The sequence below is a fragment of the Euleptes europaea genome, chromosome 3 (genome assembly GCF_029931775.1).
Source record: "Euleptes europaea isolate rEulEur1 chromosome 3, rEulEur1.hap1, whole genome shotgun sequence".
Lineage (NCBI taxonomy): Eukaryota > Metazoa > Chordata > Lepidosauria > Squamata > Sphaerodactylidae > Euleptes > Euleptes europaea.
In genome coordinates this window covers 16,878,120-16,950,208 of record NC_079314.1, presented here as the reverse complement: position 1 = coordinate 16,950,208, position 72,089 = coordinate 16,878,120, and the positions used below count along the sequence as shown (strand labels likewise).

General features: G+C 45.2%; 1 protein-coding gene across 1 annotated transcript; it reads left to right on the top strand.

Annotated features, from left to right (window-relative positions):
- The first annotated feature begins 42,422 nt into the window (after positions 1 to 42,422).
- LOC130474702 (sushi, nidogen and EGF-like domain-containing protein 1) lies at positions 42,423 to 59,193 on the top strand. The gene is made up of 6 exons (XM_056846400.1): positions 42,423 to 42,459; positions 45,163 to 45,293; positions 47,509 to 47,790; positions 50,169 to 50,306; positions 54,569 to 54,776; positions 59,173 to 59,193. Exons 1-5 carry the CDS (start codon positions 42,423 to 42,425, stop codon positions 54,740 to 54,742), a joined length of 762 nt encoding a protein of 253 aa, XP_056702378.1. The 3' UTR covers positions 54,743 to 54,776; positions 59,173 to 59,193.
- The last annotated feature ends 12,896 nt before the right edge of the window (positions 59,194 to 72,089 follow it).

Here is a 72,089-nt window from a genome sequence, read left to right as displayed (position 1 = left end):
GCCTGCTCATTGTCTCCGAAGCCCTCCGGGTATGAATGATTTTTACCTCCTTTCTAAAATTCAAGTGAACTTTCTAATAAGGTAACCTGGTAAGTAATTCTAAATAGTAGATCCTATTGTACAGGAAGCTCAGCTGTTTCTCATTCTCAGGGATAAGGCTGGGGCAATTGAAGCAGAGCCTCCTTGGATAAGAAGTGTTTAGCGGATGATGCAGGAAAAAGGATTACCTCACATGCTAGAGGATCTAGGGTTGCAAAGATTTCAATCTAGTCCTTTGCACTGGGGCCCTCAGAAACCAACTGTAAAGCAACAGTTTATGATTTTAGAGACTCAACTCTGCTCCTAGACGGTTGACATTGCAATACTATGCAGAGTTACTCCAATCTAAGCTGACTGAAATCAGTGGGTTTACACTGGAATAATTCTGCATAGGATAGCACTGTTAATTTCTGATATCCTAGTTTAGGAAATTTGCAAGATCTGAGCAAGGCTGTCAAAGATAGGACATTTTGGAGGACTTTCATTCATAGGGTAGCCATGAGTCGGAAGCGACTTGACGGCACTTAACACACACACACACACACAGTTTGTGGTCTCCCATCCAAGTATTGACTGTGGCTGACCCTGCTTATCTCCCAAGCCCTGATGAGCTTGGGCCAAACTGGGCAAAGGAACTGATGTGAAAAACGAGAGGAAGGAGGTTATAGTCCCTGCGAAACAAAATGGACAGGAATCAGATCTGAAGAGTTAGCAGGTTTGCTTTCCTCCGCAGGACATATTTGCTTAAGATTTCTGCCTCTGATCACTAAATGGAGTTTAGGTGGATCATTGCTCAGGTCACATCTGACCTGAGTTTGATTCATCAGGGATACCTGAATAACACCAGAAGGCAATAATCCCGGTGAAGTCTGACTTACCTTTGGGAGCCCAGCCACTCTGCTACTCATTCACTTTTATAGCGGAAAGTAGCCAAGTCCTACTTCCACAGAACTCACCACGAAATGCTGTCAATAAACAAGGCACAGAGGTTATGGAGCAAGCAAACCTAAAAGCCAAAGAAGAGGAGATATGAAGCCAGCCTATCAAAAGCTCAGGGTTAATGTCCGTAGTCCCTAGAGGATTAGAAAGCAAGGACTGGCTTTGGTCCTAGAGGCTGTGGGAGGAAGGTCCTGGGCAGGTCCCAATTCTGTTTTTCCTAAGAATATTTGTATCTCCCTGGTGATCCAGGAAACCCTACAATTGGAATTTATGAAGCAGGACAGAAGGTCGCAGAGATAGTTCAGTGACTACCTGCTGTTACATAATAATATTCCTTACATGGAATCCAGTGAGGCATTCAAATATTCTAAGAATTTTTTTTTTAAAAAAACATTTCTGTATACATGAGAAGCCCCTCAAAAATCATGTAGAGATTGAAAATTGAAAATTTAGACACAGGCCACAAAAATGTTCTACAGCGGTTGTCAGCAACCCTTTACCATTTAAGAGTCAAACTGTGATAAAACTGAAAGAGCTCAATAAAGAACTAGTATAAGAAAGCCCATTTACATTCCTGAATGTGTGTGTGTGTGTAAAGTACCATCAAGTCACAGTCAACTCATAGTGACACCAGCAGGAGGCTTTCAAGGCAAGTGAGAAGCAGAGGTGGTTTGCCATTGCCTTCCTCTGCAGAGTCTTCTTTGGAGGTCCCCCTTCCAAGTATGGACCCTGCTTAGCTTCCGAGATCTGACGAGATCGGGCTTTACTATGCTGCCTTCCCTCCCACTGAACATATACAATGACATAAATGATGATTAACATATTGATTAACACATAACATTTACGTAGCCCAAACACTGGTTGTTGCGAGTCCATTATTTAGGAATATTATTAAAGGGAACCTCTATAACCAAGGGCTGAAAACCTTTGAATACCAGTGCTAGGGTTGTGCATATGGATAAACCCAAACCAAAAATAAACTCAACAAAGAACTAGTATAAGAAAGCCCATTTACATTCCTGAACGTGTGTGTGTGTATAAAGTACCATCAAGTCACAGTTGACTCATACTGACACCAGCAAGGGGCTTTCAAGGTAAGTGAGGAGCAGAGGTGGTCTGTCATTGCCTTCCTCTGCAGAGTCTTCCTTGGAGGTCTCCCTTCCAAGTATGGACCCTGCTTAGCTTCCGAGATCTGACGAGATCGGGCTATACTATGCTGCCTTCCCTCCCACTGAACATATACAATGACATAAATGATGATTAACATATTGATTAACACATAACATTTACGTAGCCCAAACAGTGGTTGTTGCGAGTCCATTATTTAGGAAGATTATTAAAGGGAACCTCTATAACCAAGGGCTGAAAACCTTTGAATACCAGTGCTAGGGTTGTGCATATCGATAAACCTGAACCGAAAATAAACTCAAATTAGCCGTTTCAGCAATATCTGGGTTTTGGCTTTACCAAATACCGAAACCTGAGAATAAAGCTGAAGCCGGATAGCCAATTGCTCAGTCAGCCAAATAGGTATTCAGGTTTTTTTGGCAGACCTATTGCAAGCATTCATGGGAAACTGAGTTTCCCCACAATTCTTGGGTATGTTGCAGCCGTTACAGACTGTGAAAAGTAAGTAGTTTTAAACTATGAAGCTATGCTACGAATTTGGTGACTCTAACTCGAAAGAAAGAAAAAACCCACATGGGAGAATTTTAAAACTACTTACTTTTCACAGTCTGTAGGGCTGTCAACAACAAAAAAATTCGGTACAGTTCGGATTCGGCCAAATTTGGCCCTTGTGGGTTCGGTACGTGCCGAAGTCCGAACTCCCCCACTTCGGATCCGTTCAATTCGGCGGGAATTCAAAGTTCGGAAAAAAATTCGGCCGAATAAAGCCATTAAAAACACAACCACGCTTTTCCGCGGCTCTGGGGGGGGGCATTTTGGGGCTTAGAGGTCCCAAACTTTTGGCAGAGCTTCAAAGGACGTTTATTGAAAGACTCCCCAAGTTTTGTAAAGATTGGGTCAGGGGGGGCTGAGATATGGGCCCTGAAAGGGGTCCCCCCCACCCTTAATGTTGTGCATCTCTCAGCAGAGCTTGCCGCCCACGCACAAAGCTCCCAGCCCGACAACAGCGGAGAAATTAGCAAAACAACTGCAAACACAACCTTGTTAAACAACACCTTTGCAACACACAACTGAAACCTCCCCCCTCAAACCAGGGAGCGAGAGACTCGAGGGGGAACACACACCCCAGGCAGAACCGACGAAAGCCCCCTTTGGCTTCCCCCCCACCCACAGAAACTGCTCCCTCCCCACACACACACAGACTCTGCTTTCCCCCACACACACACACATACACAGGAGAAAAATTATAGATTAAAGCCCCCAAAGGGGTCTTACTGTGGCTGTCTTCTGTTCCATCAGGACGGGCTGTAATCCAAGATGATTCCAATTAGGCACGGAACGTTTTGCTCTGGAGAGATGCACACAGGATCGGATCGGCTGCCCCATTCATCCCAATAGGGGAAAGGGGAAAGGGGAAAGCCCATATCTCGGGACCCCCTGACCCAATGTTCACAAAACTTGGGGGGTTCCTTAAGAAGCTTAATCTAAAGTTCCAGTGAAAGTTTTGTGTCTGCACCCCCAAAAATGTGCCCCCTGCAGCCATGGAAAGAGAAAAGGGGGGGAGGCGATATTTCTGCCCCCACTGAGCCCATCTTTACAAAACTTGGGTAGTATCTTAAGAATAATTCACTGAAGCTATGCTAAACGTTTGGGGGCTATATCCCCAAAAAAGCACCCCCTGCAGCCACATAAATGGAAAAGGGGGGAGGGAAAAGGGGGAGAGCCCATATCTCGAGACCCCCTGACCCAATGTTTACAAAACTTGGGGGGTATCTTAAGAACACTGGTCTGAAACTCCGCTCAAAGTTTGGGATTTGTACCCCCAAAAATGCGCCCCCTGCAGCCATGGAAAGAAAAAGGGGGGAGCCCATATCTCGGGACCCCCTGACCCAATGTTTACAAAACTTGGGGGGTACCTTAAGAAGCTTCATCTGAAGTTCCAGTGAAAGTTTTGTGTGTGCACCCCAAACAATGCGCCCCCTGCAGCCACAGAAAGGAGCGAATGTGCACAAGCACCCCCTACACACACACGAGGATTTCGCTCTCTCTCTCTCTCTCCCTGGCCGGGCCGCACATCAGCTGATTCCTCCAGTACTCAATCCTGACTGATTGGCCAGAAGAAGACCCAGCTTGCCCACCGATTGGCCGGGGGAGGAGAATGCTGCTTACTGACGGTTATGCTGCTTACTGACGGCCGAATTGGCCGAATTTATTCGCGAACTCCCGAACTCGCTGAATTCGGCCCCCCCGGTTGCCGGCCAGTTTTGAGTTCGGATCCGTCCGAACAGAAAAGCACCGAATCAGGGGAAATTCGGTTGATTTTCAGTTCGGACCGAACCAAATTGACAGCCCTAACAGTCTGTAATGACCACACCGTACCCAAGGATCGTGGGGAAACTCTGTTTGCCTGCACTGAGTTTTCCCACGATTCTTGGGTACGGTGCGGCCATTACAGACTGTGAAAAGTAAGTAGTTTTAAAATTCTCCCATGTGGGGGGGGGGCATTTTTTGAGTTAGAGTCACCACATTCGCAGCATAGCTTCACAAGACTCTCCTTGCATGAACCCCAAAATTTGGCGAAGATTGGGTAAGGGGTCTGATTTTATGGGGTCTGGAAGGGATCGCTCCCTCCTCCATAGAGAAGCATGGTAAACTTACCATGCTTCTCTATGGAGGAGGGAGGGTGACCCCTTCCGGACCCCATAAAATTGGACCCCTGACCCAATCTTCACCAAACTTCGGGGTTCATGCAAGGAGAGTTCATTGAAGCTACCCTGAAAATTTGGGAACTCAACCTCCAAAAATGCCCCCAAAGGAGCTTAAAAAAATCTGCATAGAGTATAATGGACCCATTTTTTTTCCCGATAAACCCAGAAATACTTTAAAAAACCCTTTACCGGTATGGGTATTTGGGTTATTCTGGGTTTAGCTAAAAAACTGGGCCCAATAAACCCAAACCTAAAATTTACCTTTTTTTTTTAATTTAGTTTTTTGCACAACCCTGACCAGTGCAGGTAGCTTATTTCTGATCTTGAAAGCCCTATGAGGGGTTGCCATAAGTCAGTTTCAGCTTGGCAGCATGTAATTATTATTATTTATTTAATTATTATCTCCTTAAATTATTTTTTCTAAATGCTGGTGTTTCACAGAAGATTTAATGTGATTAATAGGGATTTTGTGCCATTTAGTATTATACCCAACTCTGAGGCACTATCTGTTTGATCGGGCATTTTTTTAAAAAAATACAATTTTGTTGCAACATCACGTTTTATGCAACACATCTTAAATGGGAAGGAGTAGTTTTAGGGAACTGCATCCTCATTTAGAAAAGTTTATGGTGCTTTGGTGATTGTGACATTCTTATGTGCGGTATACTTTGGGAGAACTTTGCCTTTCAGGTCAGGGGCTATGGCAATATTTGGACAGTACAATTTCTTAATGAAGAACCTAGTGAGCAAACCATTGGCTGTACTTTGTTCAAATATGTGAAATTCAAATCTCCCCCCCTTCCCGTATCCAGTGCATACACCCTGATTTTTTTTCAGTACACCTGAAAACCTATTGCCCAACACCTGTGTCCCTGTGGAGTCCTGGAATTTAAAGGACCTCCATCACGGTTTGTCCCATTGTCTCTAATGAATGCTAGATCTAAATATCTTGTGGTTATCTGAGCCAGCCTTGACCCGGGTTCAGGAGCAGAGGAAATTATTTTTCTTGTAGCTGAGGTAGATCTCATCCATGTGGTCTCATTGTTCACATTGGCTGCTGTGAAAATCCAAGCTAAAGCCATGCTTGAGGCCTAATTTGTGGCAGCTTTATTTGTGTTTTTGGACCAGGATATCTTCATTTTGCTTCCTGTTAATATTTATCTAATTTTGTGTTTTTTGTTGTAATTTCTTCCCCTCTCTTGTTAAACTTTGTATTCTAAAGGTAAAGGTAAAGGTCCCCTGTGCAAGCACCGGGTCATTCCTGACCCATGGGGTGACGTTACATCCCAACGTTTACTAGGCAGACTTTGTTTGCGGGGTGGTTTGCCAGTGCCTTCCCCAGTCATCTTCCCTTTACCCCCAGCAAGCTGGGTACTCATTTGACCAACCTCGGAAGGATGGAAGGCTGAGTCAACCTTCAGCCGGCTACCTGATACCGACTTCCGTCGGGATCGAACTCAGGTCATGAGCAAAGCTTGGTCTGCAGTACTGTAGCTTACCACTCTGCACCACGGGGCTCCTACTCTTTGTAGTCTACCTATTCTTAATTAAACTAAAGGATGTAACTAGGGTTGCTGGGTCACTTTTCACCACAGGCTGAAGGTTTTTGGGGTGGATCCTGAAGAGGGCTGGGTTTGGGGAGTGGAGGGACTTCAATGCCATAGAGTCCAATTGCCAAAGCGGCCATTTTCTCCAAGTGAACTGATCTCTATCGCCTGGAGATCAGTTCAGTTGTAATAGCAGGAGATCTCCAGCTAGTACCTGGAGCTTGTCAATCCTAGATGGAACAGCTTTTGGCCATATGCAATAACATTTATTACTACTACTTGCCAGGGACAGTTTCTGGTATCAGCTTTGTGTCCCTGTTTTGCATTTGGGAGATGCCTAATTCCAGCACTGGTGTACTAAATTTGCAGTTCTTTTGATTTCAACCTCCTTCTCCATTTTTCTAGAAGTTAAATCTCTGGGTGGTGCTGGATACTTTCTTAATTAGTGCACATTCCTGTCAATACATTTACGTTACCAACTTCCGGTGGTGCCGCTGGAGAGAGCACTCCATTTCCCCAGGCTGTCCTGGGAGAAATCCAAGTTTGCGTTATTTCTGGGGTACACAGATACCCCAATCCGACCCTTGCAAGTGGGTTGGAAAGCAGGAACTCCCTGCAGCCCGCAAACGCGGTTTGACCTCCTAGGTACTCTGAGGGGGCTTTTTTAAGCCCCTCGGAGTCCTGGACGCCGGTCCTGCGAGGGCACTAGGGAAGGACATCGCCAAAACGCAACTTTGGCCTCAAGCTCTACCCTCCACCACCTTAATACCAACATAAGGACTACATAAAGAAAAGAACCTCACCTCTTGACACCCAAGTGAGTACAAAAGAACTCTGCGTCTACTTACTGGAAATTTGAACAGACGGGGGGCTGATAAGAATATTTCTGGGACCCCCACTCCCCCTTAATTCGAACTGAAAAAGTTTGACTTGAGTTAGTCATCGGGATTAGCGACAGGAGCCTTATCAAATCGATCAGCCCAAACCATAACAAAGAGTCGGAAGGATACCTTTTAGATTGACAAGAATTATCACCAATGAGAAGGTCCGAGGAAAGGGGAGGGTGATCTTTCTTCCTGATTTTCCGGCGAAAAGAATTTCCTGCCACGTTTGTAGTAAGGGAGTGCCTGGAACGGAAGACTCTCTATAACACCCTCTCTATCATCGGAACTAAAACAACAGGAAGTAGCCGTGGGACTGAATACGCGTCGCACTCGAGTTACTTTGAAATCATTCCTGAAGGAATAACCATCGAGAAGAGGCGGTAGAAGGTCCGCAACACTAGCAACTTCCGGTATACTTCCTGATTAACCCGATCTAGAGCGACCGAAAAAACTCACTGGTATTTCAAAACTTTAAAATGCAATTCTAAAGCCAATTTCGACTCTTTTCAACCCGAAAAAATTATAAGGCTGATGTTTGAACTATTATCTTTTAATTAGTACTTTAAAGGCCCTGTCTGTGGACATGTATTTTACCAGCTTCTTCTGAATGTAAATGTCTCGACCCCGCTCTGGCTCACTACACAGCCCTGCCTATACTAAACTAAGGGACTCATTACAAACCTCAACCATGGAAAAAAAATTACAGGACATGCTAACTAAACAAACTGAGGCAACAAATAAACAGTTTGAACAGATGTCTACACAGATGGCACAGTTGACTTCTATGATGACAAATCTTGGTCAAGCATCCCAAGCTATTAATCAGAAGTTGGATGTGGTTACGGGAGACTTGAAAGAAGTAAAAACTCAAATGACTGTTATGAAGACAGATATGCAAGCGATGGATGCATCAATTAAGAAAGTGATGGATGAGCACAAGGATACAAAGAAAAAATTAACAAGCCAAGAAAAACAGATTGAAACAATACAAACTGATCAGATGCCGGCAAAAAATCAAATGGCAATGATGGAGATGAGAGTGAGAGAGACTAATCTTCGTATACGCAACTTTCCAGATATGATGGGAGACAATAAAGAAACTGTATTACCAAATTTGGCCTACTTATTTCAGATAGATGAACAAGAACTAAAACAAGCCATTAACAGAATATACAGGATACCACTACCTGCTAGAATGAGAAGATCTAAGCCAAGAGATTTGATGATAGTGTTTTATGACACTAGAGTTAAAGACAAGATTATGAAGATTCACTATGAAAATCCAGTGTCAGCAGGAGATTCCTCTCTTATATTACTGAAGGATATTCCAAGGCATCTACTCTCACAGAGGAATAATTACAAAGACTTTGTGTCTACATTGAAAGCTAATGGTATCAAATACCGTTGGATCATGCCACAAGGTTTGGCTTTCACCTACAAGGAAGTGAAAACGACAATTCTATCTCAAGCAGATGTGGGGAAATTTCTGAGAAAATATAAAATGGACCTTAAAGAATTACCTGGGGAGAAGGAGGAAGAAGAAGAGGAAGAAGAAGAGGCACAGGGTGCAGAAGGAGGTACCAAATTATAGACTTTCTATTTTGCTAAAAAATACTACACCATGGCAAAAGCAATTTCTTGGAATGTAAATGGACTGAATGAGAAAACTAAAAGGGCTAGAATTTTCAAATATTTACAGAAATATAAATACTCCCTAATTTGTCTACAAGAGACTCATATAGCTTCAAACCATAAAAAATACTTGGAGAAACAGGTGCTTGGCAAGCATTTATCGCCTCAGCTAAAACTAAAACAAAGGGAGTGGTAATTTATGACCACCCCAGTCTTTGCCCAGAATTAGTATATAAAGATAATGAAGGAAGAATTGTAATTATCAGAACTAAAATATTGGGACAAAGGACAATAGTGGTTGGAATTTATGCACCCAATGAAGGGAAAAAATCCTTCTATGAAAAACTACACGATTTGATAGCCCAACACGCAAAAGATCAAATCTTATTGATGGGCGACTTCAATGGAATTATTCTCCCATCTTTGGACAAAAAATCAAAAGCAAAAGACGTCAATGACGGATGCTTACCTAAAACTTTCTTCACCATGGCTTCAGAATTAGAATTACAAGACATTTGGAGAACAATGAACACAACGGCTAAAGAATACACCTTTTATTCAGCGAGACATGATTCACACTCCAGAATTGATATGATATGGGCCAGTAAATCAATCTTCACTCAGCTACGCAAAATCCATATCTTACCTAGAACTTTTTCTGATCACAATCCTGTTACTTTTGATTGGAACAATAAACAAGCATTTAGATGGCGAATGAATGATAAACTTCTAAAAGACAATAAGATACAAAAGGAATTACAGGCTTTAATGAAAGACTTCTTTGAAATAAATCTTAATGGGGAAACTTCTCTGAATACAGTTTGGGATGCATTTAAAGCTGTTTTGAGAGGTTTTATGATACAGAAACATTCGGCTTGGAAGAAGACTCAATTACAATTTACAAACAATATACTTTGGAATTTACAAAATTTGGAGCAGAAATTGGTAATGGTAACACAGGAAGAGGAGAAAAGAGAAATTCAAATAAAGATTTCTGCATCTAAACACCAATTAAATTTGGCAATAATGGAGGAAATGAATAAAAATTTGAAACTTGCTAAACAAAAATATTTTGAATATGCAAATAAACCAGGAAAATTTTTAGCAACACAGTTGAAGGATTCATTTCAAAAGAAGATTATAACAAAAATCCAAACTGTTAAAGGACCAGTCTATTCAACTTCAGAAATTCAAAAAGAATTTGTTTCATTTTATTCCAAGTTATATCAGAAAGAAAATACTCCAAAGCAGAAAATAGATAAATTCTTAAATTCAATACAGATGAAAGCTTTATCAACGACCCAGAGAGAATGTATTGAAGCTCCAGTTACAAGAGAAGAAATACAAGAAGCAATACTGAGACAAAAAACGGATAAAACACCTGGACCAGATGGAATTACTGCACTATTTTATAGAATATTCAGTGACAATCTAGTTGGCTTTTTTGGTTTACTCTATAATGCAATTTTGGACGAGGGAATATCCCCGGAGACTTGGTCACATGCATTTATATCATTGATACCTAAAGAAGGAAGGGATCCAGAAAAAACATTTAATTATAGACCTATATCGCTGTTAAATGTGGATTACAAAATTTTTGCTTCGGTTTTGGCATGTAGGATAAAACAATTTATTAAGGATCTTATACACGAAGACCAAGCAGGCTTTATACCAGGTAGGCAAATAAAAGACAATGTAAGAATTTTACTAGACTCATTGGAATATTATGATCAGAACATCCAACAAACTGCGGCCTTTGTATTTTTAGATGCAGAAAAAGCCTTTGATATGGTCTCTTGGAATTTTTTAAAACAGATTTTGGATAAATTGAATTTTGGAGATCGTTTTCAGAAAGGTATATCGGCTATCTATACCTCCCAACAGGCGAAAATTTTGGTTAATGAATCAATGTCAGATAATTGCCAAATCACGAAAGGAACTAGACAGGGATGTCCCCTGTCTCCACTTTTATTTTTGTTGGTGTTGGAACCGCTATGTGTGAAACTAAGAAGTATGGAGGACATCCGCGGATTAAGAATTAAAAAACATGAATTCAAGTTGAGAGCATTCGCGGATGACCTCCTGTTAATTTTGGAGAATCCAACACAGTCAATGAACATACTTCGGGAGACTTTGGACGACTTTGGGAAAATATCAGGCTTTAAAGTGAATCAACAAAAAACAAAGATAATATTTAAAAATTTACCGGAAATACAGCAACAGGAATTTATATCATATACTGGTTGGGAGAAAGCCAACAAAGTTAAATACCTGGGAATCTGGATTACTGCAAAGAATAAAGATCTGATAATTAACAATTACCTCAAGCTATGGGGTAAGATTAAAACTGATATGATTATATGGTCAAATAAAAAATTGTCATTAATGGGACGTATTTCAACGATTCAAATGAATGTTCTACCAAGGATGCTCTTTTTATTCCAAAATTTGCCAATAATATCACACACTAAATACTTTGATACCTGGAGGAAAGACATTTCAAATTTCATCTGGCAAGGGAAAAAACCAAGGACTGCTTATAAATATTTAGTGGATCTAAAAACTAGAGGAGGTTTAGCACTACCTAACCTTCAACTTTACGCTGAAGCGGTAGCTTTAGTATGGATAAAAGACTGGATGGATTTGTCAAATACACGTTTGCTAGACTTGGAAGGTTATAATAACTTAAGCGGATGGCATGGCTACTTGTGGTATGATAAAATTAAATTACAAGCAACATTCCGTAATCATATAATCAGGTCCTCTTTATTCCGTATTTGGATGAGATATAAACATATTTTGGAACCAGAAACACCAATGTGGATATCGCCTCAAGAAATGTTAACATTGCGCCCACTTAGACCAGACAAATTTATCACCTATCAAGATCTAATTAAATGGGATGGAAAGAAATGCTCACTAAAAGACTTTCAACTTCTTAAGGATGATTTACAATGGCTCCAATACTATCAAATTAAATCAGTTTTTGTACAAGATGTCAAAAAAGGATTTTCTAAAGAAAAATCTTCTTTTCAAAGGATTCTATTAGATAATAATACAAAACTGATTTCTAAAATGTATAATCTCCTTTTAACATTATATTGTGAGCAGGACACGATCAAACCAACTATGATCGATTGGGCTCAAAATGTGGGACATGATATTGCCTTAAATAAATGGGAACGACTATGGTCTAAAGACCTAAAAGGAATAAAAGCACAGTCAGTGCGAGAAAACATTTATAAAATGATGTATAGATGGTATTTAACACCTAAGAAGATTGCAAAGATTTACAAAACAATGTCCCCTATCTGTTGGAAATGTAACAAAGAAATCGGTTCCTTTTATCATATGTGGTGGACCTGTGATAAAGCTAAAGACTTTTGGGACATGATCTACAATGAATTGAGACTAATATTATAAAAAAATATACCCAAAACACCAGAAATGATGTTATTGAGTATGATTCCAGACGACTTACTAACACAAAGAACCTTTTTGATTTATGCCACAACAGCTGCGAGACTGCTTTATGCAGCGAAATGGAAAGGGATCGAAATTCCCGAGAAAAAAGACTGGATTGTTAAAATGTTTGAAGTGGCAGAAATGGCAAAACTCACAGCTATTTTAAATGAAGAAAGTGAGGCTCGGTTTTTGGGGGAATGGGAGGCGTGGATGCATTATTGTGAATATGAGTTAAAATTGGGAAAAATGGAAGAATATTTTCTAATCTGATCCAGAGGATTTCTTTGTCTTTTTTATAATGAATAAGTATAATTATATTTACTAACAGATTATGGTTTTCTTTTTGTTAAATGATATTGATAGAGCATCAAGATTAGATTAACTACGATGGGATGAACTTTTTATTAAAAGGCAGATGGAGGTGAGGGGGAAGTCACAGATTTTCCATTTTCTTTTTTTATTACTATATGTTATGGAATCATAACAACTTCAAGTTAGAATTGAAATTTTATATTGTTATAGATGTTGTTTATTGCAATGGAAAATTTATAGTATAAAACCTAATAAAATTTATACAAAAAAAAAATACATTTACGTTACCACTAAGAAACTAATGCACGTCCTGCCGTTTCACTTATTTTATTTATTTATGTTATTTATACTCTGCCTTTCTCACAGGGACTGAAGACGGATTGCACAGACTGAGTCAATACAAGCAACAATATGATGTTCAATAAATCCTAATACAATAATGTATTTGGATTGTAGAAGTCTGAAACCAACCAGAAATCTAAAAGATTGATCTGAATAGGGCTGCCAGGTCCCTCTTCGCCACTGGTGGGAGGGTTTGGGGGCAGAGCCTGAGGAGGGTGGGGTTTGGGGGCGGGAGGGACTTCAATGCTAGAGAGTCCAATTGCTGAGGCAGCCATTTTCTCCTGGTGGACTGATCTCTATTGGCAACTCTAGATCTGAAACATAGCATAATTATTAACATTATATTTAGCAAGCACTATCAATTTTTTTTTTGCATATTATAACTAGTCTTTCTTTTACACAGTATTTGGCAAAAATGGCAATTTCTGTCCCACCAGCACTGACACATGGATTATGTAATTGGACAGATGAGGGGCCATATCATTTAGGTAGAGATTAAATAAGAGTGGGGCCAATAAACAAGATTTAGAATACAGTTGCTTAATTAGCCATAGCAAGCGTTTATCCATGGAAGAGTTTTCTAGCTTAATCCATAGTCTCTCCCTTGGAACGGAATCAAATGTCTGTGTGAGATCAATAAAAGCTGCAAACCGAACTCTTCTGTTTGCCGAGGCATATTAGTCAACAAGGAAGCGAAGAGTTAGTGATCAATGACTGAGTAATCTTTCAGAAATCCATCCTGTTTTAGTCCAAAAATGCAGTTGATTGGAGCCAAAAGGCTAGTTTATCACATAAAAAGGAAGAGTAAAATTTTACCCATAATAGACCACAAACGGATTGAGCAGCGATTTTGTTTAAACTGTTTCCTTTTTTATCGATGGACCTATTACAGCCTTTTCCCAGATTTTAGGCATTATACCCATTTTTTTGGCAGGGGGGATGTTATAAGAAATGACGAGTGTACCTCCTCCCTATTTTCACCTGACAGTAGCTCTATGTGAGACAAGAATGAGTTGTTACCTTCTTCGCTTTGCTGCCTTTGTCCCAATTGTACCAGAGCAGCAGATCTGTTGTTAGATAATACAGGTACCGGTTCTGATCCCTGGAATTTGTCCAAACTGAGCTGCTTTGTAGCTGTAAGGCCAGGGGAAGGGGAAGAATCATGTTTTGAGCTGATCTTGCACCTTTTCCTTCGGCTAGACTTTATTTTCTTCATAATTAATTTGCTCACTTCGATCAATCTTCAGGAGGTTTTTAAATGTCTAGTAGTCTGAAGTAAGCTAACCCTCCACAAAACACCGTCCTTTCATTAAGTGGCTTCTTGATTCTCTCCCGGCATCAACTTTATCAACGTTACATTTTGGGCAAAAAGCCCAGAAAAAAGCTCACCCCGAGAGGGAAAGGAAGCCTGCTAGTTTCTTTAAAGTTTCTTCCTAGCCACAAATGAGCGTTGTTTTCTCAAACAAGCGAGCTGGAAAGAATAAAATCTAGTTTTGCCGTGGAGCTAATCACCAATCTGTATGTTGGACCCCATCTTGGGCCCAGGGCTTCCATATTTTTTATTTGTGAAAAGACAGGAGCAAGAATTCTGGTGACTTCACAGGACAAAGGTTCAGACCTTCCCCAATTTTAAACTTATTGTGGCGCTCCTCCTGGGCACCCCCTGCTGATGGTGGGTCCACGATACCCTCTTTCCAATAAGCCTTCCTTGGCTTTAGCTTCCCTGACTTCAGAATACAGGGGAAGGATTCGTCTCTCTGCAAAATCCTCCTTTAGCCCCCAAGCTTTCAGAGCCTGCCTTACCACAAGCAGACGCTGTAGCCTACTCCTCCTTGGCCTCAGCTGCAGCCTTCAATTTATAGTACAGGCTCTGCCCCTTGTTCCTAGCTCCTCCCACCCTTCCAGTGCCTTTTCCCCTCCTAGGCGACATATCTATCAACTGGTCACCCCACCCTCTCAATCCCCTGTTCCCTGCCGGCTGTTTCCTTGCCTGGCTGTTCTGGCTTCGGCCCAGGGTCAGCGGGGTACATAAGCTGTTCGGCAGCTGGGCAGGGGGTCTCGGGGAACAGGAGCAATTCTGTATGTCCCATCACAGCACACCCTGACTTCATTGGGAGTTCCCCTTTGGAGCTCCATGGTCTGAGTAAGAGACAAGGTGTCATCGGCTGCCTCATTGTGGGGAGAGTATGTTTCCCTGGATTTCCTTCTTCCCACAGAGGCCCCTGGGCACAGCAACATGTGGGGCTTTGTATGGAGGGCTCAGGTGTAATCCTAAAATGCAAGTGTGCATTTCATGACACTTATAATTAAATTGGCCATTTCTTTAACCAATATCAGCAGTCATTGTGGGATTTCTGGCATCTCATTTTCTTCATCTGTTACTGGGAAGGAAAAGGTTGAAAACAATGTTAAAAATAGCATTCCCATGTTGATGAAGTTATATAACATGGGGTTTTTGGACCAGATCTTGCCCACTCGTTTATAATTTTCCAGAAAACAAGTAGATTAGTTGCATTCACAGCCTTACGCAAGATCTCCCAACCATGAATCATAGCATCAAGGTTTCTACGGATAATCTCCTAAATAGAAAGCTTCCTTGTGGTACTTCTGCTACGGAGACGGAGGGCTAAATTCTCAGATTATGTAGTGAAGCCAAGTAACCCAGTTTTGTAACCCAGTTTTCAAAGAGACAAGCTGGAATCAGAGCTGCCTGGTATTCATTAGCCCAAAGAACAGAATGTTGTTATCATGAAGGGCCTGAAACAATACCAACGAAGAATCAGCTGCATCAGCCAATGAGTTCGCTTAGTAACGTTAAGGATAATGGAGATATTCTTCAATGTTTCGATTTTGGTCATATGACAGACAGCCTGAAGTTCTTATAGTTGTTTTCTCATTGTCTGGCAAAGGAACGTCACTGCTTGGAATACCCATTTGATGATTTTCAATCTCGCATCCCTCTGATAAGAACATAAGACGAGCCATGCTGGGTCAGATCAAAGGGCTGTAGTTCAGCATCGTGGCCAACCACCTCCCTCTAGGAAGCCCAAAGACAGGAAGACTGCAACAGCACTAGCCTGCCTGTGCCCCCAGCAGCTGATTTAAAGAGACATACTATGAGACGTACTGGAGGGAGGGCATATCTATCATGATTAGTAGCTACTGATAGCCCAGTCCTCCATGAATTTGTCCACTTCTCTTTTAATGATGAAGATATTCCTTCCCTTTCCCTAGATTTAAGAGCCACTGGCTATTCATCAACCATTTCACACTTTTAAAAGGGGAAATGAAATTCAGTTTTTCCTTGATACTATAAAGAGAAAGGTTACCACATCTCTCATGCAATTGACCAATCTACTTGACAGCAGATACCACAGTATCCACTTCTCAGAAAGCGTCTTTAGCTTTTATCCATGGTGTGAGATATTTATTTTGTGCAATATTATTTTTTGGACATGCTAAAACAATGTGGGCTAGGGAGTCGACTTGATCTCGACAAAATGGGCATTTTCATTCTTCTGCGATAATTTCATTTTATCGCCCTTGTGTCTCGGCTGAGTTTAGGGTATTACATTTCGCCAATAATGATGAAGATAGGCTTTGAAACAGAAGTGCATACCAGTTGCTTGTCTTGTTTATGATGGGCTCGTTTTGAATATGCATTTAGCACTTGTGGATGCATTTTTTGTTTTAATCATCATCACTTCTATTGATATTACTGTCCCAAGAATTTTTTACGGGTGATGTGTCCTGTCCAGTATAATTACACAGTGTGGTGCTTTTTAGTATGTTTTTCATCCATCTTGAAGAACCCCGACATTCATATCACCTACTGTCCAGTCTCAGCTGTCATTCTGTCATCAGTGGTATGACTGTGAAAAGTGACAAAAAGCCCAGTCACCTGCTAGCGTTAACAGAAAAAGAAAATTGACTGTTCACACGAGCCACTCACCAGGGCTACAGGTCTGCAGGGTTCATTGTGATACAGGATGGAGTGGCCAAGGATACCTCCAAGGCTAGTCAACCCAGGATCAAGTCACATAGATGTGGCTAGGAAACTTAATGCTTAAAAAGGTATCATCCGTAGTCTTTTAAATGATACTTTTAAGCACAGCATTGTCACCTTTTTGTGAACACTTCTGATGAACTCATTGTGATGGGGCAGCCATGTTTGTTTATCAAACTACCTGTCCCATTCACATTTTCAGGTCCCTCAACTCTTCTTTAAGAACACATTACTATGTCCTATGGGTTATGCCCTGGGATGGACTTGTGGAAGCAGGCAGTTTAAATGCATCGCCAACATTGAACAGGTTGAAAAGAGGACGCCAGATCCGGCTGTGTAACTACATGATGAGTCACAGTGGCTAAGGCAACAAAAAATCCTGTAGCCCCAGGAGCCAGTATCCCTCTTCAGTTTTCCAAATAGCGTCCCTCCAGCTACCCACTGAATGGATCAATCAATAGACTGCTTTTGGCATCTTACAAAGACACTATCTGGCTTTTTATCCAGAACAATATACGTTTTTAAAAAAAATGCAGTTCAGAGAATCCCTAGGGAGCTGCGATGATAGAAGACAGACAAGCAGACTAGCTGTCTCGGATGCCAAAGCTTCTAATGAGGAAGAGGAAGAGGAAGAGGAAGAAGAGTTGGTTTTTTTATGCCGACCTTCTCTACTACTTAAGGAAGAATCAAACTGGCTTACAATCGCCTTCCCTTCCCCACAACAGACACCTTGTGAGGTAGGTGAGTTTGGAGAGAATTTTGACTAGCCCAAGATCACCCAGCTGGCTTCATTTGTAGGAGTGGGGAATCAAACCCAGTTCTTCAGATTAGAGTCCACTTCTCTTAATCACCACTCTAAACCACTCCACCACGCTGGCTCTCTCAATGATCTCAAGAGGGATTCTGCAGCACACATAACCTCCAGTGGGGCCCTGGCATAGTGAAAGAGCATCTACTTGATCCAAGTGATCCACATCAAAGAAGCAGTGGTCCTGTGGTGGCTTAAACCTTATTCCATCTAAAAAAAACAAAACAAAAAAACAGGCTCCAGATGGATAACATTCAGTTTTTGGATGGGGAAATTTTGTGGTGTTGTAATATTGCTATTGATAATGAGGGAAATAAATCTCAAGAAAAGGCTTTTCTTATTCCAAATGAATAACATGGAAAAGATTTATTACAATGGAAAAACTGAGGGCTCTTCGAGGGATGTCAATCTCTAATCTCATAACAAACATTTCCTAACATTGGAAATCCCTCTCAAACTAATATTGTACTCCCCTCAAAGTTGCAGAATACATTTTAACCAAAGGCACGGTTTTCCAAGAGCTGAATCATCTTTTTCCAATGAATTCTCTAAATGCAGTGCCAGAGCTTTTATAAACAAATTGTACAAACTATGCTGTAAATCACACCCTGAGGATGACCCTGATGTTAAATACAGTAAACCTCATTGTGCGTTTGTGTGAAGTGCCGTCAAGTCGCAGCCGATTTATGGCGACCCCTTTTCGGGGGGTGGGGGTTCATGGTAAGAGACTAACAGAGGGGGTTTGCCAGTGCCTTCCTCTGCACAGCAACCCTGGTCTTCCTTGGTGGTCTCCCATCCAAATACTAACCAGGGCGGACTCTGCCTAGCTTCTGAGATCTGACGAGATCAGGCTAGCCTGGGCAATCCAGGTCAGGGCAAACCTCATTAATTCCTATTAATTAAACAATGACCTTCAACAAATGGGCAGGCTACCTCGTATTAGAATTTGTACACAGGTTAGCAGCAAATGGCTCAAACGGCCCATTCCTGAAGGGGGGGTGGATCCATGGCAGCTGGGAGCGGCGCAGCTGTACTGCCTCCACAAAGGCTTCCAGACCACTGAACTTTTTTTAAAAGACACCATTTAAACTGTAAAATGGGGGAAATGCGGCCATAGAAAACAGCAATGCTACGTCAGCAGAATAGCTGGCATAGCAACGCTGCAACTCGCGGGGGTGTTCCCAGGGCAAAAGGGGTTAGGAAGCTGACTAAAATCAGCTCCATCCCTTGAAACGCCCTGGGGGGAAAAAAACCCATACCCCCATGGGCTTTCTCTTCTGGGAGTTCCCTGCCAGCATGGCTGCGCTGGGAGTGGGGGCCGGCGCTGCTCCGTGGCTCCCAGGCGCCGGCGTGTTTGCCCCCAGGAGAGTGTTGGTGGCACTTTATTCCATGATAAGGTGGCACCTACACCAGTGCGGGGTCACACTGGCTCCTAAGGAGCTTCCCCCTCTTCAGGAATGCATGGTAAGAGTAGTATATACTGCAGCAGTGATACCAGTCTGTGGGGTCCAGCAAGCAATGGACCGTTTCTCTGGTCCTTTCTCAGCTGTCTGCAACCTAGTAAAATAAAACCACCTCAAAAATCAGATTGAGAGATCAACAAAGAGCCAGTACGAGAGAGCCTATTTGTCAGCATCAGTTGTCTGTCCCTAGCATCCCATAAGCAAACTCATCCAGGCAGGTAGCTCTGAAGCAGTAATACTTTATTAGGAGCAACAGGACAGATTAAAGAACTGACTGTCTACAAACAGGGGAGGCTTGTAATGAGGAAGCGTTGGTAGGTTACATGTTTAAAAGCAATACAGGCTTTGGAAGTAAACATGAGCAAGCAGTCCCGAGATAAGCACTTCCCAGGGAGGAAGACTAAACAGCGACCCAGCATCTGCAGAGCTGGGGAAAACAGGACGGGGGAAACGATACACAGAGTTTACAGGCATGAGAACCGAAGACTTGACACGTAGCCAAACACTGGCCTAACTCAGGTCAAAAGCCTTTACTCCTGTTAGAGAGCAAGGCCTGACACAATTTGTATAAATTAAACTATACAGTTCAGTGTCACCAAGTTGACACATGGATTAACAATCCATAAAGGTTCTGTGCTGGCATAAATCTGTGTATGGTTTGCATTTGAATTCCTAGCCGCAGTTCACCTCTGTCATTTTACTTTCTGTCAAAGCACCATCAAGAATCCAAGTCTGCCTTCCATTCCCTTCCCCTCATGGGGATTCTAGCATCGCATCAGCCCCTCCGATAGACCTCAAAGATTTGGTTTTCCTTTCTAAAGAGGCACATTTGGTTCTGTACTGAGAGCTGTAGGTTGCAGAAGACCCCTGTTGTAGCTAACAACCAAATTGGCGTTCCGTAATGACTACGAAGATGCTTGTTTTGCATGAACATTGATGGGTTTTGATGAATGGCGGCTGCAAGATAATAAAAAGACCTTTTCCTGCTCCAGCGGGAGCTGAACAGAATGATACCATAGTTGGAAGATAGCCATAAAAGGGAACAGACATTTTGCAGCAGGCTAACAAAGAGGATTCTTAGGGATATTCCAAAGGCATGTGGTTCATTTCCCAGTTCACAGCAGATCAACGATAAAATGAAAAAGTCACATTAAACAAAGAAACCTGACAGAGAAGAATTAGAAATTGTTTGATTAGCACTTTCAAGCAAATGTTCTTCAGACGGTCTTACACCCAGGAGAGAAGGCACAGTTTGGACTTCCTCCAGCAAGCTATTTCCAAAGCATAGGAGCCATCATAGTAAAGGACCAAGCTCTTAGGGAAGTCAGTCGTAGTTCATAGATAGAACTGTGTGTGTGTGAGTGTAGTGCCATCAATCTGCAGCCAACTTCTGGCAACCCCAGAAAGCAGCATTCAAGATAAGTGAGAAGCAGTGAGATGGTGTGCCTTTGCCTTCCTCTGCACAGTCTTCCTTGGAGGACTCCCTGCCAAGTACTGACCCTGTTTAGCTTCCGAGATCTGACAAGATCGGGCTATACCATGCAGCTTTCAGTATAGATGGAATTAGCAGGAGAGGTATAACTTACCTAAGTTGGTGAGTGGGCACGCATTAGGGGCAATGACTCCCAAGAATGTGGGCCCTTGACAGTGAAGAGATTTATAGGTAGGACCCAAGACCCTGAAAGGAACGATGCTGGCAGTCAGCAGAGCAGCTTTAAAATTGGCAACAAGCGCTTGACGTGTGACAGCTCGGTCAAAAGGTGGGCTGCTCTGTTTTCCATCAACTGAGTTTGTGAGATACCTTCAAGGGCAGACCCATATACAGTCCACAACAGTGATCCATTTCAGAAGATGCAGATGCATCAATAATTGTGGCAACGTCAGCCAAGTCTAAGAACAAGGGTAGCTTAAGCACCAGGACCACATGAAACTGCCTAATGGTCAGAGAATTGGTTTATCAATGTCACTTTTGTCTACTTGCACCAGCAGTTGCTCTGCAGAGCTGCAGGTCAGTGTCTTTCATGTCACCTACCACGTGATCCTTTTAACTTATGGTTGCCAACCTCCCGTTGGTGACTGGAGAACTGCTGCTATTACAACTGATCTCCAGGTGAAACAGATCAGTTCATCTGCTTTGGCAGGTGGACCCTATAGGATTATACTCTATAGAAGTCGCTCCCCTCCCCCAAATCCTGCCTTCCTCAGACTCCACCCCCAAAATCTCCAGGTATTTCCCAACCTGGAGCTGGCAATCCTATTTTAACTGGAGATGCCAGGGGTTGAAATTGGACTCTCTTTTGTGCAAAGCAGATGCTCCACCTCACAGCCACGGCAATTGAAATACCACAACAGCTATAAGACATGCTATATCACAGTTCCACTTGGCCCTGCTCATTTTCTAAAAACACCTGGCCCGTGCCAGGAAAGAAGCCTGCAGGTGCCATGTTGGAGACTCCTGCTATATCAGTTATCACATCAAGCCATTTTATACTGAGTCATCCCATTTGTTTATCAGGATCAGATTTTGATTGGCAGTGCTTCTCGACTGAGCATCCATTTATCGGCTTTCATCTAGCCCATAACTACCTCCAGATACTGGTTCAAATCATCCACCATCTCACCTGACTCACCCAAACACTGATGGCACCAGATCTTCAGAAAACCTCTCCTAGTAGCTTCAGGTAGATGATAAACAGCCCAGGGGACAGAATCAAACCCTTCTGATACAGATTGGCTCGACAGGACTGAAGTCACTGGAATGTGATGCTCCTGCAACCCCCAACCAACGAGATCAGAATGATACCATGGCTGTTAACAGGAGTGTTAACAGGGCCAAGCTTCCCTAGTTCCCCTTCAGGCTAACCAAGGCAGTTTCAGTTCTGTCCAGTATGTCGTAACCTTGAAGAGCTCAAGTGTCATCAGTAAATGAAATGGCAGGATGTGCACTAGTGCAAATGTCGTATACCAGTACTAGAGTTACTCATCCCCAAAGGCAAAATAGGGGCACAAAAGTCATACCAGAGAAGGGCAATTGTCCCTGGTAAATAGTAGTAATAACATTTTATGGCCAAAGTCGGTTAGATTCTTTAGTTTAACTCTGTAGAAAAAATGAGGGAGAAAACACAAGAAGAAAAATAAATTAGATAAAAGTTAATAAAGAGCAAAATGAAGATATCCTGGCCTAAAAACACAAGTCAAACTGCCACAAACTAGGCCTCCAGCATGGATTTTAGCTTGGATTTTCATAGCAGCCAATGTGAACAATGAGACCACCTGGGTGGCATGCAGGTCTACCTCAGCCACAAGAAAAATAATTTCCTCTGCCACTGAACCCAGGCCCGTGAACGCACTAGCAACTTACCTTGCAATTTAAACGTGTCCAGTACACAAGCATCCAACACGACTTTAAATTTCTGATCCCACCGCGCCGCCTTTCTCCGCTGCATTTGATAAACCAGGATCAAATGAAGACCGGTGCGCTCCCACGCATGCCCAGTCGGTGCTCGAAGCAATTGGTCCAGTGTCAGCTAGGGGGTCGGGGGAGAGTGGGGGGTGGGCTGGCAGCAGGAAGTGGATTGAACACAGATTGCATGTTCGCACTTTAAGGCTCCAGGTGAGGAAGACGTTTCATTTTATTAATTCGCCGTATAAGCGGATGCTCTTAACGTGGAGAAATTGTGCTCTGGAGACGTCTCCGGAATCCTTTGGTTGAGATGAAGTGCGAACATGCAAGGAAAGCCCGCAGAAATCAGAGCTGCAAACGCGCAGGGTGGACATGGTCCAGGTCAAGGCTGGCTCAGATTAACACAAGAAATTTAGATCTAGCATCCAAATAGACAGCAAGACAAACCATGAGGAAGGTTCTCTAAATCTGAGGGCTCCACAGGGACATAGGTGATGAGCAACAGGTTTTCAGATGTATTGGGGAAAAACCAGGATGCATTTACTGGGTACTGAGAGGGGGGAGATTTGAATTTCATGTATTTGAACTAAGTACATGCAACGTTTTGCTTGCTAGTCCCTTCATGATAAATTCTACAGTCCAAATATTGATGCAATCCCCTGACCTGAAAGCCAAAGTTCCCCCAGTATACTGCACACATGAATGTCACAATCACCACATAACCATAAACTCCTCTAAATGAGGATGTAGTTCCCTAAAACTGCTCTATCACGTTTTAAGATGAGTTGCACAAACCTTGGAGTTGCGACAGACTTGCGAAAGTTTTTTTTTTAATGTCCCATCAAACAGATAGTGCCTCAGAGTTGAGTATAACACTAAATGGCACAAAATCTCTGTTAATCACATTAAACCTTCTGTGAAACCCCAGCAATTTTTAATGATAATTTAAAGGAATAATAATAAAGTGCTGTCAAGTTGCAACAGATTTATGGTGACCCCTTATGGGGTTTTCAAGGCAAGACATCAGCCGAGGTAGTTTGCCATTGTCTTCCTCTGCAGAGCAACCCCGGTCTTCTTTGGTGGTCTCCCATTAGGGTTGTCACAGACAAGAATCAACTTCTAGACTACTATGTAGCATTTAGAAAATAACAAGGCTGAAGAGGCCATCTTTGGTGAAAGCGTCTATTACCTGGAAGACGTTTCCTTTTGATATTAAGTGTCAGCTTGGTCCTCGTTTGAATTACCCGCAGCACATGGCCAGCGGATTATAGAGTCTGATTCCATATACGGACTTCATCAAAAAATCTACAGGAATCCTCTTCATCACTTGGACCAGCTCTTACATAGACTGATATTATAACTGGAAAGTCTTTAGCCTCAAAGAGAAACATTAGACATAGATTTTTGGTATATATGTTCCTTGACCTTGTTCATTGATATTTGTTGTACTATGTTCTCTTGTTTGACTATCGCTCACTTGTAGATATTGCTTGCGCTACTTTTTGTATTGACTTCTCACTTAGAATATATGTATAGAACCGAGCCTAGCGTTGATTATTTTTGCTTAGCCAACTTGCATCGCACTGTGGACTGTTTTGCAGTACCCGGAGGTTGGCAACCCTATCTCCCAGCCAAGTACTAACCATGGGCCACGCTGCTTAGATGTTAGGTTCTGACAAGCTCAGAGCTAGTCTGGGATATTCAGACTGCTAAAATTTAAGCAAGGGGAATCCTAATTGCCCAATACACCATGATTGAAATGCTTAGTGCTGACAGACCACACAACACAGAGTTGTGACCTGAGAATGGTCACAGTGATATCTTCGACATCTACTTGGGGCAGGACCTTTCTTCCTGCGTCGTTGCCACTAATGTAACAGGAAAGTCCTGGACCTCGTTCCCCTCGTTTCCTGTTGTGATTTCCACTTTTCCTTGTAGGTCCCTTCTTTCTGTCCTCACACAAAACACTAACACAACATAGCATCTGTTTGCCCGCATTGCTCCCCCCAGCATGACTTGTGATGGGCTGGGTTCCTATATGATATCCCTTGAGTGAGGGATGCTTTTTGGATAACCTCTGTGCCTCGTGGGATGACACCGCTTCCCTCACAAAAAAACAAAATCAATAAATATGAATACATATATCAATACAATCAAGCCAAGGCATAAAAGCACATAAAACAAACACAGTAGTCTAAAATGATGCTGATAAACCAGTCCCCAGGCTAGGAGCTCATCATAATGTAGCCCAAAAAAGAAGTTAGTTGTAGAGGAGGCACCCATCTCTGTCCCAAAAGAGGCATTCCCTCCTATGTCTAAAAGGAGGAATGCCTCCTCTAACAAGGCATATTCTGCACATGGATTTACATTTTAAAAACATTTCTTTAAAAAGAGCGCCGCCTAAATTAACATCTGAACAAATGCACTGATGAAGAAAAAAATAAAATCTTCCCCAAATGAAGGAACTCCTGAGTTAGTTGTAGAGGAGGCACCCATCTCGGCAGAGCCAGATCTAGGGGGGTGAGGGGGCAGGTGCCCCGGGTGGTGGACAGAGAGGGGACAGCGGCAAGAGGTGGGTGAGGCTCAGTTGCCCAGCAGAGAGGGCTTGTTCTGCAGTGCACGCATTTGTTTCCTCCGATTAGGCTGCTGCTGGGAGGTGAGGGGAAGGGAGAGGGAGACACTGGGCCTCAGAGGAGAGTCACAGCCCTTGGTAAAGCAGAAGCTGCAGCAGTTAGTTGGGCAAGACTATGGCAAGCAAAGAGGAGGGGGAGCTAAAGGTTCCTGAGGAAATGTTCAAAGATGTCAAGTTCTAGGCAGGGGCAGACGTAGACCCCCAGGTAACCTTCCTTGGCCTCGCTAATCTTCCTACTTCCCATGGCTGAAGCACCTTCCACTCTTCCACCTGCAGGACCTTTCAATTCTCTGTCTTCCTGCCCCCTTTCAAGGACTGTGCTTTGACCGTGGCTGTGTAACACTTTGGGCATGCGAGTCTTCTGGGGGTGGGGGCTTAAGCCATGTTCTAAACACTCACAGGGGAAAATGAGTTTTAGGGGCTGATGACCATTAATGGTTTAGAATGCCGATGCGCCCCTCTTTCCCATCCCTCTGCCTTACGCTCTGCTGTGGCGCTGCATGCCCTGGAGCATCCTGGGGTTGAATAGGGTGGAGTGGAAGAGGACGAGCTCTTATCTTTCCCCCCTGCCACATTAAAACTGGGAACTCTGTTATGCTTGCCTTTTCCAAAGATCATGAGTACACCTGCACCCTCATCTGATAAGCTTGGCTTTCCCCAAAGAGCCTGGTTTTACACCTTGGGAAAGTGGGGTGGGGGGTGGGGGAGAGACAAAAATGGAAGGCCTGTTGACATGAGTTATGTGCCATCAAGTTGCTTCTGACTTAGGAATCAATGACTAGGGCTGTGCATCATTTATTTTTCGGTATTTTTTCATGTTCGGGTTTATTAAACCTGGAAATTTTCAATAATCCGAAAAAGCCAAACATAATGGATTCTGCTTTTTCGAATAATCAAAAATTTGGGGGTTTAATAAACCCAAACTTGGAAAAAATGCGCTGTGCAGATCTCCAGCACAGTGCTTCAATCGCCCTCCCCCATCACCCTGAAGTCAAAGGCTGCAGGAGAGGGCAATGTATGCACTGGTAATGTTGGTAATGCAGATTTGGTAATGTTAAACTGCATCGTCTGAAATATGCAGCTAGGCTCTCTCGTACTGGCTCTTGTTGATCTCGAGCTCTGAATTTTGATGTGGTTTAATTTAAAAGGTTGCAGACCCCTGAGAAAGGGCCAGAGCAAAGGTCATTTGCTTACTGAACATCACACAATGACATTACTGTGAGTATATGCAACTCGGAGCCATTTGCTGCTAAGGTTTCCCCTTACACGTGCTCAAAATCCAAAAAGACTTTGCTGGCCTTTTCTTGAAGGCAATAATATAATTAATAGGAAATCATGAATTTTATTATATTTAACTTCAGGGGCAACCCCAGAGGGCCGATTGCAACATCAGGGCTTGTGCAATTCATTTTTAAAAGCTCTGGCACATTATTTAGAGAATTCATTTGCATAAGATGATTCAGATGTTGGGAAACCCTGCCAATGTTTTTTTTTTTTTGGTCTGGATGTGTTATGCAACTCTGGGGAAACTATAATATTCGTTTGAGATGGTTTTCTGATGTTAGGAAATGTTTGTTATGAGATTAGAGATTCGCTGCCCCAAGAACATGGTTGTTGCTCAGATCAACATTTGAGCAATAGAGAGATCCCAGCAAGTTCTAGAGACAGAACAGCAGAGTGAAGACTTTATTCCCCTTTCTTCAGTCTCTTGGAAGCAGCAAAAGAGCTGAAGCAGTGCAGGGATTTGAAGTGCTGAACTAGGAACTGGGAGATGTGAATTTGAATCCCCAAGGAGCCACAGGGTGATCTTGGGCCAGTCATTCTCTCTCACCCTCAAAAACCTCCTGCCGGTGGCAAAGAGGGACCTGGCAACCCTATCACACAGCTTTGTCCTATGCATCAGAACTCAGTCTCATTCACGGCAATGTGGCTTACTCTCAAGTAAGTGTGTATAGGGTTGCAGCCCTTTGAGTGCCTCTTCTTGCTGTGACATCCTTTTCCAGATTTTTCTACTGCTTTCTGAGTGACTCCAGAGAAATATCAAGAGGCAACCTGGTGTAGTGGTTAGAAGGTCAGACTAAGATCTGGGAGACTCTGTAAGCCACTGTTCTGGAGGTCAAAGGTGAAAGGTCAGATGGGTACCATCTTGTTCATTCATTAAGCTTTGGCAATATGAACTAGTATTTTGGGGGTCCTCAGTATTGTGCGGTCTGCTGGTCATTCACACCCCATACACACACACTGACCAGTAGGGCTGTTGATTCGGTTCGGCCCGAACTGAAAATCAGCCGAATTTCCCCTGATTCGGTGGTTTTTAGTTCGGGAGGAACCGAACTCAAAACTGGCGGGCAACCGGGGGGGTCGAATTCAGCGAGTTCGGGAGTTCGTGAATAAATTCGGCAAATTTGGCCATCAGTAAGCAGCATAACCGTCAGTAAGCAGCATTCTCCTCCCCCGGCCAATCGGTGGCCAAGCTGGGTCTTCTTCTGGCCAATCAGTCAGGATTGAGTACTGGAGGAATCAGCTGATGTACGGCTTGGCCGGGGAAAGAGAGAGAGAGGGAAATCCTGGTGTATGTGTGTGCGGGAGTGCTTGTGCACATTCGCTCCTTTCCGTGGCTGCAGGGGGCGCATTTTTTGGGGTACAGACACAAAACTTTCAGGGGATATTCAGACAAGCCTTCTTAAGAGACCACCCAAGTTTTGTAAACATTGGGTCAGGGGGTCCCGAGATATGGGCTCCCCCCTTTTTCTTTCCATGGCTGCAGGGGGCGCATTTTTGGGTGTGCTGACCCCAAACTTTCAGCGGAGCATCAGACAAGGCTTCTTAAGAGACCCCCTGTGTTTTGTAAACATTGGGTCAGGGGGTCCCGAGATATGGGCTCCACCCCTTTTTCCTCTACCCCCTTTTTCATTTCCGTGGCTGCAGGGGGCGCTTTTTGGGGGTGCAGCCCCCAAACTTTTAGCATACCTTCAGACAATCTCTCTTAAGAGACCACCCAAGTTTTGTAAAGATGGGTTCAGTGGGGGCAGAAATATCGGCTCCCCCCTTTTCTCTTTCCGTGGCTGCAGGGGGCGCATTTTTGGGTGTGCCGACCCCAAACTTTCAGCGGAGCTTCAGACAAGGCTTTTTAAGAGACCACCCAAGTTTTGTAAACATTGGGTCAGGGCCCCCCGAGATATGGGCTTTCCCCTTTTCCCTATTGGGATGAATGGATCACCCTCGAGAGATGCATACATATGGATCTCATATTGGATACAAATGGAATCATATTGGATTACCCAGCCTCTCCTGATGGAACAGAAGACAGCCACAGTAAGACCCCTTTGGGGGCTTTAATCTATAATTTTTCTTTTCGGTGTGTGTCTGTGGGGGGGGGGGAAGCAGAGTCTGTGTGTGTGTGGGGAGGGAGCAGTTTCTGTGGGGGGGGAAGCCAAAGGGGGCTTTTGCCGGTTCTGCCTGGGGTATGCGTTCCCCCTCCAGTCTCTCTCTCCCTGGTTTGAGGGGGGGCTTCATTTTTATGTCTTCAGGTTTTCCCTCATTCATAAGATCAGTTAGGTTATTTTGATGCTTGCTCAAAACTGGTTTTCAAATGGTGACTTAAAGAATGCATCTGCCTGGTCCCAAGTCCAATGCAAAAGGAGAAATTCCACCCCCTCCTTCTCATTATGCATAGCTAGCTGCCTCTGTCCCTTTCCATGGTTTGCAAACTCCCAGGTGTCAGGTGTTGCTTTGCACTGTTGCAAAGGTGTTGCATTGCATGCTTGTGTTGCTTTGCAGTTGTATTGTTTTGCAAAATTCTTAGCAGCTGTCCCGCCCTTGCTCCCATCAGCTGTTTGTCAGGGCTGGGAGCTTTGTGCGTGGGCGGCAAGCTCTGCTCAGAGATATACATTAAGGGTGGGGGGGACCTCTTTCGGGGCCCATATCTCAGCCCCCCCCCTGACCCAATCTTTACAAAACTTGGGGGGTCTGGCAAGAAGGGTCCTTTGAAGCTCCTCTGAAAGTTTGGGACCTCTACCCCCAAAAATGCCCCCCCAGAGCCGCGGAAAGGCGCGGTTGTGTTTTTAATGGCTTTATTCGGCCGAATTTTTCCCCCGAACTTTGAATTCCCGCTGAATTACACAGATCCGAAGTGGGGGAGTTCGGACTTCGGCATATCCCGAATCTAAACGGGCCGAATTCAGCCGAATCCGAACTATACCGAATTTTTAAAAATTCAACAGCCCTACTGACCAGTGCAAGAAAGTCACACTCATTTAGAGCTGCCAACCTCCAGGTAGGTGGAATTCAAAATACAGCACTATTATTTCCAAATTAAAGGAATCAAACAAAAGCAACTCTTGCTCTTAAAGATATATATTGGAAACATGCAACTCTAGAGCAAAGAAATGTATATCACAATTGGTCTGAGTCAGACCCCAACTCTTAGCATAAGGTTTTACAGTGCAAAATATAAGCCAAAATGCTCAGTTCTTATTCAGTCCGTATGAATAATTGTGCAAAGTGCATCAGTAAATCACAGCAACAAGGTGTGGAGCAATGGAGATCCGGTATAATTCCATTTCGAGTAGACTTTTTCAAGCCTTCAGTCTTGCCTTGCACTATTCTGCAAAAAATTACATAGTTCCACAGAATGCCATACATTGTAAAATGCTCATAATAGAATAAATACATAAATAAATAAATAGGGCCTGGAGATACTCTGGAATTACAACTGATCTCCAGCCTACAGAGATCAGTTACCCTGGAGACAATGACAGTTTCTGAGGGCGTTATATCCGCTGATGTCCCTCTCTTTCCCAAACCCTGCCTTCCCCAGACACCATCCCAAATGTCCAGGAATTTCCCAACCAAGAGTTTGCAACTCTATGCACTCTTCTCCCTTCACTGTAGATGGAATCACTAGGAGACAGGAGGAAAGGACAGCTGGATGCCATGAGAGAATACAGCCACGGGTGGGTGGGGAAAAGTTGGCAGTGTTGCAGGGTCCCATGGAAAGGCTGCTCAAGGGCCTATAAAAACCTTCAGCTGCTCTGATCTGGAGTAATTTTGTGGTTTGCAGCTGGTGATGTTCAATTAAGTTAAAGTACCTAGGTAATTACCACACAGGACTGCGAGAAAATGAAATGGAGAAACCACTTCCTGGCATACTTCCACTGGTTCAACAAGGATGAGTAATTCAGGGAATTGTGAGTTTTGTTTCCTGCAAACTATTTATTCAGCCCTTTTGTACATAATCTCTGTATTGAATGTTTTGCTGATAACTCGCTGGCAGCACTGGAACTAATCCCATTGTCAAAGTCTACCAAGCCGAGCACGTGAGAAAACTGGCAAGAACAAAAATTTGGACAACCCAATCAGTCAGCCCAAGTTCCATCGTATGTGTGGGAAAGAAAAGTGGCGTAGAAGAGAAAATGCTGGCAGCTGAATTTTGTCTTGTCTTGCAGAAGGGAGGGGGGGAAGACTTGATAAAATAACCATTTTTGAAGAAGAAGAAAAGACAGCTGGGAACCATTCGATTAGGCAATTCCAGCAGGGCTGCACAGTACTGTAAAGTAAAGCACCTTCCAAGATGCACATCATTTCTGGGAAGCCTTTTGTATTTGAAGTAGGGATGCCAACCTCCAGGTACTAGATCTCCCTCTATTACAACTGATCTCCAGCCAATGGAGATCAGTTCCCCTGGAGAAAATGGCCACTTTGGACTCTATGGTATTGAAGTCCCTCTCCTCCCCAAACCCTGTCCTCCTCAGGCTCTGCCCCAAAACCTCCCACCAGTGGTGAAGAGGGATCTGGCAACCTTAATTTGAAGGGTCTTTTCCAGGCCTAAGACTAATAATTCTCTGGTCATAGAAGAAGCTCTTTCAGCAGATCTACTAAGTAAGCCTAGGATCCCGGCTCCAGGACTAGGGTTGCCAAGTCCCTCTTCACCACCGGTGGGAGATTTTTGGGGTGGAGCCTGAGGAGGGCGGGGTTTGGGGAAGGAGGGACTTCAATGCCATAGAGTTCAATTGCCAAAGCGGACATTTTTCTCCAGGTGATCTGATCTCTATCAGCTGGAGATCAGTTGAATTAGCAGGAGATCTCCTGCTACTGCCTGGCAATTGTGTAACAGTGTAACTGCCTGGCAGTTGGCAACCCTATCCAGGACTCATGTTGCCCCCTTGGCAGAAAGAACCTGCCCTGTAGGCCAAACAAAGCAGTTTGTACACTGGAACTGTCTAGCCCTGAGCTAGAAGTATTTAATAGGTTCTATAATTGACCATGAACATCATTTGCCAGGGATCCTGTGGGCCAACCCACCTATTCACGCATTTTTTCTACTGCCATGGGTTCCTAGCAGTGGCTCCTTATCTCAGAATGCTTGCCAGTAAGAAATCAAATGAAATCTAGGCCTTAAGGGTTTAGATTCCTTGTTGTCTGATGGAGGTCCTTCCCATATAGGGTTGCCAGCCTCCTGGTACTAGCTGGAAATCTCCTGCTCTTACAACTGACCTCCAGCCGATAGAGATCAGTTCACCTGGAGAAAATGGCATTGAAGTCCCTCACTAAACCCCACCCTCTTCAGACTCCGCCCCAAAAACCTCCCAGTGGTGGCGAAGAGGGACCTGGCAACCCTATTCCCATACCAGGCCATGCATGTGCTAGAATTAGGTTGAAAATTCTGGCTTGGGAAACCCCTGGATATTTGGGGGGGTGTCCCTGGGGAAGGCAGAGTTTGGGGAGGGGAGGGAACTCAGCAGAAATGTGATGTCACTCAAGGGCTTCTGTTTCTACTGAACTCTATGGTATACCATAACGTCCACCCGCACCCCCTGAAGCTGCCATTTCCTCCAAGGGAGCTGATCTCTGTAGATTGGTGATCCATTTTAATTCCAGGAGAACTCCAGGCCCCACATTGAGGTTGGTAGCCCTAGCTAGTATGTTTGTGGTCCAGGGAGAAAGGTCCTGTGTGCCCAAAGGGCTAGAGCAGGACTAGGCCTATTCCAGACATGCTTCTTCATTTCCTGATGAGCTGTGGCTCAAAGAACCTTTAAAGCTTGCATGATGACTATGGTTGCCAGGACCTTCTTCACCAGCGGTGGGAGGTTTCTGGGGTGGAGCCTGAGGTGGGCGGGGTTTTGGGAGGGGAAGGACTTTAATGCCATAGAGTCCAATGGCCAAAGTGCCATTTTCTCCAGGTGAACTGATCTCTATCGGCTGGAGATCAGTGGTAACATCAGGAGATCTCCAGCTACTACCTGGAGGTTGGCAACCCTAATGACGACACAGGTGAGACCATCTCACCTCAGTCTGGGATAGGGACATACCTGTCATCCAACAGGAATTAGGAAAATGTAAGTCAATATTAGCACACTAGCTTAAAATCGGAGCTAGAGATAAGGTGTTTGATTTTGAGGCTGTCATTCTGGATCTGCAAGATGGCAAAACAAGGAATGAGCTGAAGATCAAACTATAGTTGTTTGGATGAGAGCAAATACTTCAATATTGACAAGTGATGTGTCAGCATGATATGTGAGCTTCCCTGTCCAGCGACACAAAGAAATAAATCTTTTTTTTCCCCTTTTGCAAAGAAATCAGACCAATTTACTTGTTCTGGGAAACAGATTCAGATAATAAAAATCAAAGAGCAGATAGAAGAGAATCTCAAATATCGAAAGGTACCAAGTGAAGAATCGTAACACTTTAACTTTTTATGAACAAATATGTAAATGGATGCATATTACATGAGAATGTGCATTGATGCATATTAAAATGTTAGCAGTATCTTGATGTGGCACACACACACACAATTCTTCCTTTGCTTCATTAAAAGGCCATTGTCTTTAGGTGAACTGATCTCTGTCACCTGGAGATCAGTTGTAATAGTGGGAGATCTTCAGCCGCCACCTGAAGGTTGGCAACCCCACGGCCCACAGTTGCCAGCTCCAGCTTGAGAAGGGCAGGAGGGGGAGAGAAAATAGCTGCTTTGGAAGGTGGACTGTATGGCATTATACCCCATTGAAGTCCCTCCCCTCCCCAAATCCTGCCCTCCTCAGTTTGGGGAGGAGGGGATTCAGTAGGATGTGATGCCATAGAATTTGCCCTCCAAAATATGCCATTTCCTCCAGGGGAGCTTGCCTCTATAGTCTGAAGATCAGTTGTAATTCCCAAAAAACTCATCAGGAGGTTGGCAATCCTAGGCCTAACCTAGGAGATGTCCTGCTATTACATCTGATCTCCAGCTGATAGAGATCAGTTCACCTGGAGAAAATGGCGTCAAAAACCTCCAGCTGGTGGCAAAAAGGAACCTGGCAACCCTATTTTCCCCAGCAACATAAGATCCTTTTTGAAGGTAACCAGAAAAAAACCCACATGAAAAAAGCCCACAAGAAAATTGCTCACAAAAAAAACCCCCACAGTCATAAATGCACACAAGAAAAAAGCCCACATGGAAAAAAGCCCACACAGAAAAAAAAAACCACACGGAAAAAAGCCCACACAGAAAAAAGTCCACACGGAAAAAAGCCCACATGGAAAGAACCCCACATTTAATCTGGAAATGTTTCAGCAAGCTTTTCTAAAACACTTTTTACATCATCTATTGGGCAAAGGCTAATGCAGCAAGAGACATCAGTGTAATTTTTATGTTCATATTAGTTTCATATTCAGTCTTCAAGCCAACATTGTTGATTTTCCTAATGAGACTCTGACACAAATGAAAATAACACCCTTTGACCTCAGCGTGTGGAAAGGCAATCTTCACTGCATTCATACAAACCTTCTCAAAATCGACTAAAACCTTTTGAGGTGCCAGATTTGGAATCAATAGCGTCATTATTTGAAACATTTATTATAGGTGTCTGTGTTCTTTTTTTGGAGTAAAATGTAAATACATGGCGGATATGAATTACCCACCTTGCCATACCACGTGTACAGTTGGTAAAACATATTTGGCATTTTATCAAATGTGCCATCTCCATAGATGGTATCTTTGTTCAATTCGAGCATAAGATCTTGTGGGAATTGGGAAGGATTGAGGCGAGGCTTCAGTGTCAGTGTAAAACAGAACTCCCTTGCAGAGAGCTGAGTTTATTTTATAGCAATTGTAATCAGCAGCAAAGCTGAGCAAGGCAGAATGCAGCTAGATTCAGTGACTAGAACAGCTTGTACATTGCTAAGGTATATTGTTGCAATATAGGTTTCTGCAAGGAGCAGGTGCTAACCTAAGAACAAAGGCAGCCTTTATGGGCGGTGGTGTGCCAGCCAGGCCCCGGAATGCCTCCTCAAGGCCTGGGCGACGTAGTTTTCTACGTCACGTACTGGGTGGTGTGCCAACAACCAGTTAGGCCAAAACCCTATACCCTATACCTTATAGGCCTAGACAGACCCTACAATTCCCCCTTTTGTTTTTTAAGCAAATGATAGGCGTAGTACATAGCACGATGTTGAGTATGATCTTTGGAACATGAGCACGTATGGTATAGATTAGGCAGACACTGAATAAAACATCCCAACAGAATAAAACCAGCAATGATTCCAAGCAAGGCAACAAAGGATGCTGGAAAGCCATGCAAAGTCAGGTAGCCAGCTGGTCAACCAAGCAAAAAGACCAGGCGCGCCAGAAGTAATAACATTGTTAGTGAGCATATGACGCAAGTTCTCTAGCTCATCTTCTATGGTTTTGTTGAGGTCATGAAATGTGACTGTGCAGCCTGCCTGACCAACAATTTTACAAAACCCACCTTGCCGAGCTAGGAGCAAATCTAAAGCAAAGCGATGCTGTAAGGTGATTTGATTTAACTCAGAAATTTCATGTTGCAAATCTTGAATCAAGCGGCTTGTAGCATTTACAGTCGTTTCTAACCTACAAGTGAGGCCTAAGATGGAATGACGGTTTTCCTGGGCAATTATCCCTGGGTAGCTTCCCAGAGTCAAAAGTCCAGTAAGACCAGCCCCTAAAGCGCGACCCCAGTCGCTTTCCCCACTGAGTTGAGTGTCCACAATTACCTGATCTGAACACCCGGGGCCAAGAGGGGCTGCTGCGGCTCGCCTCATTTTGTGAGTGGCCACATGTGTCCTAAAGGCATCCAGGACTTGGACTGGTAACGTAAGATACCTGAGAGCTGCACACTGATATTTGCCTGGATGATAGTTGGTAGCCCACCCTGAACCCCAAAAGAACTAAAGGTTGGGATCTTGAATGAGCCAGTTGCCACAAATGCTTCCAGAGGTGAGCTGAGAAGCATTGGGAGAAAACATCGGGAAAGTGTGATACAGCTGTTGTGTGGTAGTGTTCATGAGAGTGAGATTGGGTTGAAAGGAGGAGTTAAAGTTACCCCAAAGGTAAAAACGATCAGAACAAGCAGTATAATTGACAGCATGATCCCCCATATCAGATCAGCAGTAGTCTTATAAGTCCAGTGAGAAAACTGAGGATTGTGAGCATAGCAACAAAAACACAACCCAGGTAGATAACGATGAAACCGAAACTTGTGAAAAGGAGTAGTGTTCCAGTCAGAGTCAGTAATGGGCACAAACAGTGTTGAGTGGTTCAGGTGTTGTAACTCAGAAAGAACCAGTTCAGGTGAATTAAAGGGAGTAGGTAAAAAGGACATAGTAGAAGCAGCCAAAGGAGGTTCATAAATTAAAGAGACGTTTTGTCCATGGAAGGCAAACATGTAAGCAGCATGACGAACCCATAAGTTTGGTGCAGAGAAATCATGCTTGACCCCCTGCACCCTAGATCCTAAGAGGCAAAAGCACAAGATGATCATGATGGAGTTCACAGTTAGCTGAGCAAAAACAGCAGCTAGGAAGTTTTCTGGTGTGAAAGGCACATTTTACTTAGCCAGCTCCTGCTGGGCTTGAGCAGACAAGCTTTTAAGGGCCCCCCAAGTTACTGGAGGGGTTGATCTGCGACGACTACGACGTCTCTCGGCCATGGACTCAGAGTCCATCAACTGAAGGTTGAATTGAGGAATCGGGTTGGAGGACTCCAATTAAGGAGTCAGGTTGGGGAGACTCTGATGCCATGCCAGGAAATCAGGTCGCACACACCGAGCAGGCACCCACAGAGGTTCGGTAGGCGTTTGGACAGTAGTGCAGCCCCGACCCCACGTGATGAGAGGCACCGACCCGTGCCAGTTGGGGTCAGGTAGACGGCGGTATCATACCAGGGGCTGTTGCAGCGGCTTGCCGGCCTGGCAATGCTGCTGAGTCCTAGGAATTAATGTAGAATTAAGAGAGAGAAGGTTAAGATGGTTGAGCGTAAAGAGAGCCTGAGCCAAAAGGCTCTCTTTGTCCAAGAGGGAGAGGCCAACTCCCCCTTTTGTTTTTTAGTTTGTCAAGCATGCGCTTGAGGGTGCCATTGGCACGTTCCACGATGGCTTGGCCTGTGGAATTATCTATGACCACATGGAGATATTTCCAGGGGGCAAATGGAGAAAACTGAGTAACATCCATTTGCCACACTTGATTGGCTCCAAAACCTTGAGGGTTTACATCTGCGGAAGGAAAGGAAGCTCGCCCTGAACACTGAGGGCATTGCTGAATGATGGCAGAGGCTTCTGCAAGGGGCAAATGAAAATGTTTCGCCAAGGCTTTGGCGTTCTGGTGATGCATGGCATGACTTTCAATGGGAGAGAGAGCAGCATAGGAAACAAACCTTTTGGCTTGTTACCACCACTGAACATGTGCAGAGTGCACCTTGAAAGCAGGGGTGGGTTCCAGGTTGGGAGAGCAATGAGGCTTCCAATGCTTACAATTGATGGTACTTTACACAAAGCAAGTTTCAAAAAGTGTTTGTTGTAATTTGCACTGATGCACGAGGCTCACCCTTCAATTCCCTTCCTATTCGTTCCCAGTCTCCTGGATTGAAAGTGCCTTCCTGGGGATACCAGGGACACCGACAATCAATCTCCCGTAGGAGATCCTTGAGATCTGACACTGACACTGAATCTCTGCCACACTGCCTCACCAACTGATGAAGTTCTTCAGCATGCTTTACCTGTTCCGTAGACAATGTTTCACCCATACTTACCAAAGAGAGCCGTAGCTGAGGGGGCCGATGAGCCGTGGAGGCCTGAAGCCCAGGGGGCCGATGAGCCGAGCTGAGGAGGGCTGAAAAGCCGAGGGGGCCGATGAGCCGAGTGCGCACATAAACCTTTTCCAGTCGTGGTAAGCGGGTGGGGTCCGGTGGATCACGTCGAATCACGTCGGCGGCACCAGATGTGGGAATTGGGAAGGATTGAGGCGAGGCTTCAGTGTCAGTGTAAAACAGAACTCCCTTGCAGAGAGCTGAGTTTATTTTATAGCAATTGTAATCAGCAGCAAAGCTGAGCAAGGCAGAAAGCAGCTAGATTCAGTGACTAGAACAGCTTGTACATTGCTAAGGTATATTGTTGCAATATAGGTTTCTGCAAGGAGCAGTTGCTAACCTAAGAACAAAGGCAGCCTTTATGGGCGGTGGTGTGCCAGCCAGGCCCCGGACTGCCTCCTCAAGGCCTGGGCGACGTAGTTTTCTATGTCACGTACTGGGTGGTGTGCCAACAACCAGTTAGGCCAAAACCCTATACCCTATACCTTATAGGCCTAGACAGACCCTACAAGATCTCTATCACCTAAAACCAGAATTCTGTCTGGATTCTCCACACCTGAATCGTGAAGTATGAGTTGACTGTACTTTTCAGGGATGTCAAAATTTATGGTTTTGGGGTTAGGCAAATTACCATTTGTTCTGTGATAGAGAAGACTTCTTGCGAGGGATGATTGTCTGGGCATATGGGCCAATATATCATTATTTAACGCTGACAACACATTTCCCATCACATTGCGAGGAGTAGCACTTACTGCTCCCATGTCTTCCCTCATTTTGCTTCTGGCAATGTTTGCTGCTGCTTTTTGAGGACAGGAGTCATGACAATGCTCTGTTGGTTCTTGAACTACGTTGCCATCTTTTGTTTTTATAATTGAATGGCACTTTATAGAGCGATTCTGTCTGCATCTCCAAGTCACCACTCCATTGACAGTGCAAAAAGCGAGATACTCAAACCCCAAGTAAATCATAACTTCATTGTTCTTCTGGCTTCTTGAAAACTCCACTGTTTGCACTACAAAAATAAAAAATAAAACTCATAATGTACATTTAAAAAAATACTTTGAGTATTTTTCCATGTGGGCTTTTTTCTGTGTGGGCTTTTTTCCGTGTGGGCTTTCTTCCATGTGGGCTTTTTCCCGTGTGGGCTTCTTTCTGTGTGGGCTTTTTTCATAGAACCCTTTTTGAGATACGGTGACCAGAACTGCAGTATTCCATACATGACTGTACTATAGATCTAGATAAGGACATTGTAATACCAGACATTTTGTTTTCATTCCCTTTTGGAATCACTACCATAGAATTGGCCTTATCCGAGCACCGCTGCACACGGAGTCAAGATTCTCATTGAATTGTTCAATGCAACCCCAAGGCGTGTTTTCGAGGCTTATTTTTAATGACTTGTTTTTTTATATATATATATTGTGGTTTCTAATGGTAAGCCGCTTCATGCAGGACTTTTAAGAGGCAGCTTAGAATTATCCTAAATAAGTAAGTAAGATCTCTTTCTTGGAGTAAAGTGATTCTTCCGTTTGATACCATTTTCTGTTTCCTTGCATTGATTTTCCCCAGTAAAATTGTATGTATTTTTTCAATGTTAGTTGTGCAGCAATAAAAGGGCATTATACATGCACGACTTTCATTGCGTGTATAAATGTTTGTCTAAATTGTGTGCACAGGATGACATACGCAAACAGAAAACAAAACAAAAGAAAATATAAGGAAATACAAAATCAGCAAAAGATCGAACACTTTGGCATCCTTAACCTAATATCCAAGGCAGGCTCCTATGGCTGGAGGTGGTTGACTAACAGCCCATTCCTGAAAAATGGGCTGAAAGTCCATAGGAGGCGGCGAGGCCATGCCGGCACAGGGGGGCATTCCGGGGGTGGGCCAGATATGCCAGCGCCGGGAACAGTGGTGCTGTGCCTGCCTTTGAGCAGGCGCAGCCTTGCTGTTTTCAATGGGGCTTTTGGCCCCATTGAAAACAAAAAAAGTCTTGAAAAGGCTTTTTTTGTTCCCACGGCATGCGCGAATCGGCTTAGGAAGAGCCACCCCTGCGCCTCTTCCCCACCAACCCCACTCGCTGACTTTTCAGGAATGGGCTGTTAGGGTGTTGAACACACAGGAATGAAGCTGCATCATACTGAGTCAGACCATTTAACCCTGAAGGTCAGTATTGCCTACTTTGATTGGCAGCAGCTTTGAAGGATCTCAGGTTGAAGTCTTTCACATCACTTTCTACCTGACTTTTTGAAGTGGAGAATTGAACCTGGAGAATTGAAGTGGAGGATTGAACCTTCTGCATGCCAAGCAGATACTCTAACACCGAGCCACAGGCCCTCCCCATTTTTGCCAATGGAAAGTGTATCCAAGAACTCATCCCCTGTGGTTGTATGTCTGCCAAGAAAGGCCGCTAGCGAAGAACAAGCTGAAGTTTTTCAGCCGTCACTGACTTTCTCATTGACGAACACCTGATAAGCTTCTGAACAGTTTGACTGCATTTCATATTTAATGTCTGTTCCATTCTGTTTGACAGCATTTGATAGATAGACAACACACAATGGCCACTCATCAAATACAAGCGAAGAGCACAGCCCTGAGTCTCAAAGCTTTAATAATATATAAACAGCTCTTTCTAAAGTGCCTAGTCAGAATACTTTGTCTTCTTTAACTAAGCAAAAGCCCCTCCCAGTCCTTCCCAAAGGCTCTATGGCCCATCCATCAGCATCTCTTCTTTTCAAATATATGATAAGGGCATAAGTTACAAAACAAACAAAAATTCCAAATTCTTATTTTTTTAACAAAAAAGAACCAAATCCCAAATTGTTTGTTCAAAATTCTTTATTCAGACGTGCCTAATTTGAATCATTTTGCCAGCTGCAGAATCTTGCAAGCTCTCTTATGTCTATAAAGTAATGCTAAACTGACATAGGAATGTGGAATGGTAAAGTATAGCCTGATCTCGTCAGAACTTGGAAGCTAAGCAGGCAGGGTTGCCAACCTCCAGGTCAGGGATGGGGAACGTCAGGCCCGGGGGCCGTTTAAGGCCCGCGAAACCATTTGGTCTGGCCCTTCGTGGGTCCTGACAGATCTCTAGCTCAGAAGGATATAAGACTGGCGATCCGCACTCGCCCATCCTGTGCCACTAGGTGAGTGAGTGAGCCACTGGTTGGATGCCTGCCTACTTGCCTGCACACGCGGGGGGGGGGGTCGGCTAATTTTTAAGTTGATAATTTTGTATGGCCCGCGAATGAGGTTATAAATATCCAAATGGCCCTTGGCGGAAAAAAGGCTCCCCACCCCTGCTCCAGGTGGTGGCGAGAGATCTCCCGCTATTACAACTGATCTCCAGGAGACAGAGATCAGTTCGCCTGGAAAAAAAATGACAGCTTTGGAAGGTGGACCCTATGGAATTATATCCCATTGAAGTCCCTTCCCTCACCAAATCCCCCACTCCAGAGGCTCCGCCCCAAAAATCTCCAGGTATTTCCCAACCCAGAGCTGGCAACCCTACCTAAGCCAGATTCCGGTTGGGAAAGGGCAGGATAAAAATCAATCAATCAATCAATCAAACAAACAAACAAACAAACAAATGAAAGTTATCACTCCGTTCCACACATTCCTTTGGGCTCCTTTTTATCTCTCCCTATCCTGCCATTTTATTTATTTTTTATTTCACTTTATGCCCTGCTTTTCTCCCTAAATGGGGGGCCAATGAGGCTTACAACAATCTCCCCTTCTCTGTTTTATTTTCGGGACAACCTTGTGAGATCGATTAGCCTGCATGTGTCTGACTGGCTCAAGCTAGCTTCCATGGCAGAGTGGGGATTTGAACCTGGGCCGTCCGGATCCTAGCCCAGGAGCACCCTAACAACTACTCCATGCCGGGTGGCTTTTGCATCCCACATCTGGAAGACCCAGCCGCTCTCTAAATGTCTATCCAGCAATGCGTTTTCTTTCAAGATCAAGACCCACATCCTCAGCAAAATTTCTGGCAGGGTATGAGCTTCGTGAGCCACAGCTCAATTCTTCAGATATCTGAAAAAGTGAACTATGGCTCACGAAAACTCATAGCCTGCCAAAACTTTTGTTAGTCTTTAAGAGCCAGCGTGGTGTGGTGGTTAAGAGCAGTGGTTTGGAGCGGTGAAGTCTGATCTGGAGAATCGGGTTTGATTCCCCACTCCTCCACATGAGCAGCGGAGGCTAATCTGGTGAACTAGATTTGTTTCCCCACTCCTACACACAAAGTCAGCTGGGTGACCTTGGGCAAGTCATGCTGTCTCAGTCTCACCTCAACAGGGTGTCTGTTGTGGGGAGGGGAAGATTTGTAAGCCGGTTTGATTCTGCCTTAAGTGGTAGAGAAAGTCAGCATATAAAAACCAACTTTTCATCATCATCATCATCATCATCATCATCATCATCATCTTCGGTGCTACTGGAGTCTTGCTCTTTTCTACTGCTATTGACAGTCAAACACGGCTACCCATCATGATTTATCCTCAGCAAAGACTTTCCTGAAACCTTCTTCACCTGGCCCGCATCTCTGGCTGCTACCTGATTCCCCCTCCCCTCTCTTCTCCCCCTCCTTTTGTTCCAGCGCCCACACATGACCTCCCCACCTATCATTATCTTGTCCATCAAGCGTGAACTGTGTACCATCTAGGCGGGGACCACGTCACCACAACATTCAGAACACTCTGAATGGTGTTGATGTATTGTCCACACTGATGAACATTTCCTCACCTCGCTCTGATTCAACCCAGGAAGATGTCCGGACCCATGTATTGTGGCGCTGACCCGTTTCTCAAGAAGAGGTGTGCGAAGAAAATCAGTCGGATTAGAATGATGAAAGGGCCTGTTATTTGGCTAAGGCCTCCCCCCCCTCCCCAATCCTTTATGAGAAGTGTTTGCTCTGCTTCTGCAAAGCTAGGTGTGGGAGGGAAGCATACATATCAACTTTCCCATATATGTTTTCTGGATGGATAAGAGGTGTGGGAAGTGTGCATACACACAGTAGTCCAAGTCAGCCACTAGGATGGAGACCCTCTGTGCCTTCCTTCTGCTGGTAGTGGGTAAGTGAAAACGGGCCTTTGGCATAGACCATTTTCTCTATAAACGGCAGATCAAACATGACTTTAGCTTTCATTTAAGATGGATGGTTTGTCTCTGAATTTTAATATAAACCTTTTTATCTGCTTGGATAAGGTTTACCCCCTTTGTTTCCCTCTCCTTTTTATTGTTTTATATATTTATTTATGTTCTTATTTATTTTTCCTTTCATTTTTCTCTCCTTTTTTCCTCCCCTCTGGTGGTATGACTAGGAGTGGCTTTATGGGAGAGAAAGGTTGTTTGGTAGTGTTCTTTATCATATATTGGGGAAAAAATTAATTTTTAAAAGATTGATGGTTTTCAGCTGTTTTCAACTGGTGAAAGGATACTCAGCCTGAAATAATTCTTTAATTTTCAAAAAGAAGGCTGAATAAGAACTGGTGTTTGTATATGCAAGCTTGAGGAAATCATGTTTGAAGTAAATGAATCAGATATCTAAATAAAGATGATGGAATCTCTGACTGGGCCAAATTATATCGGAGAATGTGGTAACAAGTGTTGGAGTTATGGAAAACTCTTAACCAAGGGGGATGGAAATCCCATACTTCGCCAGATAATAGGCAACTTTGCTTATTCCTGCAAAGATTGCCTAGTCCTAATTGGTGTATTTGGCTGCTGAAAATCTACAGAGGTTGCAGAAGAAACTGGATGAGATGACATATTCTAAATCGATGGGACAATCTGGACAATAAACAAAGCACTGACAAGGAGAGATGATTTCAAAAGTTCTCATCCTTGCTGTTTTAAAAAGGAAATCTTCATTTAGTTTTTGCTTCTTCCTTGTGCAAATTGACCCTGGGATTCTTTAATTTTGCACCGTTGTCTTTTTCTTCGCACCAAATGTTTCCTGTAAAAGGAATCCATGTTTTCCAACATTGTGTGTTGACGAATCAACTTTTGTTTGTTTATTACTATATGCATACCCCAACTTTTCCTTATGGCTCAAGGCAACAAGATGCATGCACAGAACCAATGGAACTACAAAGCCAACAAGGAGAAGCAGAGAAGTGACATGGTTATGAAGCAGGGAACATTTGCTCATCCCTAGCAACAAGTGGTTGTGTTTAATGCTTCTACTGCAGTGTCCAAAAGGAAACTCTCGTGGGGGAGGAATGCAAACTAAGTGCCTTCTCCCCTGCCTGCATTTCCTGTTGGACATTTCAATGCCAGTACTAAAAGCAGAAACCTAACGCATCTGCAGATCTCTTTGCTGGTATTTCCTATAACATCCAAAGCCACACTTCTGTGATTGTTAGACTCAATGGCCTCACCAGCACCTTCGGACATTGAAATAAATAGTTACAAGTGTACATACAGGCGTGTGTTTTTTGGGGGGTGCACATATGTTTTTAGGCCTGATAGTCTGTTTATTGCTGCTTTTTAGGATCAGCACTGACTTCTCCAGTCCAGGACTCCAAAGGTAACAAGCATTTGGTTTGAGAACTGACTTTGGGCTGGGATGGTCTTACCATGGAGCGGGCCGGGCAGTGACTCAGGGCCCTATGCTGGTGGGGATGATAGAAAATGGTGTTGGAAAATTGAGCCGAGTCAAAAGGCAGACTGTAGTGGATTTTTGAAAGAACATGCAGTGTGAAAATTGGGTGCTCTTTTGTTCTGAGTAGGAATAAAGTGGATATGGAGGGCATTTTTTACTTTTCCACAGGGCTCTAGAATAACTAAGACTGCCACTGTCTTTGGGCTGTGGATTTCCTTAGGACCAAAGAACTGTGTCATGCTTATAAGACTGGAGTGGGGGGGTTGAGCTGTCTCTTAGGAAAGATTATTCTGGGAAAAGCTCCTGGTCACCATCGAGATGTGGACAGATTTCCAGCTGTAGTTATATGTCTATCCATTCACTGGGTATGAAAATGGTGCCATTAGTCCTCTCATAGATTTTAATGAGGGGATTATTGGTTGCTGGTGGTCATCCTTTGATACACTGAAAGACCTGCAGCATTAACATTTATCAGTTCGGCACAATTTAACACATACAATTTACAGGGGTCTTTTCCACATTCTCATTTTCCTTGATTCTAAGTTCCTGTTCTTTGGGGGTGGGGTGGGATTTTTTTCAGTTCCTCGCGTGTGATTTCCTCCCTCTAGTGGTCAATTCGGCATAAAACAGGTTTAAAATCAGCGTTATCTCCCTGTAGATTTAAACTGCAGGTTTTTACGCTGCATATAAACTTGTTGGTTATCAAATTGACCACTACAGGGAGCAAAACACATGTGGAACTGAAACCCCCACCCCAAGAAACAGGAACTCTGAAGCAAGGAAAATGAGAATATGGAGAAACCTTGGGTTATTGGTCAGTGATCTTGGACAAAGGGATTATTGCAGAGGGATTATTGGTCAGTGATCTTGGACATGATCTTGCAGAAGACCTTCACCAGCATTCTAAGCAATCTGATTCCAGATGGTTTCAGATTTGCAGCACTGTGGTAAAAGCAGATCCAAAGCCAAATACCCAGCCCCTTAAGCAATGCCATTTCCTAAGATGGGAAGAGAGCCCTGATTCAAGCATTTGCTAGTGGTTAGCTTTGGAAGGGGAGAAGTTAGGATCCGGCTTGATGTACTCCATCCCCTCCACAGTCTGGCCTCCTTCAAAACTAGTCGCTGATCAGGTCTGTTTCGAGAATAATCATGGCATTCTCTCCTACTCTAGATTCCTTGCTGTATCCTTATGGGACAGACCAAGGTGATAGGAAGAACCCTAAGTCAGATGATGGGACATCTCCAGAAATTCCTATTTCACAGTCCTTCACCTTCTATGGCAAGCCATACAATGCTCTCTATGTACGTAATACCTGGGCAGATCGAACGTGGTCTTCCTGCTTCTCTCACAGAAGTGAAAGTGACAAAGAGCTTTGCCTGCCTTCCCGCCTCTCTCTTTTGTTCTTTGTGTATCTTGGCTCATTAGCCTCCTCAGAATCCTATCGACTGAGAGTGCTAGGTAGAAAGATTTTCTATTAGGGTTGCCAACCTCCAGGTAGTAGCTGAAGATCTCCTGCTATTACAATCTCCAGCCGATAGAGATCAGTTCCCCTGGAGAAAATGGCTGCTTTGGCAATTGGACTCTATAGCATTGAAGTCCCTCCCATTCCCAAACCCCACCCTCCTCAGGCTCTGCCCCCAAACCTTCCGCCAGTGGCAAAGAGGGACCTGGCAACCCTAGTTTTCTAAACAAATAAATAAGTGTGTGAATGTTTTTTGAGGCAATCTGGTGTGACTTTTCATGTGACAAACCAAACGGGACATATAACCACATATGTGGTCTGGGAGAAGGCACAGCAAACTTGACTTGCTTCTCTCTGTACGACTTTCTTTCTACAGTGTGCATTTTGATAAATATAGGCAAAAAAATATGGAAGGCCATTCAGCAATATTTCCTAGATCTACACAAATACTGTCAGTTTCATATTCTCTCTCTCTCTCCCCCTCTCTCCCTCTCTCCCCTCCCTCTCTCCCTCTCCCCCTCTCTCCCTTTGGGGACTTGAAGAAGATGAGAGGCAATATGAAGGCACATTGTTACTGGTACTTGGGATAGGCCTGTACCTGCTTACTTTCATCCCTGGAGATCCCTTCAGAAAACCACAACTTCCAAGGTTCTCCTGACAGTGCAAATAACTAGGGTCGTGCAAAAAAAACATTGGGGGTGAATTTTGGGTTTGACTTATTGGCCCCGATTTTTTTCAGCAACCCGGGAAAAAGCCAAATGCCCATATGGGTAAAGGGGTATTCGGCTTGACTTCTGGGTTTACCTAAACAATTCAGGTCCATTATAATCTATAGGGATTTTTTCCAAAGCGCCTGTGGGGGTGGGGGCATTTTAGCGGTAGAGTCACCAAATTTGTAGCATAGCTGCAAGGGACTCTCCTTACACAGACACCAAAGTTTGGTGAAGTTTGGGACGGAGGTCCAACTTTATGGGCCAACAAAGGGGTCGCCCCCATTCTCCAGGCATTTGCGAGCCAAGCTGTCCATCGGTTTTCAGGTTCAGAAGTTCAGCGTTGCCGAGGACTGACAAAAAGAGCCAATTGGCAGGCTGGTGCCTCAGAGTCTGGGGGCTCCCTTCATATCTGGGGTGCATAGCATGATGTCCATGCAAATTAGCTTGCAAGCTGAGGGAAATGGCTTAAATGCAAGAAAAATAAGGCACCAGAATTTGGTGGCAAATGACATCCTGTGAACAGTGATCAAAAATCTGACTTCAAGAGAGGGTCACAGTGCCGGGAAACAATCCACTACTTGGGGGGACCTTCAGTTTGAGAGCACATTTTTATGAGAGGGGAGTTGATATCAGAGCCAGCCAATGTTGTCACCAAGGCACCTCTTGTAACGGAGATTGCTCATCCACGTGGGTGAGGAGTCTTCTTCAGAAGCTTGTTCAGCTGCTGTTGAAGCTGGCGTTTTTAGTTTGTTGGGGCCCAAACAAAACTAGTCAAAGATAGAAAAATGGGAGAAAGCACAGAGCTGGGCATCTGAGCAAAGGGAAATAGCCGACACCTGAAAAAAATGCTGAATATGTATTCGGCTTTTCAGGAATCGCCTATGCGGCTTCAGGCAGATTCCCAGGTTTTGGTATTCAGTTGACCTGAACCCCAAATATTGCCGATACGACTAATTTCGGATTTATTTTCGGTTCGGGTATACCAATATGCCCAGCCCTAGAAATAAGGGTTAATTTACTGATGTATGCTTGTTGAGTAGTCCCATCCTATATGATCTCATCTAAACTGGGCCTGCCATTCCCCCCCCCCCGCAATAGCTAATCATAAGCCAGTTATTTCTTGCAACTTACCAGCTTGATAAACCAATTTTTTCATGCTCCCGCCTCAAGCAAAGGTGGCAATAAATGGCCTGGTTTAGGCCTTTTATTTCTGACATATCTTCTTTCTGCAGCTAATTCCTTATGCTTCTCCTAAAATCATGTCTTTCTAGCTACCTATCTATCTGTTGATTGATCTAATATCACATGTTCACACTTGGTTCTTCTGACCCCTTCCTGCAGGTAAACAACAATGGTGTGGTCTCCTTTGGTGTGAACGTCTCACAGTACACCCCTGATCCTTTCCCTCTGGATGGTGGATGGCCCTTTGTGGCTCCATATTGGGGGGATGTAGACAATCGGATGGGCGGGGATATCTTCTGGAGGCAGACTCAGGATGCAGCAATCCTTAGCCGTTGCACTGCAGATATCAACAACTACTTCTCCGAGATCCCTTTCCAAGCTATCTGGGCCTTCGTTGCTACCTGGGACCGTGTGGCCTACTTTGGATCTGCTTCAAAGAAGGTAAGCCTCTCATTGACAGATGCCCATGGTGCATTAGTGTTTCTGATGCAATGGGGAAAAATGCAAAGGAACCATGGACTTCTGCCATAGAATCAACATGGTACTAGGTCAGGGCCACCGAGTGTCACCATGGACTCCCAGACAAGCTGTGTTTCACACATGCCAAATATTCGGCTTTACTTCTGGGTTTACCGAAACAATTCACTTCCATTATAATCTATGGGGATTTTTTCCAAAGCGCCTGTGGGGGTGGGGGCATTTTAGCGGTAGAGTCACCAAATTTGTAGCATAGCTGCAAGGGACTCTCCTTACACAGACACCAAAGTTTGGTGAAGTTTGGGACAGGAGTTCCAACTTTATGGGCCAACAAAGGGGTCACCCCCATTCTCCAGGCATTTGCAAGCCAAGCTGTCCATCGGTTTTCAGGTTCAGAAGTTCAGCATTGCCAAGGACTGATGTACTTTCAATCCACTTTCCATGCACTTTGCAGCTGGATTTTACTGTGTGAAAATGGCAAAATCCACTTGCAAACTATCGTTAAAGTGCATTAAAAGTGGATTGAAAGTGCATTATTTAGCATGTGTGAAAACTCCTAAGGATTCTGTCTGCAACATGAAGACCTAATGGAACTTTCATATGCAAACAAATAATATTTCTTGCCTGAGTTCATCGGTCTCCAGATGATCAGAACTTTGTCTTCCTTGGCCCTACTTACTCTCAAGCAGTAGGGCTGCCATCCTCCAGGTGTGGCCAGGAAATCTCCTGGAAGTACAACTAATCTCCAGACTACAGAGACCAGTTCCCTGGGAGAAAATGGCTGCTTTGTAGGGTGGACTATATGGCATCTTCCCCTTCTAGGCCTTCCATTTACTGACACAGGGTGGAAAATTACCAGTTCCCAGACCAAATTCTTACCCTCTCCCCAATTGAGCAAATGAGAAAAAATGGCGTCCACATAGAGATGCTAAGTATTTCCCCTAATTTCTAAAGTCAGTAGAAACTAGGGGAGGCAGCTTAGAGTGTCACCAGGAAGTGACAGTGCATCCTCCCCTGACTAGGGTTGCCAACCTTCAGGCACTAGCTGGAGATCTCCCGCTATTACAACCGATCTCCAGCCAACAGAGATCAGTTCACCTGGAGAAAATGGCCACTTTGGCAATTGGACTCTATGGCATTGAAGCCCCTCCCCAAACCCCGCCCTCCTCAGGCTCTGCCCCAAAAATATCCAGGTATTTTCCAACCCGGGCTGGCACCCTACCCCAGACTCTGCCCTCCTCAGGCAATGTGTTCCCCCCCATCTCCCAGTATTTACTGAGGCAGTGCTGGGAATCCTACTGCCCTCGCCAATCTCTGACCTTCCCAGGCACCGCCCCAAACCTCCAGGAATTCCCTAAGCTGCCACTGGCAGCCCTAGCAGGCCTGGAGGTAAAGCACCAGTTCTTTGGGAAAGGCCCATGTGCTAAGCCCCACTTACATATGAGAGGCTCCCACATGAGCCGTCTTTGGAACAGTGTTAAGCCACTGATGGTGCCCTTACCAGAGTTACACCCTTCTAAGTGTATTGAAGTGAATGCACCTAGAATGATGCAACTCTGCTTAGGATTGCACTGTAAATAACTGAGTAGTCAAGCTTGCCCTTTATTCCTTCTCCTTTACATACCCTGCTGTGCTCCGTAATAGATGCTAAAGGATTTTCAGCATCATTTAATCAAGATAATGGTAGAGGTGATATTCAAATAAAAAACACCAGGATGGGTGGTGGTTAGGGTTGCCAGACCCCTGCCAGGGGCAGGGGTCCCCTGCTTTGGGACCCTTCCCCCAGCGCCATCCAGCTGGTTGGCAGGGGTCTTACCAGGCTTAAAAGGAAGCCTAGGCCTCAACTCTGCTGCCATGATGTCACTTCCAGAAGTGGTGTCATCACCCAGGCAATGACAGGGGAGACGCTCTGGTATTTGAGCAAGAGTCTATGGTAAAAACAGTGTCTACCATAGAGTTTTTGCCCAAATACCAGAGGGTCTCCTTTATTATCAACAACATGATGACATCACTTCTGGAAGGTGCCGTTGAGGCCAAGGTCTCATTTTAACCCACGCACCCCTAATGGCCAGAGGGGACCTGGCAACTCCAGCCGAAAGAGATGAGTTCATCTGGAGAAAAATGGCCACTTTGGCAATTGGACTCTATGGCATTGAAGTCCCTCCCCTCCCCAAACCCCGCCCTCCTCAGGCGCCGCCCCAAAAACCTGGCAAAGAGGGACCTGGCAACCCTACTTGTGATGTTGTAGCCAGAGCTGATGAACAAGACATCTCTGTGCCTTGATAGATGGTCCTTTTGTACTTGTACGAACTGCACAGTCAGCGCTATCTTCTCTTTCGTAGGTCAACACCTTCCAAGCTGTCTTGACCACCAATGGGGACATAGCCTTTATCATGCTGAACTACGCCGATATCCAGTGGACCACTGGTCGAGCAAGTGGGGGAGATGCTAAGACTGGCCTTGGAGGAACCCCGGCACAGGTGTTTATGGACTGATCTTGTATAATAGCACATGTGATGCAGGGTGGTGAAGTTCTGAGCTGAGCATGTTTCCAGCTTCAGAGAGCGATCAACATCTCAAGTCAAGGGTCCCCAACCTTTTTGAGCTGGCAGGCACCTTTGTAATGGTGGCCAAGGGTGGAGCGTGCAATCACAAGATGGCTGCCACAGAAGTCATTATCAGCCACAAAACATCAGGGAAGTGAAGTTATGAATAGCCCTCATCGCCGGTCTTCAGCATTTCAGGCAGAAGTTCTGTTTTACAGGATGCCTTATGTTGTTTCAAAATATGTTCATGTATACAAACAGCTTACTTTCAGTCACGCAGGGCAGATTCTTGTAGCGGCAGCTGCTGCCAAAGCAACTTGTAAAAAATCTGCACAGCCAATCAGAAGCCCTGCTGGGCAAAATCTGTGCTGGCCCCACCCACTTTCCAAAAGTAGTGGGTTCCTGGAAAGATGTTGGCAGGCACATCGGGGACCCCCCCCCCCCCAGTAAATACATCTTTTGCTTTGACTGTAACTGTAGATTCCTTGCTCGCTCGCTTGATTGCCGCCCCTTCAGCCGTGTTAAATGGAAGATATGGCAACTGACCTTATTCAGATAGGCTTTGTCCATGTGATCTGAAGAGTGTGGATTCATTATCCCATATGATGTTGGAATGCCCCTAATATAATTCCTATCGCAATCAATGGATTACCCCTATCTTAATCCAATTACCTGCCACCATAACAAAAGGTAAAACAGTCCCCTTTTTGCTGGTGGACAGAGACTCAAGAACAACATTGGCGGTAGCCACGTATCTATCCACCATATTTCCCATAAAGAAATAAAGGCCATTTATGCAGGGTCAATTTTGATGCTCGCTCAAAGCTCCTTTTTAAAATCCGACCTTTAAAATGCTTATTCACAGTTTTGATGCAAGAAGAGAAAGTCAAACAAATCCCACCACCACCCCCACTCGCCTGCACCTTCATTCTTTCGTTTGCATAGCAATTGTCATTTGCATAGCTAACCCACAGCTGTGATTCTTCATGTTTCCTTGAATGGATGCTTCAAGGCGGGGATGGAGCAAATAAAAAAGGTCGCATTAAAGGGGCTCTTAAGAAATGTGAAGCAGGTATGCACCGGCTTCACAGCGGCTTCACAGTGACTTCTGGAATGATGGTTCAGCGTAAAGAACTAAAAAAAAATATGCGGGGCACTCCAGCCTGGAATGCGCTGCTAATTACCAAGCATAAACGGCCAAAGGCTCTCCTTTTACTGCTCAAGACCTTTTGGTCAAGGGAGCTTGAAAGAAGGAAAGAAAGATACCTTCACCATAAGATACAGAGGGGTAGGCCCTGAAACCAGTGAGGTCCAACTTTATAAAGCGGTCAGGGTAAGGGAGCGAGCTACTCATTTAATGAACAAAAAGTCAAATCAGGCTACCAAAAAAGCCACATTCCCCACCAAATTACTATTGGCATCTGGTGCATTTGGCTCAAAGGCATCGTATGACGCAGTAACTCCCAAAACTTCAGGCTCAGTACTGCTCGAAAGTTATTGATAACAATAGAATTGACTGAACCGTACTGCATTTTAAAAAGCCTTAAAACATAAAATACTAAATTATGTACACCAAGCTTGAAAGCTCAGTGGAATTGCAAGTGAGATGGTTCCTGGGAAACGATCAAATAATGAAAGATGTTCTGTCAAATCCATGCCACTTTTTATGGAAGATTTACTGAAACCAAGGCAGCCTGTTGTGATATCCACCTCTGGAAGAGTTCTCATCAACAAAAGTGCTTTTGATTGATGGGTCCTGGAAGAGGATCTTAAGACTTTCATGGTCAGATTTTTTTCCCCACCCCTCTGAATTTGATAATGCGTCATCTACAATTTACGATCACGCCGGCTCTGTAAATGAAGAAGCGTATGGCAGTGGTTATAATCCAGTCTCTGCTTGGAAGGTAATAAATTTGTATTCAGAGATCTGGGCCAAACCGTGATGAATGACTCAGCAATAATATGTGTCCTGAGTGACATCAGCCGGATCAGAATATAGATGTTATCCGGTCGGTGGATTGACTTTTGAAAGCAGAAGCCTTATTGATCAGAAAGGAGCCTGAGATATCAATACACACCACACAGTTTCCCTGGAATATTCTACCATTACGGAACCCATGGCCACACCACAAATTACAAATACTATTTTTTTTTGCTGACTAGTAAATGAAGAAGGAGGCAAGGCAGCATGGTATAGCTCGATCTTGTCAGATCTCAGAAGCTAAGCTCCAGGTCAAGGCAGCCTTCATTTACTGTGGCCAAAAATGCATGGTCCCTTAACCCACTTTATTCCCCATTTCAGCCAGGATCAAATTGACCTGGGCTGGGGGGAAACTGTACGCATTACCTTGAAAAGCAGGGACGAAGCTGTATGCAAATCCATCCATGTAAACCAGTGGTTCCCAACCTTTTTTTGACCAGGGACCACTAGGACTTTTTTATTCGGTGCAGGGACCCCAAGGTTCAAAATAAAAATTCTGAGAATTTGAAAATAAACTTTAATCATAACTGTTAGTTAAACATTAAACTTAGAATAATATTTGAATATATTTTTATAATAGAGAACTTTTATTTATGCGTACAGTTCCCCTGCTCCCCCCCCCCCCCAGCCTGGGTAAATTTGATCCTGGCTGAAATGGGGAATAAAGTGGGTTAAGGGACCATGCGTTTTTGGCCACAGTAAATGAAGGCTGCCTTGACCTGGAGGGCCCAGAGTAGCCCGATCTGATCAGATGCTTAGAAGATACCAGTCCTCTATCCCTAGCACTTGTAATGAGTCAGACATACTTCCTGAGAACATTCCTTGCAAACAAGGTCGCCATAAGCCGGCGGTGACTTGACGGCACTTTACTCACACAAATTAAGGCTCTTTGCAGCGCAGTGCTAAGTGGGGTTCCACCTGGCCAAGCCTGACTTCAAGCCACTTTGAAGGCCATAACTCTGCTTAAGATGGGTCTTTTGTAGCACTGTTGCTCTGTACAATCATGCCCCCCCCATACAAACACTCAAAATAGCAAAATTGGGGAAAATGATAAAAAAGGCAAACCCCATTGCTAAGACATGTGTACCAAATCTGAGCACTCTGCACTGTGGTCCTGCATGCTTCCGTTGTACAACTTTCAGCACCATGTTTTTCTACAAGGACATTTGCCGTGGGTACTTGTGGTGAGGACTTGTGAAAATTGTTGTTCTCTTCCTGCCAACCCAAATCTCATCATTTCATCAAGGGGGACTGTGTGGATCTGTCAGAAAAGTAGAAAATATTGGCTAATGCTACAGGAAGAGATGCAAAAGAAATTTAAACTTTGGGTCCGAAAAGTATGGTATTAAATATACTGCCAAGTACTATACTAAAAATATATAACGAACTATTTAAGCACATGGTGACAGCGGGAAAAGTGACGTATGCAGCGAAATGGAAAGCAGAGGATTACCCAGAACAGATGGTTGAACAAGCTAACAGAATATGCAACTATGAAAAAATTAACGTTTCTTGTACAAAATCGATCCATTTCAGAATTTCAAGAAAAGTGGATTTTTTTTTAAACGACATAGCTAAAAATCAAGACTAGAATTAGATTCAAGTGATACATGTTTAAGACTAAATATATTTTTAGATATGAAAATAGAGAGAGTGAAGTAATTCAAATAAGTTAATGATTGAAATGTAGGTGCAGAGTAAGCTCCACATAACAAAATCATAATTTTTTGTTTAAACGTTTATATATTTTTGTTTTGTTTGTCTATTTATATTTTTAAATTAAAAAATTATCAAAGAAAACCCCCAAAAAACAAGGGGGATCTGGTAGAAAGGGGTGTCCAGTCACAGGTGACTTAGGTCAATCCCATAGTGTTTTCAAGGCAAGAGACAAAGAGAGGTGGTTTGCAATTGCCTGCTTCTGTGTAGCAACCCTGGATTCCCCTCATATTCTCCCATCTAAGAACCAACCAGGGCCGACTCTGCTTAGGTTCAAACCAAACTGGGCTAGACTGGGCCACCTAGGTCAGGGTATAAAAAGGATAATGCTGCTGCAGATGCCTTGTTTGTGGGCTTTCTAGAGGCACCTGGTTGGCCACTATGAGAACAGACTGCTAGACTGGATGGACCTTGGGCTGATTCAACTTGGCCTTTCTTAAGGTTTTCTGGGCTATAGTATTGGCTAATACATAATTGCCTCCCTCTATCTCCCTCCCAGGCTGGATTTGACAGCGGAGACAAAACAAATTACTACAACATCCCTTCTTCCCGCACTCCTGATGTCGTCAATATTGGGGGAACCACCAACGTGGGAGTGCCAGGGCGATGGGTCTTCCAGGTCGATGAATTTGTGGCTGCCGTCACCACAGAGAGCACCGATTGCTTGATGTGAGCACCTGGAACGCCAAGGCCACTTCTTCCCTCAGGTACCAGGGAGGGAGATAATTTGCAGGTTTCCAAGTCCCCACTGTTGAGTGAAGGAAACTGTGCACTTCATATTTTGTGCATTGTGACTGGGACCTGGGAGGGTGAGGTGGGGTAGCCTGAAGCAAGGAGACCATGAGCAGGCTTGGTGGGGGGTCTCAGCTCCATGGTTGGAAAATAAAGACACCCACGTTTCTTCAGTCCTCTTTATTAGGTGTGTTGAGTTGTATTTCACTCGGCCTTTTGCTCTTCCAGAGCAATCCTTGGTCCTTTTCCCACACAGCCTCACGTTTAGTTCTCAATCTCTGGCCACCTCTCAGCTTAGGGTTGCCAACCTCCAGGTACTAGCTGGAGATCTCCTGCTATTACAACTGATCTCCAGCCGATAGAGATCAGTTCAGCTGGAGAAAATGGCCCCTTTGGCAATTGGACTCGATGGCATTGAAGTCCCTCCCCTCCCCAAACCCCACCCTCCTCAGTCTCCGCTCCCCAAAACTCCTGCTGGTGGCAAAGAGGGACCTGGCAACCCTATCTCAGCTCTATCTCACCATTGCCTTAAGTGCCCGGCCCAATAACTGGAGCTACCCTTCCTGCATAGGCCCTGCCATTCTGGCTGCCAATAGGATTTCCAACTTTAACAGGGCTCGGGAGATCTCCCACTTTTACAATTGATCTCCAGACAACCAAGATCAGTTCCCTTGGAGAAAATGGCTGCTTTGGAGGGTGGACTCTACAGCATTGTACTCTGCTGAGGTTCCTCCCCTTCCCAAACCCCGCCCTCCACAGGTTCCACCCCCAAAATCTCCAGGTATTTCCCAACCCAGAGCTGGCAGTCCTAGCTGCCAATCATGCTATGGTTGCCAGGTACCTCCTGGCCACCAGCAAGGGACGCAAGGGGCAGGTAGGGATGCCAGATCAAGGTTGGGAATATCCTGGAGATTTGGGGATGGAGCCTAGGTAGTACAGGGACCTCAGAGGGCTACAATGCCATAGAGACCACCCTCCGAAGCATCCATTCTCTCCAGAGGAACTGATCTATGTAGTCTGGAGATGAGCTGTAATTCCAGGGGATCCCCAGGTCCCACCTGGAGGCTGGCAGCCCTAAATCACGCCTCAGTCCTAATGGGACACCCTCCCCAGGCACAGCTCCAGCTCACGCTAGCCACCCCTGCCCTGCTGTCAGCCTACCAGGCCATCCTGTCCCACCAGTCTCTTTCCTTGCCCGCCTCCTGGCTTCTCAGGCCTCCAGCCTCTCTGCTTCCGTTGGGCCCTTTGGGCTCCAGGGCAATCCCCATCCCCCGTAGGTGTCACATGCAAGAATATGGAAAGCCTATCTTTTTAACCAATGAGTGACCTTGGGCAGATGATGAGAGGGAGGGCATCTTGGCCATCTTCTGGTCACTACGAGTGTGTGTGTGGGGGAGGTAGTAGTGAATTTCCTGCATTGTGCAGGGTGTTGGACTTGATTACCCTGGTGGTCCCTTCCAACTCTATGATTCTACAACTAAAATTAGAAGTATTTAGGGAAAGAACTGTGTGGCTCAGTGGTTATGCCTGCTAAAGGTCCTCAGATGAGGATCCTAAAGGTAAAAGTAGTCCCCTGTACAAGCACCAGGTCATTACTGACCCATGGGGTAGGGTTGCCAAGGGCCAGGTAGTGGTGGGTAAACTACCACCAATCCACCAGGCTGCCCGCCGACCAGCTGAGGGCCCCCCGTGCACGCGCACACGTGTGATGCGCCTACGTCAATTCAGGGTTTACCCTGAAGCGATGTGGACACTCTGGCAAATTCAGCCAAAACTCTATGGTTTCCATAGAGTTTCAGCCGAGATTGAGAGAGCGGCCCCATCACTTCCGAGTAAACCAGAAGTGATGTAGGCGCGTTGGCGTGCGGGTGCATCAAAAACCTCCCACCGATCAACCGACGGGACCTGGTAAGCCTACCCATGGGGTGACGTCACAACCCGACGTTTACTAGGCAGACTGTGACCATTTTTGCATGGTCAATTTTGATGCTCGCTCAAACCTCTTTTTTAAAATGCGACTTTAAAAATACCTTTTCAAGGAGAAGTTTCACTCCCCCCACTCGCCTGCTCCTTTGTTCCTGTTTGCATAAACCATTAGCATATGCATAGCTAACGCGCCTCTGTTGTTTTGCATTGTTCCTTGAGGGCAATTCTTCGCGGAAAACTCCAAAGGTCACGTTAAGTGGGCTCTTTAGTAATGCGAAGCAGGTATGCCCCGGCATCGCAGTCACTTCTGGCCAGAGTTTACGGGGTGGTTTGCCATTGCCTTCCCCAGTCATCTATACTTTACCCCCAGCAAGCTGGGTACTCATTTTACCAACCACAGGGGGATGGAAGGCTGAGTCAACCTTGAGCTGGCTTCCTGAAGCCGACTTCCCTCGGGATCGAACTCAGGTTATGAGCAGAGCTTTTGACTGCAGTGCTGCAGTTTTCCACTCTGCGCCACGGGGCTCCTAAGATGAGGATCTTAAGAGCTGGGAGAAAAGCTTTCCTCTGCCTGAGACTCCAGAGTAGGGCTGTTGGGGGGAAAAATCGGTAAAGTTCGGCTTTGGCAAAATTCGGCCCTTTTAAATTCGGGACGTGCCGAAGTACGAACTCCCCCGCTTCGGATCCGCTAAATTCGGCGCGAGATCCAAAGTTTGGGAAAAAATTTGGCCGGGTCTTCGAAATGCTGGGCGCCGCCTGCCCAGGCGGCGCCCACCACTTCAAAGAGTTGGGAAGGGGGCGGGGGTCTTTAAAGAGCCCCCCCCCACGGGCCTTCATGGGGCTTCCATGGGCACGCGAGGGGCTCTTTAAACAGATCTGCGCTTTCCAGCTGGACGGCACAGATCTGTTTAAAGGCCCCTCCGCGCACCTTCATGGAAGCCCCCTGAAGGCGTGTGCGGGGGGGGGGGGGAACAGATCTGCACCTTCCAGCTGGAAGGCGCCAATCTGTTTAAAGAGCCCGAATTTGCCAAATTTATTCACAAACACCCCGAACTCGCCAAATTCAGCTCCCCGTTTTCCCCCCTTTTTTGAGTACGTTCAATCCGAACCAAAAAACCGCCGAATCAGGGGGAATTCGGCTGTTTTTCGGTTCAGGATGAACCAAATTGACAGCCCTACTCCAGAGAGCCACAGGCAGGCAGAAAATGCTGATCTAAGAGGACCAACGCTGTGACTCAGCTTAAGGCGGCTTCCTGTGCTCAATCTAATCTATTCTGACTAAGCATAAGTCCACTGGGAAGGCCGCTCTGTAAAAAAATCAATAAAATAGATGCAGGAATAGTCTTTGATGTGTCCTAAACATTTCAGAGAAACATAATTTCTCCACTGTGCATAATTTTGAATTAGGTTTCTGTTTGGTCTGATCTATTCTGGCTCTGCTACTCCTTGGAGGAGGGGCTATGGAGGGGGTCTTCTGAGATCTCCCCAGGCGTTGCCCACAGACTTTCCAGCCTATCTCACAGCCGTGAGAGTAGGGAGACTTGATTTCCTGGTTTTAAATTGAAAGCTTAGGTTTCCAGAAGCTGGATCCTGTATGCAAGTCCACGTTCTGCATTGTTCCTCCTCCTCTGCAGACTCATAGCAGACACAAAGCCTCGAATCCATGCGTTTGGGCTGTAGCATGATGCAGAGAAGAAGAAGAAGAAGAAGAAGAAGAAGAAGAAGAAGAAGAAGAGTTGGTTTTTGTATGCCGACTTTCTCTACCACTTAAGGGAGACTCAATCCTGCTTACAATCGCCTTCCCTTCCCCTCCCCACAACAGACTCTCTGTGAGGTGGGTGAGGCTGAGAGAGCGCGACTAGCCCAAGGTCACCCAGATGGCTTCATGTGTAGGAGTGGGGAAACAAATGCAGTTCACCAGATTAGCCTCCACCGCTCATGTGGAGGAGTGGGGAATCAAATCCGATTCTCCAGAGCAGACTCCACTGCTCCAAACCACTGCTCTTAACAGCTACACCACCCTGGCTCTCTGCTGTCGGCTTGTAATGAATTTGTCCTCTGATATCCAGATGGGAGATGGGGGCAAGAAAATGTTGGGTTGCCAAAGCAGGACTGTCAATCTTTCCATTCTCTGTTTCCCCCTGTTTAATTTCCACCACCACCCCGGTTGCTGCGAAGAGCAAGAGAGAAAAAGGTCAAAAAGAAGACATTTTGACCTAGTATTATTTTTTGCATTCCAAACTACATGGGGAACTGTAGGAAGCAGCCAGGCAGACAGCATGCACCGGATCTCATTTGGGGTTTGTCCAAGTGAGTTTCAGCCATGGTTTATGGGTCTGGGGAAACAGGTGACCAATTAGACATTTGGAAAGCTGGTACACCTGCATTAGGTAGCAAAGATGCCATCTCCCTTTCATTTTGGATTTTGCTGTCTCTTTTCTCCAGGTGAGATCTCTTCCAACGCCTCAGACCCCCTCCATCTACCAGGACAGGATGGACTCCAACCTCGACAATAAAGCATCTGCCACTTCCCTACAGGCACAGAGCCTTTTGAATCCACGGTTGACTGTAGCATAGCAATAAAGACTGGGCTCACGTTGCTGCTTTCCATTGTCCATTACTTCGGGCGGTAGGGACTGGGCAGTCTGTCTGGGGGAGCCAAAGAATAAATGGATGACTGCGGGTTGGATTCTGCCTGCTTTTTTGCTAACAAAAATAAGAGAAGGGGCCTCTTCCGGCCATGAGAAAGGCTATGCCAGGGGTTGTGGGATCCACATGGGCAAAACTTTTGCAGGACAGAAGGAGAATCAGGTGAGAACTAGGGGGAAAGCTAGTAGGATCCAATCCAGCATATGTGTAAAGGTAAATGTCCCCTGTGCAAGCACCGGGTCATTCCTGGCCCATGGGGGGACGTCACATCCCAACGTTTTCTAGGCAGACTTTGTTTTATGGGGTGGTTTGCCAGTGCCTTCCCCAGTCATCTTCCCTTTACCCCCAGCAAGCTGGGTACTCATTTGACCGACCTCGGAAGGATGGAAGGCTGAGTCAACCTTGAGCCGGCTACCTGAAACCAACTTCCGCCGGGATCGAACTCAGGTCGTGAGCACAGCTTGGACTGCAGTACTGCAGCTTACCACTCTGCACCACGGGGCTCCTCAGCATATGTGTGCGGTAGTTAATTTATTAATGGGAGGAGTGGGGAAGGCAGAATCTTCACATTTGTTTTTCTAACTGCTGATGCGTGGAGTCCATTGCGAGAAAACCAATAATAAGGGAAAAGATACTCTGCGTATACTCCGAGTGCTCTTTCTTGGGATTGCTTTCAGGCACACCAAGCGGCATTGCCTCCTCTTGCTTTTCCAAGGGGGCTGTTTTGCCTTTAACAACAGGCTAAAATCTTTATACACCAGCTGAATTGATTTGTGGCTACTTTTTTTGTTTGAATGCCACGGGTGTGCAAATATTGACATGGCAGAGCGTGGAGGGATTAACAGGATGTATGATTGCTGTGTAAAGCCCAGAGACATGCTTGAGAACACAAATGCTTGAGAACACACCTTTCAGGTTTGTGGTGGTGGAGAAATTCACTTTAGCTGCCGCTGCTGCCCCCAGTGGCTGTGCTCCGCTTCTGCACCCAGATTTCCCTTTTAACTCTGCCCACCGCGGACTCCGAATTTGGCTTAGAAGTGAAATTCCAAAGCTCTCACTCAGATGGAAAATTGAAGGATCTTGAAGAAAACAGATGCAAGAAAGAATAAAACTTCTCATGGGCCAGTGGGATGTGTCAGGAGGTGGGGTGGATATCCACCCCCCCAAGCAAAATCCCTCCCCCCAAGCAAAAATTTGAGACAAGGGGGGAGATCCCTACTCTGCTGAGACATCTGAGGAATCAGAAAAGAAGTAAGAAGTGCTTTACTGTTCCAGACAGAGCGGCTTTGAACAGTTCTGTGTTGTTACATTCCATGGTCAGGCAATAAAATTACATTACATTACATTAAACCTTTATAGTAAGATTATCAACATTGCTCAGTGGGATGGTACACATCCATAACTCAGGCTCTGTGCTAGGGAAACTGTTACGTTGCCTCCAGCAATACACCAGGTCAGGTGGGCATGGTTTGTCACCGAGGCTTCTGTGGCGGAAAGTGGCGTGGAGTCTCAGCCGACTTATGATGACCCCCATAAGGTTTTCAAGGCAAATCTAATAAACAAAACTAAACTAAACAAGAGTCTGTCTGTGAACTGGAAAAACGACAAAAGCCTTTTCTTGAAGGTTTTTCTTACCAGCTCTGGGAAGTCATTCCAGTTGCTGGTCTCTTGTGCAGAAGAGGAGGGCAAAATTTTATTTGGGGGTGTCACCCTAGGGACCCATGGAATTGGGAAAGTCATGTGATTTTTACACTGTCTAGATTTCAGCTTGGTGGTTAGAGGGGGGACCAGTGGAAAGCTTTGTCTTGGGGGGGGTCTAATTGTGATTCTCTAGTGGGGTTGGACTAGATGACCCTGGTGGTCCCTTCCAAGTCGATGGTTCTGTGATGCTGTGGGAATTCTTGTTCACCAGCATGGCCCCCCAAAGAGCAACTGCCTGGGCGACCTCTTTGACACCTTCAAATGCTTTGGGGTGGATAAGAAGGACCTGTCTACAAGCATGAGCTACAGGCCATTGGTGGTGAGTCAGTGCCACTCAGTGGGTACCTGGAGGAATGCAATTTGGAAACTGTGAGGAAGGATGCCTGCTCTTGGAGCATTGTGATTGCTCGCTGCCTAGGCCAATGAGGGTTCAGAAGGCATGAGCAGAGCCAAATCCTAGGCTGTCTTTTCATCCTCTTCCACATCTGTGATGCTTTTAACACAGCCAGCATCCCCTTCCATGATCCTTCGGTCCCAGATTTGTGTTCCAAACTGAGAAAGGAGGGACCAACTCATGCGTACAGTGGGAGATGTGCTTTTTAATGGAAACAACTATAAGAACATAAGACAAACTAGTCTAGACAAACTGCAAACTAACAAGTCACAGGGACCAGACGGTATTCATCCTAGAGTTCTTCAAGAACTCAAATGGGAAATTGCTGAACTTCTAACAAAGATATGTAATATGTCCCTTCGATCAGCCTCTGTACCAGAGGACTGGAGAATGGCCAATGTGACACCCATTTATAAAAAAGCTTCCAGGGGGGACCGAGGAAATTACAGGCCAGTTAGCTTAACATCTGTTCAGGGTAAATTGATGGAAAGCATTATTAAAGACAGAATTGTCAAGCATATAGAAGGGCAGGGTCTGCTGAGCAAAACCCAACATGGCTTCTGTAAAGGTAGGTCCTGTCTCACTAACCTATTAGAGTTTTTTGAAAGCCTCAATAAGCATGTGGACAGGAATGAGCCTGTGGACTTCGTGTATTTGGATTTCCAAAAGGCTTTTGACAAAGTCCCCCACCAAAGACTGCTAAGCAAACTTCATAGTCACGGGATAAGAGGACAAGTCCTCTTATGGATTGAGAACTGGCTGAAAAAATAGGAAGCAGAGAGTAGGAATCAATGGTCAGTTCTCACAATGGCGGGATGTGAGCAGTGGGGTCCCTCAGGGATCTGTGTTGGGACCGATGCTTTTCAACCTGTTCATCAGTGACCTGGGGTTGGGGTTAAACAGCGAAGTAGCCAAGTTTGCAGATGACACCAAATTATTTAGGGTGGTTAAAACAAAATTGGACTGTGAAGAGCTCCAGAAGGATCTCTACATACTGGAAGTAGGGCTGTCAAAAAAAAAAATTCGGTACAGTTCAGATTCGGCCGAATTTGGCCCTTGTGGGTTCGGTACGTGCCGAAGTCCGACCTCCCCCACTTCGGATCCGTTCAATTCGGCGGGAATTCAAAGTTCGGAAAAAAAATTCGGCCGAATAAAGCCATTAAAAACACAATCGCGCCTTTCTGCGGCTCTGGGGGGGCATTTTTGGGCTTAGAGGTCCCAAACTTTCAGCAGAGCTTTAAAGGACGTATATTGAAAGACTCCCCAAGTTTTGTAAAGATTGGGTCAGGGGGGGCTGAGATAAGGGCCCTGAAAGGGGTCCCCCCACCCTTAATGTGTATCTCTCAGCAGAGCTTGCCGCCCACGCACAAAGCTCCCAGCCCCGACAAACAGCTGATGAGAGCAAGGGCGGGGCAGGTGCTAAGAACTTTGCAAAGCAACACAACTGAAAAGCAACACCTTTGCAAACATGCAAAGGGCGGGGCAGGTGTGAAGAATTTTGCAAAACAATACAACTGCAAAGCAACACAAGCACGCAATGCAACACCTTTGCAACAGTGCAAAGGAACACCTGACACCTGGGAGTTTGCATACCATGGAAAGGGACAGAGGCAGCTAGCTATGCATAATGAGCAGGAGGGGTGGAATTTCTCCTTTTGCATTGGACTTGGGACCAGGCAGATGCATTCTTTAAGTCACCATTTGAAAACCAGTTTTGAGCAAGCATCAAAATAACCTAACTGATCTTATGAATGAGGAAAAACCTGAAGAATAAAAATGAAGCCCCCCCTCAAACCAGGGAGAGAGAGACTGGAGGGGGAACACACACCCCAGGCAGAACGGGCAAAAGCCCCCTTTGGCTTCCCCCCACCCACCCACAGAAACTGCTCCCTCCCTCCCCACACACACACACACAGAGAGACTCTGCTTTCCCCCCGCACACACACAGAGAAAAGAAAAATTATAGATTAAAGCCCCCAAAGGGGTCTTACTGTGGCTGTCTTCTGTTCCAGCAGGAGGGGCTGGGAGGCTGGGTAATCCAATATGATTCCATTTGTATCCAATATAAGATCCATATGTATGCATCTCTCGAGGGTGATCCATTCATCCCAATAGGGAAAAGAGGAAAGCCCATATCTCGGGGGGCCCTGACCCAATGTTTACAAAACTTGGGTGGTCTCTTAAAAAGCCTTGTCTGAATCTCCGCTGAAAGTTTGGGGTCGGCACACCCAAAAATGCGCCCCCTGCAGCCACGGAAAGAGAAAAGGGGGGAGCCGATATTTCAGCCCCCACTGAACCCATCTTTACAAAACTTGGGTGGTCTCTTAAGAGGGATTCTCTGAAGCTATGATAAAAGTTTGGGGGCTGCACCCCCCAAAAAGCGCCCCTGCAGCTACGAAAATGGAAAAGGGGGGAGAGGAAAAAGGGGTGGAGCCCATATCTCGGGACCCCCTGACCCAATGTTTACAAAACTTGGGGGGTATCTTAAGAAGCCTTGTCTGATGCTCCGCTGAAAGTTTGGGGTCGGCACACCCAAAAATGCGCCCTCTGCAGCCATGGAAAGAAAAAGGGGGGAGCCCATATCTCGGGACCCCCTGACCCAATGTTTACGAAACTTGGGTGGTCTCTTAATAAAACTTGTCTGAATATCCCCTGAAAGTTTGGGGTCTGTACCCCAAAACATGCGCCCCCTGCAGCCACGGAAAGGAGCGAATGTGCACAAGCACCCCCGCACACACACACAAGGATTTCCCTCTCTCTCTCTTTCCCCGGCGGGGCGGCACATCAGCTGATTCCTCCAGTACTCAATCCTGACTGATTGGCTAGAAGAAGATCCAGCTTGGCCACCGATTGGCCGGGGGAGGAGAATGCTGCTTACTGAAGGTTATGCTGCTTACTGACGGCCCCGAATTGGCCGAATTTATTCGCGAACTCCCGAACTCGCTGAATTCGGGGGCCCCAGTTGCCCGCCAGTTTTGAGTTCGGTTCCTCCCGAACTAAAAACCGCCGAATCAAGGGAAATTCGGCTGATTTTCAGTTCGGGCCGAACCGAATTGACAGCCCTAACTGGAAGAATGGGCATTAAAATGGCAAATGAGATTCAATGTGAGCAAGTGTAAAGTGAGGCATATTGGGGCAAAAAATCCCAACTTCACATATACCCTGATGGGATCTGTGCTGGCAGTGACAGACCAAGAAAGGGATCTTGGGGTGGTAGTGGATAGCTCAATGAAGATTTTAACCCAGTGTGTGGCTGCTGTAAAAAAGGCAAATTCCATGCTGGCCATAATTAGACGAGGAATAGAAAATAAAACTGCTGATATCATACTGCCCTTGTACAAATCAATGGTGAAACCACACTTGGAATACTGTGTACAGTTCTGGTCACCGCACCTAAAAAAGGATATTACAGAGCTTGAGAAGGTGCAGAAAAGAGCAACCAAAATGATTAGGGGACTAGAGCAACTGTCCTATGGGAAGCGGTTAAGACGCTTAGGGCTGTTTAGCTTGGAAAGAAGGTGGCTGAGGGGTGACATGATAGAGGTCTATAAAATTATGCATGGTTTGGAGAGAGTGGACAGGGAGAAGTTTTTCTCCCTCTCCCATAATACTAGAACGCAAGATCATCTATTGAAGCTGGAGGGCGACAGATTCAAAACAGATAAAAGGAAGTATTTTTTCACACAACACATAGTTAAATAGTGGAACTCCCTGCCCCAGGATGTGATGAGGGCTGCCAACTTGGAAGGCTTTAAGAGGGGAGTAGACATATTCATGGAGGAAAGGGGTATTCATGGGTATTAGTTAAAATGGATACTAGTCATGCTGCATACCTATTCTCTCCAGGATCAGAGGAGCATGCCTATTATTTTGGGTGCGGTGGAACACAGGCAGGATGGTGCTGCCGCAGTTGTCTTGTTTGTGGCTTCCTAGAGGCACCTGGTTGGCCACTGTGTGAACAGACTGCTGGACTTAATGGGCCTTGGTCTGATCCAGCAGGGCCTTTCTCATGTTCTTAATTTTTTGAAGTGGCAGATGACCCAAACCTAATTTTTGTTTGTTTATGTTCACCCCTAGGAAGGGAGCAAACACACCCAGCCTTATTTCTTGCTTTTACGCTACTGAGAATAGTACTCAGTAAATAGCTTTATTTTTCCAACATGAATATATGTCAAAAAAGGAAGTACACAAAAGATACTACATTTCAGTTCAGCTGAAATACTTATGAGAATATTTGCTTCCCCCTGTACAATATCTAATAAAAGGAAACCAAGTATTGACAAATGGATTCACAAATAATACAAAAGTAATGACAAATGGCAGAGAGGTTGTGGTTCAGTGGTAGAAATCTGCTTTGCATGTAGAAGGTTCAACCCCAACATCTCCTGTTCAAACGGAGAAGGTGGTGTGGGAGACCTCAACCCAAGCCTCAGGAGAGCAGCTGCCAGTCAGAGTAGACAATCCTGACCTCGATTGATCAACAGTATGACCCAGAAGGGAGCAGCTTCATGTGCTCCATGTATCTACTCTTTCCTGCCTTCTTTTGCTGGCACATAGTTGCCTCATGCTCTTAACAGTTTGTCATTCCCTTCCGTAATGTTTTGGATTCTAGTTGTTTTCCAGTATTCTTCTTGTGGTGAACCTACAAGCTCCCAGCTCCCATTCCCAGCAGTGGATCTGTAAAATGGAAAGGCGCTTCCCATTGAAAACAACAGACACGAAAGCAGATTTAAGAACAGAACAGGACACTTAATAGCAAGAATAAGACAAATGCACAAAACTTTCAGACCTCAGTTCTTTCAGATATATGAAGCATAGTAAGCATGAGTCAAGTCCCAAGTACCCCTAATTCTATTGACAGTGAGTCTGATCCAGCCATCCTTCCCCCTCAATCTCACCCAATTCTCCTCCTGACTATAGTATCCATGCCACATAGGGTTGCCAGGACCCCCAGCCACCAGAGGGAGATTCAGTGGTAGGGTTGCCAGATCCAGGTTGGGAAATTCCTGGAGATTTGGGGGTGGAACTTGGGGAGAACAAGGACCACAGTGGGGTACAACAGAGAGCCAGTATGCTGTAGTGGTTAAGAGCAGTGGTTTGGAGCGGTGGACTCTAATCTGGAGAACCAGGTTTGATTCCCCACTCCTCCACATGAGCGGGGGACACTGATCTGGTGAACCAAGTTGGTTTCTCCACTCCTACACATGAAGCCAGCTGGGTGACCTTGGGCTAGTCACAGCTCTTTCAGCCCCACCTACCTCACAGGGTGTCTGTTGTGGGAAGGGGGAGGTGATTGTAAGCTGGTTTGATTCTTCCTTAAGTGGTGGAGAAAGTTGGCATATAAACACCAACTCTCCTTCTTTCATGGTCACCTCCTACCTGATCCTGGAGATGCTGGGGATGCCAAGCAGTAGTGCTCTACCACTAAGTATCACCTTTATGGAATTGGGGCGTAGGCCATGCATTGCAAGAGCCGTATCTCAAGCACCTCAAATTGTCAGTCTGCACTGGGGATACCATGGTGATCTTATCTTGGAGTCTCCACCTGAGACCTGAGGCAGCTAAAGCAAGAAGCTGCCTCCTGTCACAGGTGAACTCGAGGAGAAGATCGTGTTCACTAACATTGCCACCCGAACAGTCATGCTAGGAAAAGTTGAAGGCAGCAGGAAAAGAGGAAGACCCAACAAGAGATGGATTGCCTCTATAAAGGAAGCCTCAGCCCTCAATTTGCAAGATCTGAGCAAGGCTTTTAAGGATAGGACGTTTTGGAGGACACTGGTTCATAGGGTCGCCATGAGTCGGAAGCGGCTTGACGGCCACCCGAACAGCAAAGGTCTATGCAGCTGCTTTGAATGCTTCAAATGCTTTCAGAGGGATCTGCTGCAAACACCAGCTGCGGTCTATTTGTGAAGAGTCAGCGCCACTCTGTGGGCACCTGGAGTGATGCAGCTTGGACAATGTGAAGAAGGATGCTGGCACCTGGAGCCACGTGATTGGTTGCTGCCTTAGTCAGTGAGGGCTCAACAGGAGAAGCAAACTCTATGCTTTCCCTGTCTGTCATGTATTTATCTCTGCTTGATTGCAGATCGGTGTTCTGTATTATCCTTTTGACTCACGTTATGCTGGGTCTTTTACAGGCAAGTCCGGGGAGAGTATTCAGTGTGTCTGTATTGTATAACTATTGTACTCTTCTTTGTAAGCCTTGAAGTTGCTTTGTTTATTTGGAGCTTCCGTTCATGGCTGCTTTTGACACCTCAACTTGAAGTTTAATTCATTTCCTATGGTTCAATTTATTATCGTGGCTTTAAAAACATTTTATTTAAAGCATTGGAAATGGTTATGCTTTTGTCTCATTTGCAAATGCATATATTCTTTGGGATAAGTCAGCTGTATGCGGGTCTCTGACCTGGATTGCTCAGCCTGATCTCATCAGATCTCGGAAGCTAAACACAGTCAGCCTTGGTTAGTATTTGGATGGGAAACGACCATGGAAGTCCCGGGCCTCTATGCAGAGGCAGGCAGTGGCAAACTATATTTGTTGGTCTCTTGGCTTGAAAACTCTGAGGGGTCACCATAAGTCAGCTGTGACTTGATAGCCCCCCAAAAATGGTGGTCCAGCATTACAAAATGCATACATCCTCGCCCACAAATGTGAAACTGCACATATAAAATGATAATCTGAGAATCAGCACTTGCAGTAAGCTCTCAGACAGCTTGAGCCCTCCACCAGAGCAAAATAAGAGCAATTCGCTCAGAAAAGTGACTAAATACATAGACTATGTCCGTGTTGGCGAACCTATGGCACGCGTGCCACAAGCGGCACGCCGAGCCCTTTCTATGGGCACGCGTGGAGCCGCCCCCGCCCCCGCCCCCCGCCCCCTCCTCACGGCCTCGACGCCATCTGCCTTCCGCCGCCCCTTAGCAGCAGTAGCGCCGCCGCCCCACCCAGGCGCCGCTCCAGACCCGCCGCCGCCCGCTCATGCTCGGCCCCGAGGGCTGCCCTGCCAGCCGCACAGCTATGCCCGCCGAGTTGCCCCCGCCCCCTCCTCCGCCCCCTTGGCTGCTCGTCCCCCTCCTTCGCCCCTCCTCGCGGCCTCGGAACAAGTTTCCGCCGCGCCGCAGCCAACTTTGTCAAGAGGCGGGTGCGACTCGGCGGGCGGAGCGGGGCGGCCGGCAGGGCAGCCCTTGGGGCCGAGCATGAGCGGCGGCGGCGGGGGGTCCAGAGCGGCGCCTGGGTGGGGCGGCGGCGCTGCTACTGAGGCGGAGCGGGGCGGCGGGAGGCTGGCGGCAGGCGGCTCTTTCGCTTGGACTTGCCACTGAGATGCACATTTCCCCCATCCAGATTCTCAAAACTGCATGGGGGGGGGGTTTATTGTCCATTTGTGAAAGAGAGGTTTTGCCTTGGACTTGCCACTGAGATGCACATTTCCCCCATCCAGATTCTCAAAACTGCATGGGGGTGTGTGTTATTGTCCATTTGTGTATGGGAGGTTTAGCCTTGGACTTGCCACTCAGATGCACATTTCCCCCATCCAGATTCTCAAAACTGCATTGGGGGGGTTGTTGTCCATTTGTGAATGGGAGGTTTTGCCTTGGACTTGCCACTCAGATGCACAACTCAACAATAAGCCCCCCTGCAGAGTTTTGAGAATGCAGATGGGGAAAATCATTTGTCAGTCATTGCCATGATTTAATTTTATGGATGACAAAGGATAGTACAGTTAGTTCTGAAAATGAAATCCTTAAAGTGTGGAATTCTTTGCCAAATAATTTTAAATCAATGAAAGCACTTGGGATTGCTTTCCTTACTTTGTTTGGGTCATTTTATGCTTGTGAGCATAAGATGTTAACGTATGAGTTGTTTTTTCTAAACTAAAACCTCAGTATTCAGGTTAAATTGCCGTGTTGGCACTTTACGATGAATAAGTGGGTTTTGGGTTGCAGTTTGGGCACTCGGTCTCTAAAAGGTTCGCCATCACTGGACTATGTAAATAGAGCCGGCATGATACAGTGGTCAGAGTGCCAGAGTAGGTTCTGGGAGGCCCAGGGTCAAATCTTCATTTGACCTAAGCCAGTCAGGCGCCTACCTCACAGGGCTGTTGTGAGTATAAAATGAGGAAGAGAAAATCATGACTACCCTTCTGGGAGTTCCTTAGGGGAAGGATGGGATCAACATATACTAGCGATATTGATTCTGTTGAATGGCCCTTCTGATGTACTGGCAGAGAAATATCCACTCATGCCCCCTGCTGGCGACTCCTCTTAAAAACTGGGGCACGTCATTACAATGTTGTATGCTAAACCCCGCTTTTATTTACATACCAGAATAAGACTGAAAAATAATATATTGCCTTGCGGTTTCGTTTTTGTCCCCTGAGATGGAAAAAACACACACATTTAGCATGAGAAAGAATGCAGCACATTTTGCAAGTAATTACAAAGCCGGTACTTTATTCCCAACATGTGGCAGAAAAAAAAAAGCAATGTTCAAAATAGTTAGAAATAGCGGTCTGTGGTGGGCGAGGTTACCCGTTTCCACCGAATGAAGAGGATGCAGGAGGCAGCTATACCGTTCAGTCTCAGAATCCCCACCAGGTGGTGGGAAATTGGCTGGGTTGTCCTGGGCTGTGTTTTGGCAAATCGCCACAATCTGAAGGAAGAAAGCCCCATTCCAACTCAAGCGCAAAGACAGGACAGAAAATAGCTGAAATGGTGCCAATCAAAGTTTATCAGAAAATCGAGAGCATTTCAAGCCAAACTTTCCTTCAGTAAACTAACAGCCCATTCCTGAGGCTGGGCTTAGGAGATGGCGTGGCCCATCTTCATGGGTCTGTAGGGCTGCTTTGAGTGAATCAGACTCTTGGTTAGGCAGGATGGTGCTGCTGCAGTTATCTTGCTTATGGGCTTCCCAAAGGCATCTGGTGGGCCACTGTGTGAACAGACTGCTGGACTTGATGGCCCTTGATCTGATCCAGCATGGCTTCTCTTATATTCTTCGGTTCCCAGTGGCGGACTGGCCAGGGTGCCAGCTTGCCTGACAGCAAGAGGGCCCCCTTAAACATTAGACAATATGTTTAAAATGTTAATGACCTTTTAGTAGCTTGAAAATATAATAGAAGTTCCAATATTATTACTGAATGCAACTAAAATGTATGTTGTATTACTATTTTAATTTTTAAAAAAATTTCTACGTGATCATATTAATTTTCTTGAATGTTTCAAAACTTTCCAGGTGTTTTTTCTCTTGTTTGTTCACAAGTATAATGTAGTATTGTGAAGCTTAGTTGGGAATCCCAGCCTGGGATCGTGAGGTGCAGCCAGAGTCAACTTTTGTATTGAGCTATTGCATACATTTTTCCACTTGTGTGGAGGGGAGGGGGAGGGGGAGGGAAGGCGATTATGAGCCACTTTGAGGCTCCTTAAAGGAAGAGAAAATCAAGGTATAAAAACCAACTTCTTCCTCCTCCTCCTCCTCCTTCCTCTTCCTCCTCTTCCCCCTCGCTTGGAGTGATTGGGCAAACAAGGTTTGGGAAAAGCCAGCTCAGCTCCTTCTGGGATCTGGGAACGGGCAGGGTTGAGTTTCTTGAAAACCTTGCAGGGCTCGAGAGAGAGAAACCTGTTAAATCAACAGCAATCCCAATCCGAAGCCGGCCACCCAGATTAAACAGCCAACCGACCAACCAAAAACAACACAAATCAAAAACCAGAAACAAACAACCCCCCCTCCAAGCCCTGCTCACAACTTCCAAAAGTATTGTCTTGATTTCCCTCCACCGTTCTAAATAAATAGATACAGACACACAATCTCTGATTTTTAGGTCGGAATTTCATGCCTATGGGGCATTTCTAATGGCAAAACAGATGGCAAAGCTTTTAACTTTCATAACATTTTTTTTAAATGCCCGCCAGTCAAAATCGGTTTATTTGTCTGAGGGGGGGAAAAAAAGAGGAAATGCAATAATATGAGGAGGAAAAAGAGGAAATGCAATCTGAGCAATAATAATTTTAAAAACTAATGTTTAAATTTTTTACTCCTTGGGACAACCGAGGTGTAGTCAAAGGCTTCATGGTCAGCCAGCCAATTGGGTCTCTGAAGATGAGTGTGGTCTAAAGTGACTAGCAGAAGCTCTCCAGGGTCTCAAGAAAAAAGACTTTTATAGACTCCCCTAATCTTTTTAACTGGAAATGCCCAGGATTGAACATGAGACCTTCTGCATGCAAAGCAGATGCCTTTCACTACAATTTCCGATGCAGGTGTTTTTCTCTGCTGGGCGGGGGGGAGACAGAGTAACAAGCTGTATCCTAAATCTTTCACCACAACTAACTCTCATAATGAAAGAATTTATCCTTTTTTTCTATCCCCCTATAGTACCTTTGTTGGGTGGGGAAATATCCTAATAGGGTAGGAAAGAATAATTAAAAGTTGGGGGGAGGGGAGATTTCAATGGAAGCAAAATCTCCCCTTAAAAAAGGTAAAAGGTCCCCTGTGCAAGCACCGAGTCATTCCTGACCCATTCCTGACCCATTCCTGATGTCACATCCCGACATTTACTAGGCAGACTTGGTTTACAGGGTGGTTTGCCGGTGCCTTCCCCAGTCATCTTCCCTTTACCCCCAG

What these genes read in the sequence shown, in the direction of transcription:
- LOC130474702 (XM_056846400.1), top strand. Translation starts at nt 42,423, where the DNA reads ATGGAGACCCTCTGTGCCTTCCTTCTGCTGGTAGTGG. An exon ending in AGCCATACAATGCTCTCTAT is followed by an intron (nt 45,294 to 47,508) that starts GTACGTAATACC and finishes CCCTTCCTGCAG; the next exon opens with GTAAACAACAATGGTGTGGT. An exon ending in TTGGAGGAACCCCGGCACAG is followed by an intron (nt 50,307 to 54,568) that starts GTGTTTATGGAC and finishes TCTCCCTCCCAG; the next exon opens with GCTGGATTTGACAGCGGAGA.